General features: G+C 44.9%; 3 protein-coding genes across 7 annotated transcripts in view; 1 reads left to right on the top strand and 2 right to left on the bottom strand.

The window, feature by feature from the left end:
* DHRS12 (dehydrogenase/reductase 12) overlaps nt 1-7,872 on the bottom strand; it is a 30,855-nt gene extending 22,983 nt beyond the window's left edge. For all 4 annotated transcript variants that reach the window (XM_037377444.1, XM_037377443.1, XM_037377442.1 and 1 more), the window contains exons 1-3: nt 7,766-7,872; nt 7,215-7,348; nt 4,227-4,309 (exon numbers count right to left, since the gene is read on the bottom strand). In XM_037377444.1, the coding sequence (XP_037233341.1) occupies nt 4,227-4,309; nt 7,215-7,348; nt 7,766-7,821 (273 nt within the window). In that variant the 5' untranslated portion in view covers nt 7,822-7,872. The remainder of the gene's footprint in view (nt 1-4,226; nt 4,310-7,214; nt 7,349-7,765) is intronic.
* A 7,132-nt stretch (nt 7,873-15,004) lies between these two features.
* Nucleotides 15,005-38,205, bottom strand: TMEM272 (transmembrane protein 272). 2 transcript variants are annotated; one of them, XM_037377518.1, is made up of 5 exons: nt 38,131-38,205; nt 30,843-30,902; nt 24,108-24,190; nt 19,783-19,892; nt 15,005-15,152 (listed from the first exon to the last, which is right to left on the bottom strand). In XM_037377518.1, exons 1-5 carry the CDS (start codon nt 38,186-38,188, stop codon nt 15,146-15,148), a joined length of 318 nt encoding a protein of 105 aa, XP_037233415.1. In that variant the 5' UTR covers nt 38,189-38,205; the 3' UTR covers nt 15,005-15,145. The 2 variants fall into 2 exon arrangements, with proteins under 2 accessions (XP_037233415.1, XP_037233414.1); XM_037377517.1 differs by lacking the exon at nt 15,005-15,152 and having other exon boundaries at nt 19,313-19,892.
* Nucleotides 38,206-58,724: 20,519 nt separating this feature from the next.
* On the top strand, nt 58,725-59,304 carry CCDC70 (coiled-coil domain containing 70). The gene is given in 2 exon segments (XM_037376573.1): nt 58,725-59,006; nt 59,008-59,304. Coding segments are annotated over 2 exon segments (579 nt in total).
* Nucleotides 59,305-71,311: the final 12,007 nt, after the last annotated feature.

Below are 71,311 nucleotides of genomic sequence, written 5' to 3'. Positions count from 1 at the left end.
AAACTAAGATTCTCCTCCATGTTCTGTCCCCTAGACACGTAACCACTGTCGCCATGACTCCACTGGGCTTGGTCACTATCCCCCAGTGAAACCACTTTAAAGCCCTCCTCACTAGCTTAGCACACCTGTTGGCAAAGATACTCTTGCTCCACTTTGCCATTCCTGCTCAGCAACGCTCAAGAGGTCATAAAGGCCAAAACCAAAGTGACACCAGCTGCACCTTCAGGGTGTCTGTGCTCCTGCACAAGCCCTTTGCTTTCACTGGAAGGATTTAGGAGAGCATTACTTGAGCCCCCATGCCCTTTATCCTCTATAAGGCACTCTTGATTAACTCAGGGTCACCCCTCACAATGTCATGGGTGCCCATGTGGTTGGGCAACAAGAGATACTGGCCAGAGGTCCAAATGAGCCTCAGCAGCCTCTCCACAACACCATGGATGTGAGTCCCTAGCAAGTGACAAACCTCTCCAGACATCGAGCCAAGACTGCAGATGGGTGCCTCCAACCCCCCCAGGGAGGGAGCCTCCAACCATTATCACCCACCACTTCCAGTGCTGACAACAGTTCAGGCTCATCTGTCTCCACACTTCCCCTGACAGAGCTTGTTCTTCCTTATCTGTTACCATGGCACTATACCTATAAATGCACATCTGCTGGCAGATAACAAGCCTGCCTTGTGTTGCCAGCAGTCACAAGCTTCCATTCCTCCCCATCTTGGGAGTCTCTATCCACTGCTTATTCAAGCACAGTTTCTATCTGTCCCTTCTGTGCAATGTTGGGGTTTGTGCTCTTCCACCCTCTGCAAAGACCTTGTCAATATCCTGTTTCTGTTCGCTATGGGTATGCAGCCTGCTCATCTCCTGCCATTGCTTCACCCAGAAGCCCAGCACCTCAACAGCAGAACCCAACCGATAAGGCCACCGTCATGCTCCACCCCAGGCTCAGGGAGAAGTACCAGTGACTCCCTGCAGCCCAATATCTGCCACATCATTCCTCTGGAGCTCTGTCTGGGCCAGCCTCCCATGTGCCAGGCACAGCTGCTCCAACCAGGGCAGGAGAGCACACTTCCAGGTGCATCACTGCACCCACTCCAGCTGTCTCAGTGTTGGGTACCTTCTGCAACCCCTTCCGTGCTAACTGCTGCATTAACTGCTAAGTCCTTGTTAGCCACCCCATGTCACAACAGTCTTGCAATGTTTTGACATACTTATGACCAGGAATGTGGATACAATAGAACAAAAAAAGGAAAAGCTTGACATAGAGCAAATTTATAATTTTCTAAACCACTAAAGCTAGAAATATCGCCTCTCTCCAAAACATCACAAACCTTTTACTGTTTGTTACAAGCAATTCTCTTGCTTTTTGCAGATTTGTGTTCTACCTACCTAGTACAAGCACAGTGGCATTTATCATAGGCATACAAAAGGCATGTCAACTCCTACTCTTCTCCTAGATAGCACTTAGTCTCAAAGACATACCACAGATAGTCTTATGAAGTAACCCAGGAAAAGGCAGCTTTAAAATAATTATGCAGAGGAAATGTTCTCATGCAAAACAACAAATAATCATTAAAGGGCCTCCACTCTTTCCAAGTTGTTTCTTTAAATACTCATCATACAAGCAAATAAGATGAGCAAAGAAGCTGAGAAAATTATAAGACATTATTCCCTGCGTATAATTCTGCTTCCCTGAAGATAAGAAACGCATGACTCTTCCTCTCTAACCATTGGATTTCAGCTTCTTAGTTGAGTTACATCAGAATTTTCTCATGGTAATGTTAATTTCTGACCAAAAACCTAACACTGCTCTACTGTTTCTAACTGGATACCTCTCTTAAAGCTTTCTACTTTTAAAGCTACTACCACTATGTAGTAGTACAGAAGAACTGAACTTTTTGGGACAGATGTTCAATATTACAAGTGATTTCAGAGACTGAAAAACACCTAAATCAATAATTGTCTGCTGAAGACTGTCACATTGGCTCAGAAAAAGGATGCACAGGCCTGTTCCCTATAAAAGTCCTTAAGGTAGCAAAGCCATTTTCAAAGTGAGACCTAATCTCTGTGATTAGATCTACTTTAACAGGTTAGGGGAACTTCCCGGTTCCCAGGTCTAGGTGCACCTGCCTGCCAAATAACAACTCCGTTTCAGCACCAAACTCCAGCTGGTGTTGCTGTGGAAGATGGAAAAAATCTTTGGTATATGCTACAACAGGATCTCTGTCCAGATGATCAAGTTAACAGCTCAAGGAGGAGGAAGTTAAGTCTGGATAGAGCTTGTCAAGTTGCAGATATGGTACTTTATTATCTCCCTGGATTGCTTCTGAATGAGTATTTATAAAGAGGGATGTTCTAGTGGACTCCTTATCAAAATGACTCTTCCCAATACAGTCGCATGTCCCACAGGGTCTCTTTTACAGCTTGTCTAACACTTCACCGAACGCTGCTTTTTGTACAAGTACCCTGTCCCCAGGGTCTCACACAAGTTCTGCAGTGCTCTCAAACTCTTCCAAGACTAGAGAAACTACAGATTTGCAGCATACCAAGAGTGGGAATGCAGTAATTGTGCTGCTTTTAGAGGAAGAACATTATTTGCCTCAAGTTTTGTTTCACCAAATGACAAAAAATAGAACATGAAGGAACCTTCAGAGGTCATCAAACTTACCCTTCTTCCCAGGCTGTCTGTCTGCAGTTAGAAAAGACGGTAACACAGATAATCACCAGTCTTACTATAGCCATGGGATTACACAGTTACAGACAGCTGGAAAGTATTATTTTCTACATAAGGACTGATCTAATTCACCTCCATTAAAGAACTGAAGTGTAATGCTGGTTGTGTCACACTAGGGAGCTGAAACCAAAGAGCAGAAATTTAGTCAATATGGTATCTCTAACCATTAAAAGCCTTCAGAAATTTTGATTCACATTAAAAACTATTACTGGAATCAAACCACTGTGTTCGAGAGCCAAGTCACTATTTAAAATTAAGACAGATCTCCATCCAAGTGTTGTGAGTTAACCTCAGTAGGCAGCTAAGCCCCACACAACTGCTCGCTCACTTCCCTCCCAATGAGATGGGGGAGAGAACTGAAAGGATAAAACTGAAAAAAATTGTGGGTTAAGTAAAGATAGGTTAATAAGTGAAGTACAGCTGTGTGTGCAAACAAAGCAAAATAAAAAAGAAAAATCCTTAGTTTTGTTTGCCTGACTTTTCATTGTCAGGCAAGTGTTTAGCAATCCCCAGGAAAGCAGGCCTTCATGACATGCAACAGTGATTTGGAAAGTCAAACAGCGTAATAGCAAATGTCCCCCCCTTCCTCCAGCTTTTATTGCTGAGCATGACATCATATGGTATAGGATATCCCTTTGGGCAGTTGGGGTCAGTTGTCCCAGTATGTCCCTTCCCAACTTTTTGTGCATTCCCAGCTACTCGCTGGTGGGGCAGCATGAGAACCAGAAAAGGTACTGATGCTGGGCGAGCACTGTTCAGCAACTAAAACACAGGTTTTGGTCACAAATCCAAAACATACCACTATAGGAGCTGCCATGAAAAAAATTAACTCTATCCTAGCCAAAACACAAAGATAGAAAGATAATGACTGCACTCCTCCATAAGCACACCCTCCTGAACAATTAGTAAAAGCAACAGTGCCAGCTACAGGGGGATACTGTACAGTGATATATGCAGAAGCAAAAAGAATATGTAACAGAAGGGAAGAGGTAAGGAAGAGAAATTACAAAAAAAAAAAAAAAAAAAAAAGAGATGGGAAAGTATGTAAAGCATGGAACTAGGACCACACACAGAACTTCACAGAGCAGCCAACCTTAGCAAATCAAGAGTGTGTTATTCAAACACATAAAACCTTCAACTCCAGTGCTGAGACTCATAAATGTTGTTGTTAAGAGTGTTGCAGTGCATTAACTTTTCAAAGCCTCAGCCACATAGTTAGGAATAGTAAGTAGGACATCACAAAACATATCAGCAACAAACATTAAGTAAAACAGCGTGCTGCTGGTGATGTTATTAATCATAGAAAACATCACCTAGTGAAATTAAATCACTTGAAACCAAGTGCGTGATAAGCTACTAGACATTTCCATGTCCGTATGAAACTACTATTGAAAACACAACAGCAAAATGACAGAACAGACTAAGTATCTCAAGGCCTCTGAGGTCTTTAATATTAATCTTCCTAAGAGTAAACAAAAGACTGAAAAAAAACTCACGTGATTGCCGGTTTCTGTCACTATTTCTCCTTTGGCAACCTCTGCCCGTTCTTTATTTCGGCAAACCAGATGAACCGTGCCACCTGGTGGATTTCGACAAGAAACACATTTTATAATTTATTACTATGTTTGGGGGAGGCATCAACAAAGAAGGAAGGCCGGGAAGCAATGTGCAATTTGCAGCTCTTGTTTGGGGTTAGTTTCTGATACAATCCAAATGAAACAAAAAACCTCTTGTGATTGCACACCAGTTTGCAGGAAATGGCCACAAACTGCAGCTTAGGTATCAAGAAAAAAAAAGATGCAGAATTTCCATCCTTGCAGGTTTCAAGATCCAGCAAGACAAAGCAATGGCTGGTTTGATCTAGTGTTAGCAACAGTCTTGCTTCAGGTGAGATGCTGGACAAGATGACCTCTAGAGGTCCCTTCTAACCATCTTTTCTATGAAAGGAACATGCCGGGCAAGGCTCCTCTCAAAGGCCTGGATACTTATCATGACCTTATAACTTAGCTACCTTAAAGACACCCTTCAAGAAGGGGACCAACGTACAGGTAGGCATAATTCTTTTTAATTTTTATGCTTTGTATTCTCTGATCATCACAAGCAATATGTTACTCTCAGTCACAGGAATACCCGCACTCTACTTTTACCCATTTTTAAGGGTGTTTTAGGGGTTGCTAGCAATGCATCACTAGAAGGCTCAAGCAATATAATCCCAAAGGATTGATAATAGAAACAATGGTGCTGGGTCACTCTTCTAACACCTGGAACCCAAATGCAAGACACTAAGTCTACCTTCGGAATAGAGCAGTCACACTGCACAGCCCAGAGTGGGGTCTGATAATGAAATTTTCTGTCTACAAGAGAGGTTTTTCCACTGAGGACCACCATTGCAAGTATATTTGGCATGCAGCTAATGCAGCCAACAAGTTTCAAGGTTCTTTTGAAATTTTCTAACAGGGTCTGACTCCTCCACTGCACTGCCAGAGTTGACCGAGTTACTTTTACCAAGTTCATAACCGCAGGCAGCAGGGGGAAACTCCCGAATCTGGGATAATCATACAAATGACACTAACCAACAATTAATACAGTTTTGTCTTCATTTTGTGTTACACATGTACCATACATGGAAGGAACCATGCACAGACAGCCACCGAGTATTTCCAGATCAGAATGAAAGTTTTTGACCCAGGGAGAACAGATTTCATAAGCAAGACAAAAGGCAATCAAAAGGGGCAGCATCCAATGCTTGCTTCTTTGGCCATTCTCACAGTGACTGCAGGCTTCAGTGCAAAGGAGGGCTTTAGTTACAGATCTTAAGGCAGTTAAGGATGTACACTTGCAGATGTTTAAGGAGCTCTTCCCAAGACACAGGGTACAGCACAAGTAACGTGTACAAATTAGACACATGGAAGAAGTAGCTGGCCTTCAAGCTGATCAGGAACATTCTCATAGTCTACACTGAAAAATCTTCAGGGGAAATATTTGGGTTCTAAGGGCTCTGAATATGAACATTTTTCTTGATGTTAAGGAGAGGGGGAAATTTTGGTGTGACCTATAGGCTAGGAAAGGGATTTGAATATATTTTCCGTAGTAAAGATTGATGTTATTTGAACTTAAACAACACGTGGGAATTGTCAGAGTGGCTGGGAGAAGACTGTGTCAAACTGGAAATGCAGTTCAGAAGACACATGGGAAAGCCCAAATCTGTAATAGCCATAAGACACCAATACAGAGAGAAGCTGAACTCAGGCTAAAGAAGTTATCATCATTATTTACAAAAATATGAAGTGCTTGAAGGTAAAGCCAACATAGCTTTGTTATTCTTTTTGCCAAGTCTGAATTCCTTATTTCTTGTCATAGTGTACTTGAAGAGACTCAACTAGAAACTAGGGCCCCAACAACTGACATTGTGTTTCAGAGCGACAAGTTCAAGGACAGGATCAGTATCACTCTTTTAGGTCATTTTAACTTCATATACACAGCAACACAAACACAAGGTTCAGCCAAGCAGTCTGAACCCAAGGTTGTTCTTTGGGCTTCAAATACCAGACATGGTGACCAAATCCTATGCAGATCCAGTCATCTTGACAGCTTTCAAAACCTGGCAGTCACATCTGTTTATGAGCAAAACAGTCTCCAGACAAAGCACTATTTAGATAAGGCTATTATACATAATGGCAGTGGTGGGAACCTGAAATCAATCATATACTGGCTACTAGCACTGATGGGGATCTTTAACTCAAAGGCTCTTTCATGCTAATAATTTTGAATCAGTTTAACTGAGTCACCACTTCATAAGATAGTTATGAAACCTAGGCAGGCAAAGAGAGCAAAGAGCTGCAAGCTCCTCCCTTCCATTCTACGTGCCAAAACTCCTATCACAAGAAGTATTATTGTGTCAACTCTGAAAGGGGTTAGGTTTATCCTTCAACAGCAGCTAGTTCCAGTTCATACCATCTCCTTGCTTACAGAAAGCAACAGAAAAAAATGGTTGCTTGTAATCAGTTAAAGGGCACAAACTCCAGGTTATTATCACTCGGATCAAGTGCAGCTTCTTTTATACCCGCCCATCTCAGCTTAGCAAAGCCAATTGTTTTCTTTCATCATATGATACATTTGTAACTTCTTCAAAACTGTTCAAATTTAGCCAGGCTGCTACTTGTACCACGTAAGTCCTAAAAGCCTATAAGCCACAAACAGACCTCCATCCACCAGCACCACCACAAGGGCCAGATAGTTTCAGTAAACCTGCACTTAAGAAACACTTTGCAGATTGTCTCCACTAACGTGGTTTCATTACTCCAGTTTTCACAGCACTGATCATGCTTAAATCTCTAACCCCCACAGACTCCCTTGATAAATAACACGCCTGACCGCTCATCCCCAGGAGCTGCATTGTTGCACTTGTGCTGGAAGGGCAGGCCTGATCCCTTCCATCTTCTCCGTATGGACCCCTCAGGGCTCCTCATGCCTGCCCGGCTCACCTCTCCTCGCTATCTCTTTGGCTGTGGCCTTGCCAATGCCACTGTTGGCACCAGTGACCAGAAAGGATCTTCCAGCCACGTCCACCTCCACATCAGCTGGATTGAAGTGCTTGGAAGCAGACTCATAGCCGGTCCTGAATAAATCAGAGACACCTGTGAGAAACTAGAAGAGAGTACTTCCAAAAAACACAGGGGGCAGTTGAGAAGCGCTCTTCCCTCACAGCTCCGCGTGGGCTAAACACCCCCTCCTCCCCGTTATCCTCCGTGCTGGAGGGAGAGGCCAGGTATAGCACCAGTGACACTGCAGCGAGTGACATAGCGACAGCTGAAAGACTTTGCTCGCCGCAGGCCACACGGGGCAAGCCCTGAGAGGCGGGAGCCGGCCCGGCTGCAGTCCCGGGGCAGGTGCCTGAGCGGGCAGCTCCCACAGGGAAGGTGCTGACATCGGTCCGCTCAGGCGGAGCGGGGGAGGCTGCCATTAAAAATACACAGAAACCGAACGCCCAGAAACGGCCCCAGCCTGTCCGCAGCGCCCGCCCCGCCGCCTGTACCTCGTGTATTCCCGCAGCCCCTTCACGAACCACACGGCGTTGCGGTACCAGGACATGGCGCCGCTGCCGCCACAGCAACGCCGCCCCGCCCCTGCCCTTACATAAGGCGCCCGGGCCGGCCCTGCCCGTCCCTGCCCTGCCTGCCCGCCCGCCCGCCGTTAGGTAACGGCCCGGCCCGGCCCGGCCCTGCCCGCCGTTAGGTAACGGCCCGGGGCGGCCCAGCCCTGCCCGCCCGCCCGCTGTTAGGTAACGGCCCGGGGCGGCCCTGCCCGCGGTGGCCGCCGCCGTTATAGGCTGCCCGCCCGCCTGAGGGGCGAGGGCTAGGGCGGGTAGTGCATGCCTGTGGAGGGAAGTTGTACCCCCCTTCCTCCCCCGCAGCAGTTTGCGGGTTGTTTTTTTCTTATCCTTTCCGTTCCCCCCCTCCCTCGTCAGGCGGTGAGGGAAGGGGGCCGCTTCCAGCCGCCGGCCTGGGTGCCTCCGGCCAGCCCTGGGGTGCTTCGGCGGGTGCCGCAGTCCCCGGCCGCGGCGCCCGGTGGCGGCGGTGGCAGAGGGGAGGAGGAGAGTTTCCCTGGGCACCTGCCGGCCACAGGTGCCAGTGCCAGCCACAGCGACAGTGCTAGCCGAGCCGAGGCTGGAAATGGGGTGTCATTTTGGGAATGGGGAGCGCTTTGCAGGACCTGAGCCTGCATCCCCTGCTCTGGAAAGCTGTCCCAGGGATGCTCCTGCCGAAACAGCGACAGCTGTGTTGTGCCACACCAAGTAGCAGTTTATGTAAGAAAGAAACCTGTGAAATTCCCGGCTCCTGTTGATGGGTTATGGGATGCCTGTACACAAGCGGCTATTGCAGTAGGGGTAGTGAAACTGAAAATGTGTTTTCAGTTCCTCTGGTATGTGCATTGGAGCTATGAAGCCTAAGAGAATCACTTGGAATTGCACATCTGGATGACCCATGTTAGCCATAAGGAAATTGTCATTGCAGTTATGTCTTTAAGTACATTAAAGGACTACGCACTCACATAATTCAGTGTGTGAATTAGAGAAATTCACGTATTTTATGTCATGTGCAGGGACACACTTGGAGAAGCTACTTTGGGGAACCCCTCTTAAGTTTTCAAGAGCTTAAGCTACCGGGTTTCAATAGGAGAGATCGCGGAGGAATGGGAATATTCTTTCTTTTTTTGACCCTGTATGATAGCCTGATGCTTCTCTTTCTAAATCTCTTTGCTCTGGCAAAGGCCTTGTACTAAAGTCTTCAATTTTTTCAGCACCTTGTGTATTAGGCTTGCACAAAAGGTACTTCCCACAGTGAATTTAAAACTTTTGAACCCAGCACTATCTGTTTGTACTAGGTATCGTGGGTGAAATAAGAGTTTTCAGAGGGCAAAAAGAGACAGTGATGTTTTCTTACATTCAGAGACCATCCAGCTAAATGTCATACTGTTGCATGAAATCTCAAAATGCTTGTTCATGTTAAAACCGTTGAAAGTATTTATTCAAAACCTCAGTCAGTTTTAACTGACTTTGTTCTTGGAAATGGCTGGGACATTTTGACTGAAGTGTTCCTAAACAATTCATCCTGATTCTGATCCTTGAAATGGAGACTTCTGGCCCAGAAAGGAACAGCTTGGCAAGAGTGTGAGTGGCAGAACATTATTTCCTATAATGGCAGATGAATGGCAGCCTGAACTACAGATGCATACTATGATGCCTCTAAGTATATAATTGTGGAAATAGTTTTGTGATCATCACCTACAACATGCAATTAGGAACCAAAACTGTACAGCCTAGACTGCTATAATGATGTTAGATAATCACACTTACTGTGAACTGAGCGGATGTTAGGCTTGTGCAAGTCCTGCTTACAGGCCGAGATAATGTCCTCTCTTCCTACTTTCAATCCCTTGCCCTCTGGGCCCTTAAGCTTCTCCCTGTCCCTCACACCCTGTACAAATCTGTCTGGTTATTCTCAGACCCTTGCTCAGAGAGAATACACAGCAGAGAATACACAGAGAATTATGTGGGCATGCCTGCTGTTATGAATATCAAGGCAGAAAACTGAAGTGTTGTCCCATGTTTTTATGCTAGTTAGAGAATGTCTCACCTTAGGCTTTGTAACCTTTGGTGCATCTCAGCGTGCTGTCAGAAGAACAGTAATGTTCCACGGTTGCTTATGCCATAGAATTAGCTGCATTCTTTAGAGGAAATATGGTTTCAGTCTGAAAAACATAAGCAAACCCCAAACAAAAAAAAATAAAACCCAAAACACCACCCTGTGGAAGTTCCTGTGAATAAATGCAATAAGCCAGGTTGTGCTTTATTCCCTTGTCACTTCCATGTTTACTCTGTTTATTTCTCAAGCACTGAGACTATGGCTTAGCACAGACAAAACTGGATGATGGCTCTGATGTGTTTTGTTTGTAGTTTCAGTCTATGTTCTCACAGACTGGGGGGTTTGTGAGTCTGCTGACCTCTGAAAGGAAATGGGGTGTATGCACATACGCAGAATTCATTGTAGGCTAAACCATTTGGACTGTAAACAACAAGATGCTGTGTGGTATAGCTCTGAGGTACTAACCAAAGTAAGTATGCACAGCAGAAGCTGTCCATGAGCCAAACACAAAAATATGTTACATCAGCCAGACAACGGGAACAGCTCATAATATTTGGGGGTTTAAGCAGTAATGGGCAATTACAGCATATTACTCTTAATAACATTAGAAAGGATAAGATAGTTAGGAGAACATTTGAATGTAGGATTGGGAACCAGTGTCACCCTGGTACACACACAAAATTCTCTGAGGATATTATATAAATACTGCAGCACCACTACTGTGATGTTAGTCATATCCTTCTAGCAAATGCCATTTTCAGCAGATTTCCTAACTGCTGAGACACGATGCCTTTGCCAGAGTGCAACAAACCCTGAGCACACGCTTCTGCTTAGACACACTTGCTTTTTCCATAGTGAGGGCCTAAGCTTGCACCCGGAAAGGATTTGGCACATCACTCTCTGTCTGAACAACTTTGCATCAGAAGCAAGCCATTGCATGCTGTCCTAAACACCTAGATGTTTCTGCTACCTCATTTCACCCCCTGTGATATTTCACTTTTGTATTGTTGTTCCAGAGGCAGGAGACTGCAGAGACTGTATGAATGGATGAATGGTCTCTGGCTAACCCAGCCATTTCATTGATGAGGCAGTATGGGTTGTGTGCAGAAGAAAGGTAAGACGTAGTTTTGCCCAGAGTTGGCTGGTGCTAATGAAGGGCCTGCCTTGCAAAAAAAAAAACCAACAAAAAAAACCCCCAAAAAACCCAAAAAATTGCACAGGCAAAATTTCTGCCCACATCAAGACTTTTGGCTGCATTTTGCCTTTTGTACTGAATTCTAGATTGATATACCTTGTTAGCTGATTTAGAATCCATTCCGGAACCTGGAAATTTGGAGTTACAGCTTGAGGTTTCTTTCATGGGTGCTACTAGCTTAGCATTAGACTCCACATGGAATGGCTGCCAGCATCTTAGATATTTATCACAGCCAGCAACTGATATGTATATATATATATATATATATATATAAATGTGTGTAGCCTGCTCCCCCACTGGAAAGGGGGCAATCAAGAGAACCACAAGTCTGTTGAGCTGACATTTCCCTCATTTGAGCACAGAATAAATGGCTTCACCCTGGCTAAACACAGCCCACTGTTTAACCCTGACGAAACATACCCAAGGTAACTGTTCCCCTTGAGAACCACCACAACACTGCAGGTATATCTACACGATCAAATAACTCATAGCATATTCCCAGGTCCTGATCATTTTATTGTCCATACTAGGCAAACAATTGTTGATGCCCAGGCTCTTTTTAGGTATTAAACAGATATTTCTATCCAAAACAAGTTCAAACACCATCAGGGGGATAGTTTGCTCAAGGGGTAATTAGTTCCCAAGTGCTGTAAATGAGACTGCACCAGGTTTAGCACTGCACAGCTTGGCTTGGCACTGGTGATCCTGCATTCAGGTAGATGCATTTACCAGTGTAGAAATAGCCTATGAGTCTGTTATGCAGTCCCTCCATGAATGCACATAACCCTCAAAGCAAACAAAAATTCTGAAATGTTGTGACTGAGCCTCCAGATACTAGGATTTCTCATACAGTAATAAATTGAGAATCTCAGTATTTTCTTAAAACATAAGAGCTAGTAAAAAATGCCTCTCTGGCCCCCAGCTGGACTAAAGTGAAAAACACACCTTAAACTCAATCCATCTTTGTACCTGTCAAATGCAAGGAGTTTTAAACAAAGTTTTAATTGCCTCCCAACCTAAAAGAAAAGTTAAAAATACCGATTTCTGTTAAGGCCTGTGTGATTCAGCATGTTTCATGTTTTCTTTCCAAGGGAAGACAGAGTACTCAAGAGCTGAAAAACAATTGTCTATTACATGGAATAGTTTGGGTTGGAAGGGACCTTAGAAATCAGGGTTCCAATCCCCCTGCCATGAGCAGGGACACCTTACACTAGACCAGGTTATATAAAAAGTTTAAAAGCAGCTTCAAGGCCATCTTGCCAATCTGTTTTGGGGTTTGGTTGTTTCTTTGTTGGTTGGGGTTTTTTTGAGAGAGAAAGACTAAAATCTCGTCTTACGGACAACTGGCTCATTTCTTGCTTCCTACCAGAGATCTGGCAGGCTGTTGTGCATTCTCTGCTTTCTTTGCAGTTACCAATTTTCTAATTAAATCTCTGTGCCTGCTCCCATTAAATCAATCAGACATTGCCACTGATTGCAATGGGAACAGGAGCAGGCTTTTAGGGCCAGATTTGCAGAAAAGCTGGGCATCTATAATTGGGATCAGGTTGTCAAAGGAAGTGGCAACCATGTGCAAGCCACTGTTGCTGTGGGAGCCACTTCCAACCCTGCATTTGCCATGCTGGCCTCAGCTCTGGGTGCAGAACACTTGAAAGCTTCAGCTTTAGAAGCTAGCTCTGCCCCAGTGACTGTAATAGCAATTAAGAGCTGTCAGCAGCTTGGGGGGGGGGGGGGGAGGCAGTTGGCACTCTGCTTCATCCAGGCAAAAGGAGGAGAGTTTGGCAAGTGGTTGAAGAGGAACATCCAGGCCCTGAGGTCTCAGGGACATGTCTGTAGTGCTTATGCTAGCAGCAGGGCGAGAGAAGCAAAAGCTGCTCATCCTGAATGCAGGGATGGGTCAAGGTTCTGGCATGTGTGGTGTTTTTATGAACAGTAGGGTATTTTCTTTGTTGTGTGCTCATATACCCAAGTCATCGTTAAGTTTGCCAGCTGCTGTCATCAGCAGCGTTGTTTCCAATGAAGTGTCAGGCTTTCCCAAGACCAAACAGCCTTTTGTTCTTGAGAAACAAATGTGGCAGTATGTCATCAGCTCAGCTGAATCACTCCTTTTTACTCAGGGGCCAGTAAAAGGCATCTCGTACTTTGCCTTGCAGAAGCATAGGTTTGCTCCATCAATTGCTGAGGGCCCTGGTCTCTGTGAGCCTGTGGAGCCTCCCAGGGGAAGGCATGTCCTGGCAAGGAGAGGGACCGACAAGTGTCCTCCCAAAGTGAAAAGAATTCACTGGGAGCAGCAGCTAAACCTGCTGCTAACCTAATTAATCTATGTATAGGAGATAATTTATGCATACTTTAGTATACAACTGTTTTAAAAATACTAGCAGCTTTATAGTTGATTTTCATCTTTGAAAATTTTTAGTCCATAAAAGATCGATTTTATGATTTCCGTGAGTGAAAAAATATCTTTATATCCTTACAGTAGGCAGCATACTTGAATGGACACATTTGTTGCTAGCCTGTGACAGTAATGCAGTTATCTGCGCTAATATTTTCTTCAGCTAGCCGTTTCTCTTCTTACTGTTCTTCTACCCCGTTCTTACTACCAGATGTTGGACAGGGATGCCCATGGGCTGGCTGACTCAGGTGAGTTCTACTATACTCCACTCTTTTATCTTATTTTTCTTATTCTTCTGCAAACCTTACACCTTATTAGCATTGATTATTCTAGCACAGTTGTTACCAAATTGCAGATAACTTCTAGTAGTATGTATCTACCAAGAAATATCTACAAGTAGGGCAACAGAGACACCTCAGCTTACATGGTTGCTGTATGTCATCTTCAAATGCCAAAGGAATGGACTGAAGTTTTGTGTCTGCGAGCAGTCCACGTGCTGTGGTAACAGAACCCACAGAGATGCGTAAAACTTACCCATATAAAGCTATAGAGCCAAACCCTCCCCTGCAAGTAACCACCAGACTTGTTTATTAAAAGTTTTATTCCACCTGTCTTTGGACAGATTTTTTCAAAAGTCCATTAAAAATAATGAAGGAACTCTTTCTGATAGATTCTGAAAAGAAATAGAATTTATGAACTAGTAATGTGAAATCCATGCAGCAGTAGAATAGCAATGCAAAGAGCAAAAATCAGCAACAATAATAAAAAGGTGTTGTCTATAGCAACTTGTGAACAAATGTGCACAGTGGAATTTTTTTTTTCCCCCACTATTTGCGCTTTGGGTACTCATTTCATATTGGTACTGAAAGGCTAAATATGTTTTTTGCAAAGGTCTGAGAATCAAATCCTTAAGATATGCAGGTACATAACTCACATGGACATCAAGAGGACCTTGTCAAAAAAAGCTTTCATGTATGTTGGCCTACAGGCCCACAGTTTGTATCTCTGAGCATCTCACATTTGAGCTGCTGTACTGCAGCAGAGGGAAAGGTATCACAGATTCCCCCTTTGCTTGAGTACTAAAGATCATGCAGAAGAGCCAGTATGGCTTAGATTCAAATCTGTGGGTGAAATCAATCTCTGATATAACTATTTATCTCAGTGAAATTGCAGCAGGGTTGATTATAATTAGCCTGACTGCTAAATGTAAAGTACCTTAATCTTTAAACTCCAGTCACATAGGCTCATGCACTTACACTGGTCAATATCTTGCCCCCTGCATTTTTATTCAGATGAGACATCTGGTGGAAATTTACTGTTACAAAAATGTATATGTGATTTCTCAGAACTTCATACAATTTCTTTGAAAACCTGTTCTTGCAATATAACCTTGTTCCTTTTAGCAGTTTTCTTGTACTTTGTTTTCTTGTACTATGCACCATCACATGGCACTTGTCAGCCTTTTTTATTTTCCCTCTAAGATTATACCCTTTCAAAACATTTTCTTTTCCCTGGTATGGCTACCACCTGTGGAACTTTCATGTATTGCATCAGTGAACAGTAACCTCAAGAAACATAAGCCAAGAAGCAACAATTTCAAATGGCAGTCCTGATGTAGCAATCCTTTCCATATCATATGTAGAACATACATAGGTCTTCATCATGATGCAGGATCTCTATCAATTAGAATCTGGGGAAGATGAATAATCAGAGATAAGATTCAAAATAACTGATCTGGTTTAGAATGTTGTACAATGTATACAAGTTATCACCAGTTTAATCTTCATAGCCCTGTGCCTGTCAAAGCATTTAGGCTCATTTACACCAGCTGTTCACATTTCAGGATCTGACACATTCAGAACAGCTTTTGACATAAGCTAGAATAGCTCCTGCTTCTCTATTTTTTTCTGCAGTCACCTTGTAGTTTTATAATCTAATGTCCTGGGACCTCATAAAGCTCAGAGCAAGTGCTGTGTGAGAGATCTGCTTCTTTTATCCCACAGCACAAGGTTCCTGTTTCTGCTCCTGAAGAGATGTGATATGTCTGATGTTCATCTTTCCTCTCTGGGTCAGCAGGTAGGAACTGTCTGTGTTCAGCATTTGGAATGAAGGAACAAAGCATTTGCCTGTCTGGCTGCGGTTTTTAAAACAGCTGTGGGAAGATGCTCCCTAGAGCTTTGGCGTATTATGCCCATTGCTGAAGAAGGTGGAGTAATGGGAGGAGAAATATACTGTAGGCAATAAAATGTAATAAGGTGATTTATTTCATGGTTGTTACCACTACATTTATGATATGTATATGTCTAGAGTCTGTGTGTGCATGCAAAAATGTCTTTGTGTCTTTATATTATTAGATTTTTGTACTACCCACAACTAGAAGTAAGCAGGCTACCTAATCCATTGAAATCATGTATATTTTTTGCTTTAAAAGCTAGTTACAACTGGTTTCCTGCATTGTAGTCAACATATTTCTGAGTTCATAATAATTAGCTTAAGGGTGTATTTTTTTTCCATTTGCAGAACACATTTACATTACGGGGGGGGGGGGCGGAGAAAGAAAGAAAAAGAAAAACGAACATTTCAATTTGTAATTTTGGTCTACTGGCAAAATAACAAAAGTTTTCAAACCAAGGTGTAGATTGTATTTTCAGCCATTTGACCTTTGGGCTGTAATGACTTAATTCCCCCACAGCTGTTTCTGAGGAAATGTGCCTGCTTCTCTAGGGACTGAGCATATATGTCTGGGACACCATCAGTTTGTGGCAATTTAAAACATTGCTGCTTGCCAAGTTAAGGTGCTGTGGCCCATGCATATGTTCCTAGCTTACCCCAAAGTGAGATAAAGTGCCTTCAATTAAACTACTCTGGATTTAAGCCTAGTGCTTTATTTAGCCATTGGAGCAACCCAAGAGAAATTACACTGCTGATGGTGGGTCAGGAGAAGAGTGGTAACTTAGTCACTGTAACTCAGTTGTACTTAATGATATGCCCAAAACCAGGTGTCCCTGCTCCACACCTGCATGATTTTTGCCTACTGAAGGACACAGTAGCAGTGAAAGTGCAGAAGGCACATCAGGTCTCTCTGGATACATAACTGATGGCTCCAACAGTTTTGGAGGTGTTGATGTTCACACTTACATGTGCCATAGCTTATTTACACAAGTAAAGGTAAATACTATCGATTCGGAATTTTCCTCTCCTAACAAAGCTTTTTTGTTTACTTTGTGTAACTTCAAAATATTTCACAAATGTCTTTTGCTTTGTTAATACTTTCTCCATCATACCGGGTTTATGCCAACAAGGTACTAAACACCAGCACTTTGTTTTGACAGAAGTTTCCCGCGATGTCAATGAAGGCACTGGGTTCTTATACCTAAAGAATTAAGCTTGCGTGGTAGACTGTAAAGAAGCAGTTAGCCTTAGCCTCCCATGAATGAGACACAGGCCTCAGGCTTACTGTTGTGTGGCTGAAGTTTGATAAATCATTGCACATCTGCTGAGCTGCTGTAACTGTGTTCACAGAGGCACACAAAATGCAAGGCAATGTGACTTCGCTTACATCTCCTCCGGGCTGAACTAGAATCACCTCCTATTTGCTCAGATAGGAGTGCATACATCATCACTTGCTGCAAGGTTACTGAGTGTGCAGTGGCGTGGGAATCAATTCAGAGTTAATCAGGAGTATGAGCCCTTAATTCTTTGCGATCAAGAATTATTCTAGCAGTGTTTTATAAGAAAGGGAAGTTTGTACTGGAGTCCTGTGTATCTACTTTCTTGTTAAATCTCTTTTACATTATCAGCTGAGTATAATTTTCTTTTTTATGCCTGTTCTAAGCTTTTGGGTAAAGTTCATGAGTAACGATAAACAGCTGCTTTGTTGCATTCAAGTAAGCAATGGAGTTATGCCTGCTGATAGGCAGTTTCTTAAGTGCTTTGGCATCTTAATGAACGAAAGACGCTTTCCACTGAGGGTAAGATCGCGTAGATCAGTTTAGAACTGAAATCCAGGAGCCCAAGTGCTAAACCAGTGGAGTATTTGGCGTGGGAAGGAGGAATTCTAACATTCCACTGATGGAAGCAGTGCAGTTATGTTTCAGAAATGCGTAGTACCCTTAGAAAGGCAGTGGAGAGCACGGGGTGGAGCAGCTTTTGGGAAAACACAGCCTGTGATTTCTCCCAGACACAATCTGAAGCCCACAAACAAAAGGAAAGATTTCCACTGGTCGTATCTCCCTACATACAATGATGCATGGCCTAAGTCAGCCAGCAGTGTTACTAATTCCCATTCCATGGATTTCTGAGCAGAGACAGCCTGACTGTGACTTCTCCTGAGTGGCTGCTGCAAAGCCGCGGAATGCTACACTGATGCGGCCCTCTTAGCGGATTATTTCAACCTTTATCCTACCTTCTTTCTAAGATTAGTTTACTGGAAATAAACAATTTTTAAAGCCAGGACCTGAATTAAAATCCTTATGGACCAAATACACCCTTAGTTATCAATACGATAGCCCCTGAGAAAAACGTTTGCGGTTGAAGACAGGTGGTTTCCACAGATGTCACAGTGTGTTCAGCCTCATCCCGGGAAGGACGGTTGAGCAGAGCCTGTTTAGCTATGGCATACTGTTAAGGTTCTTTTACAGATCTCACCCTTCCACAGGCATTGTATAATTCTTTTAGGTTTCTCTAAAACAGAGGTTTCAGCTGTGTGGGTTTTGACAGAAAAAATACCCAAAACACACATCCTCTTCCTGTGTCTGGGGCCACTCTCATGCTTTTATAAAGGGGAGCCCCTCCATTTTGACCATATTAACAGAAGCGCATAAAAGTGAAAGCATTCATCAACACATGAAAAACAGCCTACCAGGACCAGTTACAGGCTTCTTCCATCATGTCACAAAACAATTGCCTCTTGTGCATGCTGGTGCTTTTAAAGCTGACACTGTTGTTGACTTAAAAGCTGTTTGCATTACATCTGTGCCTCAAGTATAAATTTTCATATGTACAGCACCAAGGTGAACAAATCAAACGTACACTCACACCGCAACCAGAGAACTGCCGTAGCAAACACATCCACCTGAAATTCTCACATCCCTGCCCATGCCTTATTATCGTGTTTTATATTTTACATCTATATTTGTTATATTTAAAATTTATATGTAAAATGCCAACATTGTTTTTCTATGAACTTGATCACAATGGTTTGAAAACCACCTTTGTGTTGCTGTGGTGCTGACAGATCACCACTCTACAAAAAGTTGAAGGGTCCCCCTAGACTGAGGAATGCTGAGCCCATTGGTAAAGCACCAATTTGGTACTCTGTAGCTCAGTTCCTTATTCTGCTGATGACTTGCAAAGTGGCCTTGGCTCAGTTTGGATGTATCAGAAAAACACGGATATATTCAGACTATCTGGTCTAGCACCAAAGTTACATATAGATGCTTTCTAGTATAAGTTCAGAAGAGACCTGGGGGCCGTATTCAGGCTGCCTTTTATACACGCTTGTATTGCAATCATAGCTACTTACAGGCTGGTCCAACAGTGGCCTGAATAGCTCTCCAGTGAGCATCTACGTTACTGTCAAAGTCCATGCACCATGCAAGGTGGTCTGAATACAGCCCTTTACCTCTTTGTCTCAGCTCCCTCACCTGTAACACAGGGACAGCAGCACACCCCAGCAAGGCTACGGAGATATTCGGATCCAGTGAAGACAACATGGCTACTTTTATAGGCAAAGGTATAGTATGCTGAAACAACATAAGGGGACCTGGGTTTAAAGGAGTTTGCCATCTGCAAGAGCTTACTTCAGACAGAATATCCAAGAGTTAAAAAAGGGGATGTACAAGTTAGCAAGAGTGCACCCTGGCACCCATAGCAGCAGTTTTACATTGACTTTGCTGTATTTCAGCTTAGCAGTTTCCAGATGGCACTGTATTTTACAATTTCCTCTTGCAGTTGACTGCTATCATACATATATATAGTACAACAAAGATGTACACAAGGATGAATTATTGCCTGTTCTTTGTTGTACATGCTTTCCCAAACATCTGGGGTTTTATTTATGTGACATTTAGTCTTCCTCAGAAGAGTATCTTTGCCTGGAAAAACAATATATGCAGCAGCTACAAAAGATGAGGAGAAAGAGAACAGTATGGCTAATAATGAGAACACCAAAGGCAAAAATGTACAGGGTTTTGTCACAGTAATCCTGGGGCTGATGGAAAGGTGGGATGAAATGTGGCAGGTACACAGAAAAAACCCAGTAGTTCCCAAGAATGAACCAGAGAAAGAGGAAAAGGCTGAGAGTTAGATGGATGTAGTACTTGTGAGCATTCTGCCTCCAGGGATATTCGTCGTCATCATCATCATCAATCACAACAGACTTGGAAAGCAACTGCCTCATCCTGGTTGAGTCGTACAGCAGGAGAGTCACCTGGAGGCATTGGAGGAGAAAAGGCAGTAAGTAATGGGCTGCGGGAAGTCTGAAAACCTGGCCATGGCCAGCCTTTGAGCAGAATTAAAATGCGTGTGGGGAAAAACACATGAGAGAAAGCTGAGGACCCACAAATGAGACAGATCCTGCTGGAAAATAATGCAGTTTTCCCCTACACCAGTGAGATTTAGGCCAGACATTGGGGAAAAAAAAACCAAAAAACAAAAAACACTTGCCAACGGTAAGAATGGAAAGGCATGAGAACAGATTGTTTAGGGAGACGACAGCAGCTCCTACGCTGAAGACCTAAGAGCAGATTAAAGGAACTGCTACATGACTTAAGTAGAGTGGTTCCTGCTGTGTAGTGGGTGGATTTATCTCTCCTGTTTTCCATGGCTATGTAGGTGAATCAGCTTAAATAAAACTATGAAAGTATCTAGACTATGACCTAAACCCCAAATAAATTGCTTCAGCTACTTAGAATGATTCTGTCAAGTTTTCTTCAATTAAATGTAATTTTTTCAGATTGCTCCGTTCCTGCCTTCAGTCAGAACGAGCAGAGAAATAGGTGGAATACTATGACAATGTGAGGTTGGGAAGGTCTGGTCTACAGGGAAATGCAGTAGGATTCATCAGCAATGCTTAGAAGTTTTCTAGTTTACTCTGGGCAATACAAAGTATGTAGGTAGGCGTCACAGCACTCCCCAAACTATCAAGCTGCAACAAGGTCTTTTACCATCTCATACCAACATACTCTTCATGCCAGTCCCTCTGATACCCTCTCCTAGTCTCTCCTCATCCAGGGCATGCTCTTCTCTCTGCTTCTTCCTCCTCTCCCTTCCTCGGCTGCTCTCCCTTCCTTGGCTGCCCAACCCCTTAACAGAACCAGCCACAGCTGCACCTTATCCACATCAGCCAACCCACCGCCCCTGAAGCCAGCCCACAGCTCTATATTATCATTGCTAATTAACCCAGCTTCATTCCTTTACAGGTAGGTAAGTAGGTTGTATGTAGGTGTGTAGAAGCTTTCAAATTTCTGTCCCCAAATGAGTTTCTTAATTTTGGTAGATTTATAGGTGAGGTATATAAAGGGTCCGACAAGGATTTGAGCCAAACATTGTGAAACCTATGTTCTTGCTACACCTGAAACACTTGGCCCAGTCTTCAAGACACTAGCTATTGTTATCACAATTCCCATTTTTAGGTTCCTGTGCAAGTCTTCCTGCAGTGAGCTGTGTCTTTGGGAAAGGGACTCTCAGAAACCAACTGAGCAAGGAACTGCCCTGGCCAACCAGGAATAAAATTCAGATGGAGAGGTAAAAAGTGTGGATTTTTGAGTGGCTATGGGGAGTGACATACTGTCCAAGCAGGGGTTCTCAGCTGTGTTCTCTCCAAGTTATATTCTGTGCTCATTCTTCTCTTTGAAATGTTAGTCTGGGTGCCAAATTTTCTACAGGCAACGCTTAGCATGAGGATCCAGGGCATCCTGGGAAGAGGATTCTCTTGTTCTTCCCTGTAAAACTATTCAATTATATGTAAACAATTACATACTTGTTCAGAAAACCAGCTATTTTTCTAGCCCAGGTGTTGGTACCAGTTTGTGAGAAACAGAGATTAAAGTCCCAGCACCAACACAGGCCAAAAAAAATGGTGTTTCCACTGGATGTCTCACATCCAGCTGAGTACTCAGACTGGTAGGCTTGCTCAAATGAGCAGGGCATCTTCTTTTCAGGTGAACGTTTATTTTAGGCAGGCTCATGACACACAGGAGAGATAAACATATCTGGCCAGTGGGTCTGAGTTTTCCACATAGGGACCTGTGGCTGGACTGAAGCTCTGTGCAGCTTGCTAGGGTGGGCTTAACACATAGGCAGCTGTCTGTACTCAAGCTTCACCAAGCCTAGCAGCGGGAATGGTGAACACTGGTTTTGAGGAAGTCAGAGGAACCTCCCAGGTGATTTATGCATCTCAGCTACATCTTACCAGTTCATGGAAAGTGCATTTAATTCTTATGGATACTGCCTTGCCAAGCTGTGATTGAAACAAATTCTGGCACTTGCTCACATTGTTAATTACTGCTGAATATACTTTTACGGAGGAGCATGACATGAATTCAGCAGGCCTTTCTGGATGTTGTAGAATGGTTTGGTTGCTTTGGTGAACATCTGTAGGTTACCATTGCCTTTTAAAAGACCGAAGGTGATAAAGAAACAGATGAGGAGCCTACAGATCTATGCAGATGTGGGCCAGAATGACTTGCTATTACATGATGTCCATCACTGGACAGTGTTCATTCAAGCTTCATCCTATACACATTCTCTGACCTTTTAACTTTCAGAGGTCAAGCAAAAAAACCCCAAACTTCAAGGTCAGTGAAGTCAGTGCAGTCTGATGAACACAACAGGGGGCAGAGCTGAGACAGGTCGAATTTGACTACACTGTGAGATGACACATGAGTTAAGCCGATCAAATTCTGACTAAATGTATTGCCAAACAGCAAAATAGGCAGTCCTGCTGTCAACTGAAGCCAAATTCAAGCCATTATTTGGCGTCAGCATAAATATTAACTGACCCACTTACCGTCTTATTCAGGGTAAGAAAAACTGACTTTAAACCAGAAATTGCTAAGAAACAGTCAACATTTTTTATGTAGGCTTCAACTCACTAGCATTAAAATTTCCTTTTGATTCTGCTCTAATCTTTTCTAAACTATTATTAAATGAACCTTTGATTATACAGATAAGTCCACTGGTATGATTGAATGGCTAAGCATTTCTCAGTAGAACTCTTAACATAGCAAATTCCTCATAACAAGATTAAGCACTTTCTTTTTTTCTCCATTTACTTATTTACTGACCAAAGGTCCTCAGGAGGAGGATCCATGTCCCAGTGATGTACTGTGGTTTGTTTACCACTGTGAAAGAGTGTAGGGGATGCAGAGACCTGCAGAGGAATATTCTTTCCCACCTTTCAATCCTAGATCAATTCTTTTGGGCTAGAAACATAATGAAAAGGAAACATAGCTACCTCCTGTCTGCAGCATCTGCTGGCTGCAATATGCAGTGCTGTCAAATGGGAGACGGGCAGATTCCCTTTCAAGGGACAGGCTGCCTGCACTGAAACATTAGGCCACAACCCATCAGGTCTACCCTGCCTGCTCTGCCAATGCTGGGCACCAGGAAGGTAGGCTGGGTACCAGCTTGCTGCTGCCCCCGTTAGCTATCCAGAGCAGCCACTGCTACCAGTACAGATGCTTCCTCCAGCAGCAGCACTTGCTGTTCTTAGCCCTTCATGCCCTACCAGTGCCAGTTCCAAAGTTTTTCCTTCAGCTCTGTCCCTTTCCCTTCCTTTCACAGGAACATCACTGGGACAGCAAAAAAAAAAGTTTTGCTTAATCCTGCTGAGAAGCCCTAAAGTATCTCTGCAATCTGTTGTGACAAGCCTTTAGCAGACAGTTAACACCATCTGCAAAGGGACTGTCAGAAAAAGACAATCCTTTACCCTAGAGTAAATGCAGAGTTATAGCTTTATAGTGATGGGGGTGTGACATGGATGTGGGGGTGTCTCTACCTGCCAAGCAGCCACGCTCTGGGTCAGTGAAGATACAGTGAGCACAGTCCACTAGAAGACAGGTAGCTGTGCTTAGAAAACGCTGTGCCTGGATTCATAAACCTTGCTGCGATACAAGGATATATTTCCTCTGGAAGGAAGCTATGCTGCTGCATAGTCATTGCTTCTGGCCAGGCAGGTCATGGGTGGTGGGAGTAAATTGAACTTGTGAAGGACTATGTACAAACACCTGTAGTTTTATAGTATTCCCAAAACTAGGAGAATAATTTCACTTTTTGTCCAGCCTGTGTGTCTGAAAACAAAGGAAAAGGTTTGGCAGGATTGGAGGACTGCTTGTGGAAATAAGACCCCATTTACCACAGGCATCCATGTTACGTAGTCATTTCCCTCGGTAGAGATGGTAGCACAGATGCTGTGATGTAGGAGAAAGTCACACCACAACGTGTGGGACAATGCTGAATGCTGAACTCATTAGCATCTCACTTGGCTGATGGGTGCTTTAGGTGCTGGAACAAGCACAGTCCAATCTCAATAGCTCTCTTCAGTACTGCATGCACATAGCTGTCTGGAGCCATCATTATGTCTTAACTAGCAAGTCAAAGTCTAGTCACACAAAATATTTTTCACACACAAAAGGCACATTACCTTTAAGCTGCCAATCACGCCACCCACCAACAGATATAATGGAATTAGTGGCTGAACTGGGCAATCTTCCAAAAACTTCATTCCTGAACAGCAAAAATGAATGTTTGTTATCTCAAGTGATCAAATAGTGGAACAAGCTGTACAGTGAAAACTAAAGATGCTGTAAGTGAAGTGTAGTGCTTAGATCCAAGACTTTTATCCAGCATTTGTTGAAATGGGGGCTGAATTAAAGGGGGTTTGGATCTCCCATTACAGGAGTGAGGGCCATGAACAAGCAAAAGGCAGAAGGAAGAGAGGCCACAAAGGTAACAACAACAGTACTGTTGTTCTGGCATTACTGATGGGAGCCATGTACAGAGGTTATTAACTTCAGCCACTACATCTATGTTTAATGAACAACTGACTGAGCTGGACAGGAAATTTTCATCAGCAGTAGAAAATTCATTGAAAATCAAAACTCTTTGTGAAAAGAAAGAATTCCGATAAGCTTCTCCCAGGCCTTTCCTGCTCATTAGCTCCCATGAGCGTGGCATGTTCCTGAGTCAGATGCCTTGAAGCCTAGGAGCCAGTGCCTGTGGGAGTGCCTGGAACCATTTTAGCTTCCCAGGCAGCTCATAGGGAACCACAGAAGCTCAACTTTCCAGGCTGTTTGGGTTGCTGGAGGCTAAAAGCATTGGTTGTTATGGAGCCAGGGATCCTGGCAACCCTCAAATCTACTGCTAGAAAGGGAAAGCTGGGTAAGTTTCAGGGAAAGGGGTGTATGGCAGTGTAAGGATGTTGCTGGCAGTAGGCACTGAAGCTTGTGGTACAGGTCTGTGGCAGTGAGACTCATCTGCCCAAATATAGATTTCTGCAATGCAGGCATCTGAACTAGTTTCCTAGACTCTATACTCAATAGGGAGAAATAGACACTTGTAAAATTCAATGCATCTCATCCTAAGATAGGCATTTGAAATAGGTCAGATGAGTTGGGCCCTGAAAATGCCTTTTTATCTCCATGGCTGTACAAGGCATCTAGACAGGCAGCTGTAGATACCTAAAGTTAGATGAGATTAATCCCCTGCCTGAGTCTCTTACCCAGTGGCATCCTCAGTCATTTCTAAACTGTTCATTACACTATAATTTCATTGTTATTGATCCCATGTTTCAGAGCTTTGACTGATCAGTTGCAAAGGACAGAAAGGATTTGCTGTTTTCTTCTTGTTGTAAAAGTTTTCAAGGAGAAATTTTGACTTTTCTCTGAATAATTTGGGTTATCTAGATGCAGGATCCCGAACGCAATGTGCTGGTCCTAGTGCTGTCTCTCAGGTGGAATGTCTTGCCTCCATGTTGCAAACTACACTGAGCAGAAGGGATCAGGAAAGAAGTACCAGTTGATTTTTGCCTTCTGTTTTTGCCTTCTATAGCTATAATCTTCAGCTTGCCAATTTGCCCACCATATCCACTGCTATTGCTGGTCCAGAACATTGCTGATGTCCTGAACCTCTCCTGTGCTCTTTGCATAGCATAATACAGGTGTTCTGGATTGTGGTTGCTTGCTATAGATCTTACGTTAGTCATAGGATGCAGGGCAGTGTTTTGTGACCTGCTGTGCATGAGGGCTATGGGTCCAGTGGACTCTTCTATGCTAAGCATTTATTACCAGCCTTGTCATAATTGAAAAGAGCTGGACTTTGATGGATTTGGTCTCTCTCCCTTTTTGTCCCTTATTGCAATGCTGTAATTTTGTGTTCATTTTGCCACTGTGTAACACTGAGACCCGCTCATACTCCCAGATTTACAGGGGTGGGCAGCAGGGAAATTGTCACAAATTACATCATTTTCAGAAAGCAGCTTCCAGGGTTTCCAGTCTTTGGCCCTATAATAGCCTGCTATAAAAGCAACTGGCCAGGGATCTCAGAGAATATATTTCCGTTTAGGAACCTAGGTAATTGTTATTTCTAGTGTGTTACTGAGATTTTGGTTTGAGGCAAAAAAAAAAAAAAAAAGAAAGAAAACGTGCCAATTTTTTTTCATGGAGCTGTGATTCTATTTCCCAGACAGATCTGTTATGGAGTCCTTTCATATATGTAACATGACAGCAGTCAGTCTTGGGAAAGATTTGAACGACAAGCAGTGGTACTCTGTAGGTTTTGGGAGAATGTTGCAGGCAGATATGATGGCAAAAGAGGAGGTGAAATGGGGTAATACAGTAATAACTTAAAAAATACAGCACTATGAGTGAATAGGAAATATGGACCTCCTGTTGACAGATGGGGATTGGCATTTCTTGCAGTGAAATCTAGGCACACATATCATGTGCCAATCAATTCACACACAGCACGTGCCTGATTTACTTGGGAACACCAAACTAGTAGGAGAGCATCAATTTTTCCCATTCTCTTCTTTCCTATGAGCACTAGGTATGCTTTCCTTTGACTGTTAATGATGGGGTATATGGACCATGAGAGACCAAAGCTCTGCTTCTGGTGCAATGCTCCCTGCAAGCCATAGCAATCTGTGGTTTATAGCGAAGAGCAATTAAACCTGACTGTTGCAGCACAAGCAAGCTATCAGGCTGCAACAAGGCTTTACCTTCAGTCAGATTCTACTGCCCATGCTGTTTCTCCTCCCTCCAGAAGCCAAACCCTACCACTCCTCCTCCATCCAGCCCCCCCTCCCACAATCCTCAGAGCTATTTAACTACTTAGCGGAATGAGCACATCATCCATGTCAATCAACCCACTGCCTTTGAGGCAAGGCCACAGCTGCATATTATCAATGCTAATCAACCCACTGCCTTCATTTCTCTACACCTGACCACGACACAGACCAGCACGAGTCCAAATGAATAAACCAGCAACCTTTGCAAGATCAGACACAGCAAGGGTGTCCAACAGCTTACACAATGCCCAGGGGAAAAAAGAGATGGGAGTCTTGGGGAAGCAGAGGTACTTGCACATTTTACCTCTTGGGTACCACAGAACAATGCTGCAGTGGGATGCAGGACGCAAAGTCCAGCCAAGTGGAAAGAGCACTCACGAGTGATCAGGATATGAGCTAAGGACACCATTTTGGGCAGTGGCCCACAACGGATCACTAATAACCAAGTGCCCTTGTGACTCACAATTATGCATGAGATGAGGGGTCAGGATGTATGGAAGCCAATACAACACTGGCCTCATTTAGCTGCTTTGCTCTTCTCAGGTAGCCGAAAATGGCTGAAGCGCATCCCATAGCAAAGGAGGGCTGCTGTATAGCAAGGCTAATCTGATGTCTGGTGCCCGCTCCCCACCTTCTCTTCTAACATCAGGCAAAGGACACAACATGCCAGGCCATTTTCAGTTGTTCCCAGTGGATGACTGCAGCTGCCATCACTTAAAACAGACCTCAGTTGAGCCCTGGACTGTTGGCTTTACACTAGGATCTAGGTGCTGCAGAAGATTTGTCTCCAAGTAATTGATTCTGGACACCATTTTATCAGAAAGCGTATCAGCAAATCAGAGGAAACTCAACAGAAGCAGTGAGTAGCTGAAGGACTGAAATGCAAGGAAAGATTATGTTAACCATAACCGATAAAGAATAAGACTGGCTGTCACGTAAAGGTACAGAGCATAAGAATAGGTTTCAGACAGCTATGAGGAGCTCTTGAGAGTTGAGGAAGTATTTGGTGTAGATATGAGCTTGAGGGGTAGTACTGGGTTAAATTTGAACAGGGGAAAATGTAGACTGCTTATTGAGAAAATTATGTCATCATCAGCTTTCAAATGTGATTTAGCTACCCATGGGGAACACTGTGTGTAAAGGTAGTCTGGACAACATACAAGAATGCATTATTGGGACCAATCCTTCACTGTCCCAGAAACTAAAAAAAAAAAATCTCAATAAATGTCTATGAGGTCCTTCCATAGCTCTCTCTATTTTTGGAGTGTTTAGTGAAAAAAAAAAAAGGGATCATCCCTACCAGTAAAAATTAGAAAGCTGCTAAACAGTCTGTGGCTTAAATGATGTCACCAGTCTGGAGCCTGGAAAATTTGCTGAGTCCTTGTCATGTATCTTGACTTATATTGTGATTTACAGTACTACCAAATTTTAAAAGTGTACAATGTTAGCGTGTAATTATTACCAGGGCTACCAGTTACTAATCTCTGATTTTGGACAAATATTATTATAACTTATTTACTAACATTTGAAAATAACTCACATTTTTCCTCTACAAAAAGCAAGAGCCAAAACAACTGGGGGCATATCAGCACATCAGTTATTCTCTGAGATCATGGTAACAGAATGTTATCAGAAAATCAGAGGCTTTTGCTTGGATAATAAATATCAGCATTTTCCTTGACATTTCATTTTCCTAAAAATGCCTTTGCAGATATGTAGCTGCAGGAAACCAATATCCTCTGACAACACTATATTACAGTGACATTATCTCTTAATTTCAGTAAGTTGTGGAACAAAAGAGTTCTATGTCTGATGCATGAGATACCAGGGCTCCAAGCTAGTATCTTACTCTATATACTTTCCACTTCTCACTGATCTTAAAGTTATTATGAAATATTCCTAGGAAATTATATTTATAAGTGGCCAGATTCCAGCCCCGGATTCATTTCCAGAAGGTTGGCTGTCAATATGCAAGCAAGCTGTACCACACTTTGAATTATACCTTCCCACCCCTATTCCACAGCTCAGGCGTATTCAGCCTGGGGAAAAGCTAAAACGAAAATCCTCTTAACGGATAAATAGCAATTTTAAGTCATGGATAAGCATAAAAGCCTAAATGTTGAGATGTAACAGTTCAGTCCGTTTCCCTACTTCCTAATTGCTTCTTAATCCCTCATTAGAACTCCCTAATTCCTAATTAGGACATCCTAATCAGAATCCTACCACAGTCATCACTGGTACTCAGAAGGCTGCAGATAAAGGAAGCAGCACCAACCTTTAGCTGAACACTTTTTTGCGGGTTTGGCCAGCTGTAATGTGCCAACAGCCTAGGTGTCCCACTTCTTCCTTAAAACTCATCTCATCTCAATGCAGACACCTAAAAGAGGGTATGGGACTTTCACTCTCAGAAATGCCCATTTCTCTTAACCGCCTGCAAGGGCATCACATGGCACTTAGCTTGGTTACAGATGCATACAGTCCAAATCTAGGTGGGATGCATCTTGCCCACAGCAGCTGCACATAAAGTTAATTTGCACCATCTTTCATGAATAATGAGGCAGAAGGTGAACAGCTTCTCAAGGACACCCATCTGGAATGATTGTTAGGGCTCTTGAGGACAGGACTTAAAATTCAGAGTGATCTGGATACACTGGAAAAAGACATCCCAAATCTATGAGATGACAGACGATAAAGCTGAACACTCTGTATAGGAGAGAAAACTTCAATGTAAATAAAAAATGAGAAATGTCTGATAGGGAGCAGCACTGCCAAATCTGGGCTTACAACGCACCATAAACTCAATTGGAGCCAATGAGTTGGTGCAGAGAGAGCATCTTTTATTTTGAGGTGTGTTTACAGGAATCCTGCATGTTAAACAGAAGAGCTAATTATTCTGCACTGCTCATTCCTCAGGTCTCAGCTGGAGTCCTGTGTTCTTTTTTTTTTTTTTTTTTTTTTTTTTTTATGAGGGAAGAAAAATAGTTACATTGGCCAGAGGCCAAAGGAGGGAGAAAAAAATGGGGGGGGGGGCGGGGAAAGCTACAGAAACAGTGAACTGTGGGGTCAGGATGAAAGATGTACGTTTTTAAGATCTCTGGGAAAAAAAGAGAAGATGGAGTGGGGTTATAATAGCAGCCTTCAAAAACAGTTCAAAGGTTCTGTTGAGTAGGGCAGTGACCAATCTGTCTTTGTGACCACAGTGGATAGGACAGGCTGTAATCTGTTTAATTTGCCATAGGGAAGATATAGGTTGGATATGGGGAAAAATATTTTGTCTGTGAGAGCAATAAAATGCTGAAATAGGCTCCTTGGGAAGCCATGGAATTTCCTTGAGCAAGGACAAGTCAGACATCTGTCAGGGATGCCGTGAGCGTGTGAGCCTGTCTGAGCAGTGGTGGGCTGGTGTCTCTACCGATGTTTCTGAAGTGGAGGTTGCAACCCATGTGGAGGATGTGAAAGGCCCAAAGGGAGCAATGAAGTGTTAGAAAATGGTTGGTTAAAAAAAAAAAATCTATGTTAATGGTGAGGAAAAAGTGACGCTTAAGAAGAGCCTTATGCAGTTTAAAAATGTATAAAATTTGCAGCTCAAAGGATTTTCTTTTCCTTTCTTAAATATTTGATCTTGAAATGCTACTTGCAAATCCAGCCTGTGGGGGGTTATACAGAGATAGATCAGCCAAAAAGCAGATCTCACTTTCAAAAAGGTGGAGAAATAGCAGCCTACATCATCTCTTCTTCCTTTCCAGCCCTATGCTCCTGAGATTTTTATAGTGCAGTTTAATACAGAGGGATCCTGATTAATGAAATCTTCTCATGTGTCAGATTCTGAGCTTCCTCCCACAGACAGAGCCCTGTACTGAGGTGAGACACACTGGAGGGGTATTTAAGACAAATAGGGTCAGAATTCAAGTGCTGCTTCTTCTCCACCGTGCGGTATGGGCTGGGATTCAGTTTGAAGATAAGGTACCAATACGCAGGTGCAGCAGTTGGAAACTTTTAAGTTTCCTAACTCCTTTCTCCTACCAGATGTGTTAACCTGACACACAGTGCCAGAAAGTTCCTATTTTTAAATTGCTTTAGCAGTCAACTTACCTATAAAAGTCATGGACAGTGGTAATGCAAGGAAAGTGAGGAGCCCAAATATAAAGCAAGCTGTGAATGAGAAAAGAAAGACAGTGTTATTGTGGCTGGTTGAAGTTTAGAGACCAGCAAATCCATCCAGTGCTTTACAGATGCTGTTTATCTATAAAGTTGTGTAGCAAGAAATGTAGTGCACTTATTGGGGTGGGAATATCATATTTATGGTGCAGCATTTGAGATGATGGGACCAGCAAGTGGTTTATCACTCTCCCAGAGCTCAAGCTTCCATTTTTTATCTTGTACATTGTTAGTCCTTGTATCAGCAGAAAAGCAATGGGAGACACAAACTGCTTTTGTTGCTACTACTTCTAGCTGTCTTATTGCAAGGGCAAGGACGCAGCCACTGCTGCCTTAGTCTGCATCAGCTTCGGAGACACTGCCAGGTGACTGTGCAGTAACAAGTAACTTTGCATCAGCTAATCCATGGCAAGTGATGAGCCGTATCTGTTTGCTAAGCAAATAGCGGGTTTAATGCCATTCCACTTAGTTTTCACTGATAGCTAAATAAACTGTCTTTATTGCAAATGTGAATAGTTTCTGGCTGGTCTATCTCCCTGATCAAGCTCAGCTCATCAACACAAAGGCAGCAGCCCTGCTGCAAGCACTGGGACTTGTCATTGGGATAGATCAGCTTATGCTGCATGGAAGGATGCTCTTTGGGGTGCACATAGACTGTTCCCACAGGTGAGTGGATCTGAGGTGCTTAGCTACTCCCCAGAGAGCTGCTGGTGTATCTGAACCCTGATATTTTCCCAGCATAGCCTGATGCTGCAGAGGACGAATGCTTACCTTTGCAGAAAGTGAGAAACAATAGCACCAAGAACAGTGTGAGCAGCCTGTCTTACCAGAGCTGTCACCTCTGTGCCTAATCATGAACACTTGGCATTATTAAAGTGAAACACTGCCCTGCAAAAGGAGAGTAAAACATAATGAGGACATTCGGTGGCAAGTGTCCCCGGAGACTGGTTCTGCAAATGGCTCAGTCTGCAAGTAGATGCCTAAAGGAGGCAAAAGGGTGGTAAGCAGTGGTGGACATAGACTGCAGAGGGGCTGAGAAGATAATAAAAGGAGTAGGATGTCTCCTTGGAGGCTTATGAAAAAAAATCTTGGAGCAAGCATTCAGGGTAGGTTTGGAACCAGCCCTTCCCCAGGCAAATTTTGTCATGTAGTTCCCCGTGCCAGAGAACTGCAACCTCTGCAAGGCACATGGCATCCTCCTCCCCATGCAGGAGCGGGGACACCGCCAGCACCCTGCGTACAGTGCCACTCTGGGAAATTCTGCAGCACTGCCAAAACATCACCCTCAGGGTGCCTTAGAGAAAAAGGGAAACATCATTGCCTCTATTTTACAGAAGGCGAAACTGAGATAGAGGACATAGGGGTGGCATCAAAATTCAGGGCAGATCCACCAGGCTTTCTGCCTTGCAGACACTTTTGATGGGAACACACCATCCCCCATACACTGCTCGTGTTTTCTCCGCAGAGAACGAGGATCTTACACTTCAGCACTTGAGAGACATCTTTCATTCTCAGAACTAGCATGTTTGTTATCTCTATGAATTGGTAGAGACTGAAGATACTTCGAGCTGAAGAAAGCACTTCTGTCCCTTTGTACCACCCCCTCCTGCTCTCCCCATCGGCCAGTCTCTCTTTCATGCACACACATGTTTGCCTAGGCCCTCCTGTCTCTTGAATGCTGCACAGTACAGAAATTCTTCTGCTTGAATAGTGTCCTACACTTGACTAAGCTCTTTCAAAAGTTGACAGGGTCTCATTAGAACAACTCAGCCTAGAGCCTCCTTTTTCACCACATGTCACATTTTGTGGTAGGTCCTCTTGCTGTTACATTATCTAGACTATTATTTTCATATTCAGAAGCAACGGTATTGTAGCTGAGATGGCCTTCCAACACACCCATGGACAGACATCACCTAACAAATACTGCCCACACCCTGGGCACCTCAATTATCTGGTATCCAAATGAGTGCAGTTCAGGCCTGCAGGAGTTGCGCTGACTGCCTCGTGCTGCCAGAAGTCCTGTCATCACAAGGCAGCTCTCAGAGCGGCGTCACCCCTCTGCCTGCAGTTTCACAGCCACCTCCTGTTTCTGCCCTTGCTGCACAGGCAAGTACTCAGGAGCCCAGCAGAAGGAGGCATCATGTCATTTCTTAATCGTGCAGCACATGGTCTGTCTGAGCCCCAGGGAGAGATGCTGCAATAAGCTCTGTAAAAGGCTTGGGAGGGGGCTGTGTATATGTGGGGCTGCGCATCTGGCACGCAGGTGTCCGTGTTTGCTTCTGTCGAGCAACTACCCGATAGCTTGATTTTGGAGGGGAGAAATGGGAGGTAGGGACCACCGGAGCTCAAGAGGAAAAGATAATGGTTCATTAATTCCCCTCCCAAAGCAGTCCCTGGGAATGTATTTACTCATTATCTCCCCATTCAGCTACAGCCTCTTAGGTCTCGAATTGAAGGGGCAGATGCATAGTCTGGGAAGGCTTCCAGACCCATGTTTAACAAAGTGAGACTCTCAACAATTGACTACACAACTGGCAGGGCTCCGCAGCCGCTCTCAATGCCACTAGCAGCACTAAAACCTGTTTTCCCCCAAATTTGTGTGGTCTTTTCACAGCAGTGCTGCTCAGCCGGGACACATGCACTCTCTGCCTGGATTTGTCTGGGTTGTGCTGCCCCGTTCTGGTCTGAAGACAAATTGCTTAAGAAAATTGTATTTGCCGCAGGGTAGCACAGCTCAGCAGAGAGGATGCTGCTATCTGTGCAGTTTCACATGTGGGACTTGTGGTATTTTTAAGTCAGTGGTATCACCTCACAGGCTGGTCAGAGAAGGCCCTGGACCCATTCCTAGAAAAAGTAGCAAAAAAGGGCGGGCAGTCTCTAAAATCACAACAGGGTGAGGGAAGTGTTCCTGGGCATGGCTCAGAAGGGTATCTGCCCTCGGAAGCTGATGTCAGGGCATCAGGCAGGAGCCCCTGCTCTGCACCGCCAGGGCAGCTCGTGGTGTGGCACTGGTGAAGTCCTGCTTTGGGAGGCATTGGTGAGTGAGTCCCAGTGTGCCAGGAAATGGGAAGAGCTCCTGCCTGGGATCACAACAGCGGAAGAGGAGAGCAAGTGGCTGCACGTCTTGCACATTCCTTGAAATCTGTGGTCACAAAAATTAGATCAGTGGGTGCAGATTTTCTCTCTCCTGCCCAGCAGGATGGTCAGCTAATGTAAGTCTGCCATTTAGCTGAGTTATTCCTGCCAGGGTCTCCCCATGGAAGCAAGTGAACTTGGAATCACTGGTAACATTACAGCTGTAGGTCATGGTCCCTCCTGATGCCTGAGCCATTACATCCTCCATAGCCATGCCCCTGCACCACAGATGTCCTCGCCTCCCTCTGCCCCTGCCTGGTTCCCACCCCTGGTTCTGTGCCCAACCTCAGGGCACACAGCCTGGGCTTGGGGGATGTGGGACACATCTGGAGGCCGTATTGGACACCTGTGGGCTCCTCAGACTTTACCTTGCTGCCAAGATTTCTCTAAGCGCTTGGCAGTTTCAAATCAGCTCAGGCTGTCCCTGTTTAATCTGAAGACAGAGAAAAGTTTCTTTTCAGGTAAGAAGGATCCTCACGGGATTTTCAGAAGTGAATTATGAGTATAAATCTCAACCTACCCACTCCTTTTAGGTAGTATGCTAATACTGCTGTAGTGCAACCTACTCAGTAGAGTGTGTGACAAGCTCTCTGATAATAAATACAGTAATAAATGAAGTGTTGTGTACATTACCATCAGTCCCAAATGCTGTTTGTTCTATAGTCTGTCAAGTTCCTGATAAAAAAGGATTTTTTTTGTATTTTTTTTTAAACGAGATGCCATCAGCTTCCAAACAGATTCTGCAGTTACAGCAGGATTTATCTGCATGAGCAAGCTGAGCAGCAAAACTCTGGGTGTAAACTCACAGTACTCCCTTTGATGCCCCGTGGGAATGATGCTCTGAAGGGGGATGACTCTCAGCAGTCTGAATGTGAGCAATTTTGGGTCGGTTGGCCCAGTCCCAGGACTGATCATGCCCTGCAGCAGATGCAGATGGTAGTGCGCTAGCTCAGCAAGCAGTGTCAGAGTGTGATGTACAGCAGTGTGGGCACTGGTAGTGAAACAGACTGGAGTGCAGACAGGTAGCAGATATTTTCATCCACATTTATTCCTTCACAGTATCTGCAGATCTCCTGCAGTATTGATAGGGACTCAGAGAAAAGAAAGGATGCAGCGTGTGTGGGTGCTGCAGTGGCAAAGCAAGTCTTGATGGATCTCTCTGGGAACCAGCTCCAGCAAGGTCAAAGTTTTACAGACCAGGAATGAGTCTGCCCATGGCTTTGGTAGCTGCAGATACTGCATGTCTTTCTGGGCTTTTGACTGACAGTCATTGCATCAGATGGAATATGCAGAAAAGACTTGAATGAACTAACTTTGAAGGAGAAGAACTAAATCTGTTCAGCTTGGCTAGCCAACGGCCAAATGAGAGAAAATAACAGCAACGTTGGAGCACTCAGGAATGGACCTGTGAGTGATCCAAAGAGCTATGAAGGTAGAGGCATGAGATGAACTTGAGCAGAAATAAAAATTGCTCTTTCCATGAGGCTAAGTGCCACCAGAAGGAGATATATTGCTGGAATAGTCTTTGGACAAATGACAGGAATCCCACCCCGGGGTGATTTTAGTTCCTTGACCAAACTAGATACTCAGCAGCTGGAGAATTCAGTGTAAGGAGCAGCCATTCCTGTGGAGGTCTCCAGTCCCAGTGCAAAGCCACCTAGGAGGGAGGGGAAGCACAATAAAACCAACTTGCAGACCAAAACCAAGCTCAGGGCCACCTGCTATTTGCTGCGTGCCATCACTGTTTGCTTAGGCAAGGCTGTGTAACTGTGAAGTTGTACTTTGGCACCAGATGATAGGCTATGTCAGTGACATATCACCTAAAATTTAAGTTCCAGTTTCCTGCACTGACACCAGCTATGCTGCTTTCATCAGAAATGGTATAGAATAGGGAGGTGCCATTAATCAGGGAACCTTCAAGATGGGGAGGATGTAGATGTAGATACAGATGTAGGTGTAGGTTAGGGTTTGGGGATTAAGCAATATTGTAGAGTGGCTTGTCTTAATTTTATGCCATGCCTCTAGCTACTGAACTACAATTATGCCATGGTCTAGGTTCTGCATTTGGCCCCTTGTGATTAATTTCCAGATGTACTTCTAAAACAATATTTAAGCATTACATAAAGAGCCACCAGTTTGCTTTGCAATAGACCCAGGGTAGTGGATTAGCCTTCTTTTTTTTTTTTTTTTTTTGTCAGTTAATTAAAGGCTGCCCTAATGTTCCGAATGTAAATTGCTGTACCAAGAATGAAAAGAATTGAGATGATGCTGCATAGGTAGGTTAACTATTCAGAGTAATTTAAATATCAGGAGACCATAGGTACAAATATGGCCCTGTGCTGAAATGCTCTTTGAAAAATAGACACAGGATGATGAGAAAAAGTGAAATTAAGTGTCACTGCACTTCAGGAAGTTTTGCATTTTAATGAACAGAAAATCAATTTTGGATGCACTAGCTGATCCATAGGTAAAGCTGAGCTGATTTTGAACTTAAATGTAATGAAAACCTAAAGATAATGAGTTTCCTGGAACGGTATTTCTGAGCTGCCTTACTCATGGGTAACTTTGTGGGTACCTGAGAGGGTGCTCCTGGTGTAAGAGAGCATAAATGAGGCAGAACTAATCCCTTTCTTTCAAAAAAAATTCAGAAAGATCACTTATTTTCTCTGTAATCATTAAAGTCCTAGTGGCAATTTAATACCAACAGGGAAAGTGACATTTTGCTTGTAACTGGTAGGAACAAAAATCAGAGAAAATACCACTTTTGCCTTTTGTTATTGTGATATTCACCAATGGGCCCAGATCCCCCATGTATGTCCTCTCTGTGGGGTGTGAGGGAGCTCACACCAGCTGGGTCCCACTCCCAGGGGCTCATCAGGGTGTAATGAGAGTGTTGCATGCTCCACACCCCTCCGTGTTCATCACTCCCTAGCCCTCCTTTCCTCTGGGGCAACGATGAGCACCAACAGGTGGGTTGGAAAACTCCTCTCCTTCCCTGCCTGTGCCAGGTTCCTGTGAGTGGGCCTGGTTTGAATCCAGGCCATCCCACCTGGGTTTGACCAGGGCTGGCTGTCCTCCTGGCTTGGTTTTCTCCGAAAAGTTGCAAGGCAGCAAGTTGTTACGGGGCTTAATCATTAATAAAAGGTTGTTCTGAACTTTGAGAGCCTTTCAAGCTGCTATAAACCCCTTGGTTTTTAACCTCCTGCCAACAACAGTGCTTCGCTGGTCTTACAAAACCTTACCCCTGTGAGGGTATTTTTCCTGTGCCTCTCCATGCAGCTTGCACAGCCCCCAGCCCAGGTCAGCCTTGTGCTGCATTGCTCCTTGGAGAGAAAGAGCCAGCCTGCTCACCCAGCCCAGGAGATGTTGGCTTGTTACACCCCCTCTGCATCCTCCACCCTGGGTGAGACAAACCAGTTGCTTTAGAACTTGAGTGACCCCAGGCTGTCGTGCCAAAGACCTTCATTCAGATAACATGCTTCCCACCCACAACACAGGGCCACTTAGGAGGGCTACCCGTGCCTGCGGTGGCATTGTGCCAGGGGCCAGGCAAGCAGAGGGAAGAAGACCCTGCTCCAAATACCTCTAGGTGAAGGGAGAGCTATTCCTGACCATACTCCATGCCAGCACACAGGCTGGCAACAGTTTTGCTTTGCAGGAATTGCTTCTGGGGAAGTTTGTTCCTAGGCTGGCTGTGCTGCTTTTTACCAGGTGGTTTTCCCTGCAGAAACTTCTGCTGGACTACCTGTAAGGTACCGCTTCAAACAGGAGACAAACACATTATATTGCTTAGGTTGTCTCCTGCAGCCTATATTTAGGTGCGTGGTGGTGTCTGTGTTTGAAATTTTACACTGGTCTGCTATAATCCAAATACTGCAGCAGACAGATGCTGTCAGGATAGAGTCCCTATTGTGTGCTCCATCAGCACCCAAAATTGCCTAGGAAACAAAATACCTCAGAAGGGAGGGAAGAAAAGGATACTTTAGTGGAAGATTCAGGTGGGACTTGGTTTCATCTTAATTCTTGTATATCTGGCTTAGCGACAGAGCTGCTTAAATATGGAAAGGCGATTACTAACAGAACTTACCATTGCTGGCAATTTTAGATATGCAACGGTGGCAAGCTTTCTCGAGGCCGGCAGTCATTGTGAAGAGCCTTTTGGGGGTGTCTGTGGGGATACAGAAATTAATATGGTTATGAGAAGTGTGTTTAACTTACTATCTTGATCAAGAGCCACTCACACACTTAGCAGGCTTTCACTACCCTCAAAAAACTTAAAACATCCCCAAATCCAGACAGCAGCCGTCAGTGGCACATCCAGAGTTTCCAGCAGCTTTGGGCTTGCTTGCTAGTGATGCTGGAGCTTTGGGGTCACAGGAAGGCTGGGGGACAAGTATCTGTGCTGTCTTCCTGAAAACTATAAAAGGTTCTCTCTTGACTTTGATTGGAGGCGGGGCAGGGCAAAGTGTATTTAACCGTTATGAGAAAACTCAGCGAAACGGGTAAGGTTCACTGCACAAACCTCAGAAAAAATTATTTAGTGAGCAAAAATGAATTAAAGAGAAGGGGAGGAGAGAGGATGAAAATAGTTTTAAGGTCGAGGAGGATTCTGAAGAGGAACATAGAATAAAAGCTTCAAACCACAGGGAGTCCAGAACAAGATGCCTTTGGTAAAAAAGTAGCTGGATTAGAAAGTAGCCCTCTGTAAAGAATTTTTACGAGGTGGGTTGAGGGATGAGCAAGCAGCTAGGCACCCAAGGCCTGAGCTCAGACAGTGCCAGACAGCTAAGTAGCAACAGGCATCAATGAGAGCATGGAAGGTTCATGGTTCACACACACACACACACAGACACAGAGAGACACACACACTCACTCGCTCACTCACTCCGAGCCTCAGTCTCTGCCCAGGGTCACCACAGCTCAGCGGCAGCTCTGTGATAGATGAAGGTGTGCGTGGAGGAGGCCAGGATGGGGGAAGCTGCATTTCTGCACATACCTCAAACCAGCCTCTTTAGATTTCCTAATGGTTAAAGAGCAATATTTCAAGCTTAGCCTCATTCTGTTCTGAGATGACATGAAACCTGGTGGGATTTCTCATGTTGCAATGCTGAGCCCAACCTGGCCCAGAGCCTACTAGGGACCACAAGGCCACCGACATACGCTGAAGATAAAGACAGACTTGTACCATGCGTCTGATATGTGGCCATAGCCCCCTCCATAGCCTGTCCAAGCCCTACCAGCCGTGATTGAGCAGAGCTGGCTGTCTCCCGGGAGCCTGCTTTCTCCTGCGAGCCCAGAAACCCATCACCAGTAGCAGCACAGGACCCTGTGCTGCCATGGGAGTGGGGTGGGCTTTGCTCCTTGTGTGTTGGCCTTGCAGTTGCTATTTCCTGGCAGTGACAGCAGTAATAAAGGCAGGTCTGGCTTTACCTGTTGGTGAGCAGCCAGGCAAGGAGCAAGGACTGAGGCTTTTTGTGGACATGCCACCAGGTCAGTAACCCACGCTGAGACACTTGTGTGTAGCAGCCAGCCATCAACATCTATATCTAGATTTCTAGTGTCCATCATCACATCAGGTGTCTCATGAATTTTAGCTCTCCTTCTCCAACCCTCATCTTCGTACTGTGCCACAAACCTCATCTGATGGCTGTTACTGCTGTAATAAGACTTGCAAATCCCAGTGGACATCTCCATCAATACTGGATGATGGACCAGAATAGAGATTACGTACAAGAGCCTCACCTCTGGGGAGTGTATACTGCTCATCCCAAACACCAAATCTTCTTCAGAGCAGCAAATACTCTGGCTTTGGGCTGCAACTGTTGACAAATATTTTAAGGAAGGAAATGAGCATTGTTGCACGCTCAGGGAGAACAGGAAGGAGGAAGGAACACAAGTAGTTTCCATAACCAAATGACACATTAATTTTAAACTTTAAAACTTTTGGCACAGATTTGTTCCTAGAAAGTGTGAGAACAGGCATCCATTCTGAGTATGCATCTGGCTGCTGACACATATGTTCTAAATTATGCAGACATCAGTAATATTAGTTCATGACTGGAATTAATTGTATGGCAGTAATTCTTACAAGAAACCATGTTAACAAAACTAATGCCGTATTAAAAGCTAGTTGAATACCGAATTACCTTGTGCAAAATTGCATGTAGCTGGGAATGCTGTATTTCCATAAGCAGAGGGTAAAAAGTACGTTTTGTCTAAGTGCAGTTATTTTTTTACAGTAAAGGAAAAAAGACAAACTGAAGGACGACTCGGTTTCTGGGGGCATGTCACCACCTAGTGATGGAGCCCAGAAATGACTGTGACTCAGAGCTCTGTGTGTGCAGTTTTAACAGGTGAGATAACGCAAGCAAATTAATGATGGCTGCACACAAAACGTATTCGTACAAGGACACGACACACAACCGCCAGGCAATGGTTTCAGTCCTTCCTCAGACATTGGCTTTGACTCCTACAGGACTAACAAATCCCTCAGAGAAGTCATTATGTTTGCTGGATAAATAGGTGTTGCCCTTTTCCCCCAGCCCTTCTGCAGTGATTTTGCAGAAGTTGCTGTGGGTGTTAAAGATTAATATCTTCCTGTGTGACAATGCATGAGGGTGCTAAAGTGCAATTCAGCAGCCAGATAGCAACAAAACTGTTCCCCAGCTGAAATGGGCAATGATCGCTGAAACTGTCAGGAGGCTGCAAGTAGCGCAGCGTGAAGCCTGGTGGCATGCAAAGGCAGGGCAGGTGTCCTGCCGCACAGTGCCTGCTCCTGGTTTGCTGGTGAGTTGGGAAAGTCACATCCAAAACAGAAAACTCAGCCACAACTAGGAAAAAAGTTAAAGACCAAAGCCAGCTTCTGGATCTCCTCCAATTAGTCCTTCCCTAGGGTCATTTCCCAGGGGGAAGAGACCTCCTCATGGGTTACAACAGCCAGCGGGGGGGACGACAAGTTTCTGAGCCCCTTGCAGAAAGCTGGGGCCTCTCCACAGAGCCACTTTTCAGGGTGGCAGGTTGCAACCCAGCCACAGCAGAGCCACAGGACCTCTGCCTCCCCCAGCCTGTGCAGCACTTCCCTCTTCAGTGCCCTCTCCCACCCGTGGCCGGTGGCCAGGTTTGCCCCAGAGCGCTGGTGCTGCCTGCCTGGCACTCATGTTGTGTCCCACATTGCTGCCTCCTGTTGCAACTCGGTTCCTTGTCCCTGACAAGCAGCGGTGGCACAGACCCTCCGTCCCGGTTCCTTTGTTATTTCAGCTGGGTTTAGCTTCGAACTATTTTTCTGGTCGTTATTCTCACCCTAAGTATTTAGGTAAGATGAGTCAAAAGAAGATGAGTGCTGACCGACTGGTGCATCCCTGACCCACGGCAAAGCCAAGAGGCAGCTTCACACTGGCCCCACCATACATCAGCCCAGCCAAGAGCCATCGCCATGCGTGTCCTACAGTGTTCAGCCTTCTCAAACCGCACTCTGCCCTCTTCCAGTTCCAGTTGCCCCACTGCATGGATGAACATGGCAGGCAGAGTCACTGGCGCTTCCTAAGACCCTGGTGCCCACTAAACAGCTCCCAGCTGTTGGGGGGTCCTGCTGCAACATGGTAGGTGCACATGGGCCAGCAAGCCCCTCCAGAGCAAGGTCTCTTCTCAAAGACTGCTAGAGGGAATGGTTTCTTTTCTTTTTCTAAAATATTCAGAACAAAGGTCTTTTCCAGAGCCAGTTTCTTCCTAACAAACCACCAAGCCCCACACTGGCTTTTATCCCGGCACATTGCCTGCTTCCCAGCAAATCCCTCTTACCTGAGAGCGCTGTGGGTGCCAAATCTGTTCACCTGCACCTGTGGGAGACCAGGCAGAGGAACCACAAAATGCAGCCTTCAGTGAAAGCCGGCTGGAAAAGTCCTTTCCAATGGGACCCCAAAGCCTTGCTCAGCTCCCCGAGACCCTGCCCGTGGGCAATGAGTCGCAGTGGGGGGGCTCAGCTGCTTTTATTCCTGCTGGCTGCCTGCTCGCACACCTCTCGGCGGCAGCACCGTGGGAGCTGTGGGATGCAGGAGCGTTTGCTGACAGAGCCCATCCTCATTAGTTTCCCCACTCCCACGGCTGGCTAGAGCCACAGCCCACCCTGTGCCATTTCAGGGTGTCAGCAGGGGGAAGCAAAGAACCCCACACATCTGTGACTGTACTGGAGGGAAAAAAAAGAAATGTCTTTCTCAGTCTTTTATTCTAGAAAAAAAAAATAATTCATTTATTCAGAAATCAGTAGTGAGTGGTACTTGGTTCATTCTCCGTGCAGTTCCCCCTCTTCCTATTGACACAGCTGATAGAGCTCTTCACAAACTGCCACATACATAACTTTAACCGTTGGCTAGTTTACTTGTCTTATGTCACTGTGGCAGAGGTCTATTTGTTAGGTGGTTACTTGCTAGGTCACCTTCCCATCAGCTGGTGGTAGTTTCATATCTCAGGTCTAATTATAGGTGTGGCATCATTTTCTGGAAAGCCCCTGTTTCTGTACAAGAGAAAGTGGGTTTGAAGGAGAGCACCTCTGCAGGGGGAAGTAACAGCATTAATAAAGATTAACATGTATTTTGAATCCTTTTGGAAAGGCCCCACAAAGAAAGAAAAGGTTACCTGCTGTGTTAGTCATTGGCAGGGAGCTGACAAAGTGCCTCCTCCTGATCAGGAAGAACAATTCTGCCTTCAGCTGTCAGGTTTGCACAGTTCATCACCAATATCATTCCCAGTGTTAAAGGCCTTGCATTAAGAAAAGGACATCCGCACTGGGGTCAGCCAAGGGAAGGAAAATGATGGTGTTTGATGGCTAACTTTGCATGCCACTGGGTCAGCAAAATGTGTGTGCATGTGCCCAAACACAAGTGCATGCTGGTTTTTATACTCTCCATGATTTAACCCTGCTGCATGGTCACATGTGCTGGAAAAAAGCACTGACCACATGATTACGTGGCTGCCTGTTTTGCATAGCTTAGCAGAGTGACAGGTGAAAGCCTGAGCTCTTCCTCCCTGCTTCATCCCCTGAATGCTCCCATTCTGACCACAGATAACACTGGACAGCAGAGAAGTTTGTATCATGCCTGCACTGCTGCCTGTCCCACACTTGCTCAGTCCAAACTAAGGTTTTATTATATAAAACAGTGCAATTGAAACCTTTGCTTTTCTGGTTTGGCTTTTTAGGTCATGTCTTTCACACACAACATGAGGCTTCAGAGGGGGCTGTGTGCCTCAAGGAGACCCACTGCAGGGTACGGCACTGTGGGAAGACCACCAAATATTAGTAGATCTCTTTGATAAAATAGTGAGAAAGAAGCACTGGAAGCAATGAGACAAAAAATAGGTGCACCTCCCATGCTGATGGCTTGGCACTTCCACGAGCTGTCAGCAACATGTGAAATGGTAGCAACTCCTAGGGGAGGTAATAGACGCAAAATGTGAGGCAGCAGCAGATGCAGATGCAGGGGATAAGATCCCAACTAGAACAGGTTCTGCAACTGTAAAGCAAGGTAATTTCAGAGGGAAAAAGAGGAATTTTGCTAGCGTATCTTCAGGTCCAAGGCTGGAAGCCTGGAAAGTTTTGGTTAGGTGAGTATGGGAGCGAAACAAAGGGTGAGACTACGGCTTTTACTCATTGCACTTAAGCAGGGGTTTATTTAAGCACTTAAACAGGGAACCCAGCTCCTCTGTATCAGTGAAGAGAGTGGGGAGATGCCTTTGAAAGACGTTGATGCTCTCCACTGGTGCTGGAAGAGACACAGCAGGAAGGGACTAAGACATGCCAGCTGAGAGGCCAAACCAGACAACCTGGCCTTATGTGGTCCTGGTTCTTCTTTGCTACAGTGTAAAAAAGCTCCTCCTTCCAGCAGAGAAAGCCACTCTTCCCATGATTGTTCCCAGGCCAGCAGGTATTTCAGTTATCTCTAATGCCACTGCCTCCTTTTGGGGTGCTTTTTCTTGCCCTCTGCAAAGCTCTGAGGCAAGTTTGGGGTTGTCTGTGACTGCTGAGGTTGCACCAAGGTGGTCACACGTTGCAACTTGTGGCCTTCTGGCTTGTGTGCTGATCTTGTGACTGCGGTTGTCACTGGGCTGAGCTGAGCAAAGGAACTCTGTGATGCTGCCACCAAAAGCACAAGCCAGGGCAGTGTCCTCAAACACCGGCTCCTTCTCAGACCAAAAGGGCCTTTTATATCCCCCCATAACACACTTAGGGTTCTTCCACCAGGTGCCTTTTTGGAAGCAGTTACTCTTCACCATGGGTTTTCCTGGCTACTTCATGGTTAGTATGGAGAGGGAAAGGGCCCTGTAGAGATGCTGTCTATCCTGTTCAATTTGTGTTTATTTTCACCCTCTGTATAGGGTGAGTACTTTTGCCACAGGGCTTTCTCCTAATTTGATGACTCAGAAGTCAAAATCAACATGAAAACTGTCTGTCATCTACTACGCTATTTGTTTCTTTTCAAATTGGAAAAGCCTGACTGTTTTCTTAAATGCTGCGCATAATCAGGAATGGTACCTTTTCTTGTATAAATTATCCTTGTGTATTGGAATATAAACAGCCCATGGGAAAGAAATTCAGTGTAGATTTCATTTCTTCTGTTGTTCAAGGCAAAAATAGTGTACTTATCTGCTGAGAAATACTCTGCTTACACAGGGGAAACCGATCATCAATACCGACTTACCAGCATTTTAATGATAGCCTGTAGGGATCCCAGAAATTATAACATTCAATCGTCACAAGAAGATCATGGCAAAAAAGTGATGTAGACCAAGAGTCCCTGTGGTGAGTGCAGCTGGCGACACTTCAGTGTACCATTAAACTGCTTGATTCTGGTGATTCTAAAGGAAAATTTTAAGCACCCTTAGGAAGATATGGGGACTAGAAGTGCAGCAAGTTACTTCGTGCCCAGTCCAAAGTACCCTGGGCTGTGAGACCCAGGAGGTGGCTGCCTCCATCTCCTGGGACAGTCCTGAAGCTGCAGAACTCAGTGCAGGGCAGATGCTGTGAAGCGCTTGAGCCTGCTGACACACGCAAGATCAGACCAGGCGCTTTCTTCTCACCTGCATCACCAAGAAGACGTTTTTGTAGGGCTGTCACAATAAATTACATTGCTGCACGAAGCCTGCTGCTGTGGACGTTTCAATTCCTCAGCTTCTTCCTACAAGGCTGTCTTGCAGAAGGGAGGTTTATATGCCACTGCAGTTTACTTGGCCAATGCCCAAGAGGCAAGGCAGAAAATCAGACTGTCTGCTTCACACTTCTCCTTACTCAGGAAAGTTGATCATAATCTAATCTAGGTCTAAGGAACAGACAGACAAAGGAGAAAAGGTGATGTATAACCTATGGGGAGAGCAACTTTATTGAAGTCTAGTAAGGGATAACTGTGTTGCAGCTTTCCCTCGGTTGGGTTACTCAGGGGGGTCTTTTTTCTGTGTTAAATATGCAACATGCAAGCAGAGCAGGACAACATTGGCCTTGTTTCTGTAGAAAAGGAGGTGAGGGGACACAAAGGTACCAGCTGTGGCTGAGGATGCCTGCAAGTCTCCAGCTCCAGGTGCTGGGGAATAATCCTGGGAAAGTAACAGGAGATGCTCCTTTAGTCTGTAGCCACTGTCCAAGACAGGGTAACGAGCTAGATGTTCTCACCTCATTTGCTTGTGTCCCTGAATCTTCAATTACTCTATCAAGTTCAATCAAAGTCAGCAAATAGATTCACAAGTTATTAGGGGGCACAACCAGTCAGCAAGACCCAAGGCAACAAAACACACACAGTGTGTTTCCATAGGAAGCCAGGCTAAAATGAAACACCGGTGTTTGAAAAATTACTAATGAAATTACTTCCTTAGGGAAGTTTGCTGATTTCCTAAAGGGGAAAAAAAAAAGTTTTTATTGAATGGCATTCATCAGAGATTGTCTCCCACTGGTAATTCAGGAGATGAACCTGTGCGTTGTTCTGTGTAAAGTAAATTTTCCTTGAAATAATAAGTATGTTTATTTCTAAAAAAACAGTCCTCTGTTCCCCTGCCTACCCAGCACAGTAACGAATTGCACAAATTAATGTGAGCAAAATTTACCCATAAGCCCACAATCTTAGCCAGGAAATTCTAGTGCTCTTGAAACTTGCAATAAGAGAAAGTGGAATTACTGAAAGTATAAAAGCCAAAGCCCCTTTTGAGGTCCATGTATTCTTAGTTTATGCCACTACAGAGTGTGCTAGACAAATGTGTAGAGTCTGTAAAATCCTTTGGGAATCCCTGAAAAATGAAGTGGGGAAAAAATGATTAGCTCCTCACACAAGGGCATAATAAAACTACTGAACATTTCTATCTTAATTGTGCTTCATTCTAGACTATAACAGAAAGTTATCACAGCTGAATAAAATGCTAAACTCTCCTAACAGGAAAATGCCTTCTTTAATGTAATAGCAGGAATAAACCTCTCACTTCTGAAATATAGTTGACAGAAAAAAAAAAGGCTAATAACTCATAAAGGTTTTACGTACAATGAAAAAAAAAAGCCAAAGCCTGTAAAGTTGCTGTGCATGAAATATGATAATCTAAATCAGCAGTTTAATTTGCATTTCTGCAAATCAGAGCTAATATTCCCATTGCATACAGCCATAATAAAATGTAGTTGTTTCACTGACAATAGAAGAAAACATTGTTCATTTTCATTTGTTTTTATTTCATTTTCTCACTCATGAAATATTCCTTTTGCTACCTTGTGCATTTGTCCTCCTTAGTTGGAGAACAGCAAACCATACTTAACACAGTATCTGTTCAACAGAACTGAAAATACTAAACCTCTGAAAGTGAGGACCCCAGTCTCTACTTGTAGCCTTAACTCATGGGGAAATAAAATCATATGTTTACTGTAGAGTAATTATAGTGAACGACGAGAAAAGTTGCTGGGGGATTTCAAAACAGGAATACCGCAGACTGCACATGAGTTGGGATGGAGTTCAGTGCAGTGCTGGGATGAGTGGAGATAGAAGCCTTAGTGGAGCTGTCTACACATGAACTTCCATTAGGGTCTGGGAAGAGTGATGGCTTGATCTAGTTCCTAAATGCATCCCGCTTAGGGATATCCTGCCTGGGCCCCGGCCACCAGACCAGAAGGGTGTGAGTCTCGTGGATGTCCCGTCTCATACCTGCCAGCTCTGGACAAATGTCCTGGGTAATCGAGGGCACCTCCAACAGTTCTACAGGACTTTATGTATCTGAACAGTTCTTGCACTGGCTAGGTCTGTGCTGTGACATTGGGCTGGGTACCTACATCGTGTGTAGATGCCTGTATTGCTGACAGCCTCATTTAGTTATCTGCAGCCTGGATCCCAATGCCACCCCTGTGGTCTGTGCAGGCAGGAAAGGCAGGAGTTGGTTAAATTTGTGTTTCTTTTGCTTGCATGGCTGTTCAGGGACAGGGTGCTGGGCCCCCCCATGCAAGGGAGAAATAACCCTCCCCTCTGTGCCTAGGTACATATGTATATTTAGGTAATGCATTCAAATCTCTCTTTGGGAGATGAAATCTTGACTTATGTAGCCCCTCCAAGCCCCATAAAATAGGACTCACCCAACTGTCTCCTGGTCCCCATCACCTGCCCACAAGGTTTGGTCCCAGGCTGCAGATGAGAGGTTTGAAGTGGGAGCCTAGGCTTGTGGGATGCTTGTGGAAAAGGTGCTTCAGCGGCAGCCAGCCCTACAGCTTCTCACAGCCCTGTGTTTCCATGCACAGAGCGTTGCCTCATGGCTGGAGAAGTCATCAACTCAGGACCTAAGCCCGTTGTAAAGAAAACACCTTCTTCAACAATGCCTTTTCCCTCTAGGCCAGTTTCTATTTGAGCAAGAGCCCAAGGGGATTCCCTGGGGACCCTCTTCCTCTAGAGGTCTTCCTCTACAAAGAGGAGGTAATAACAGCTCTCCTGGCAGCTAATGCAGTATCGTCATGGCATAACAAACTCAACATTTGGGGCTCCCTTTGGGTCTGTTAAAGAGCTCTCTGTATCCTGGGCTTCAGGTGCCACAAGACACGATTTTAGATGTAGCTGCAGCAGATGAAAGCTGGGTTAGGAGCCAGCTCATCTCAGAGCTACAGTACCTCCAGCCTCTGGCAGATAGCTGACCAGGCAGACTCACCCGTGCAAACAATCCATTTTGGGTGAAACTCTAGGCCTGTCATTGCTTGTCCTGCTGAGGATCTGTTTCAGGGGTGTGGTGGCATATAGGCCCAATTTTAATTTTTAAATGTCCTGAGGGGTTTGTGAGATGTGACATTATTTGTTTAGGCTGCACAAGTATGTCAGGCCTCACCAGATGGCACTACGCTCACAGGCTGACTCTGGATAGCACAGGGGAGGACAAGGTGTCCAAGCAGGAGGTACAGAGGTGCTCTAGGCACACCAGCAAGTTCACAGTACCTGGCTGGAAAGCTGCAGCTCCTGGTGCACAACCGCAGCATGCTGTAAATGAGGCTCCGTTCAAAAGTGGGGGAAGATGTTGGAACTATGTCGCATTCCCTTGCGTGTGGGGTGGGCTCCAAGTGTCTCCAGCACAGCTCTTGGGGGAAGCACCATGTCCTGTGCATCGAGCACCAGACAGCAACCCCATTCACAAGGTGTCTCCTGTTTTCTTACTCTCTCATTGGGGCAGCACTTCCAGAAGTCCTCTTTGGCTGAAACAAGCGGTAAGGCTCACACAGGTTAGCACGTGAGGAGCAGTGGCTTAGTGCTTTCAGAGCAGGACCTGCCACAGAGCTTTGCTAATGGCCATGTCCCATGGGGTTAATGGGTATGGAGAGGCCTGGACAGAGGTCTCTGCACAGGGGACAGTCCTTGACCCTCTGTTGCATGCACCATCAGGAGATCACCTGTCCTGCACCACAGTGAGCAGTTCTCCAGCACACGGCCAGCTGGCTACAACTGTGCTGTAGCTGCCTGGCCATGAAGGTGTATTCAGCAAGGCCATGGTTGTAACCAGCCACGTCCAGATGCCCTCTGAGAAAATTAGGAAATCAGGGAAAGGCTGAGCAGGCTGGGATGGGACTAAGCAAATACCGTGCTGAGGAGTCACAACGATGCCAAAACACCAGTGCTCGTCTGATGTCAGATGGTTGAGCACTCCCCCCCCCTCCCTCACTGCCCCAGCCCTCCGCACGGTTCCCCTCTACAACAAGTATATTCACAGGCTTCATTCTCGCTCCCCCATTGTTGCAGCACTCCCCAAACTATCAAGCTGCAACAAGGTCTTTTACCATCTCACACCAACATACTCTTCATGCCAGTCCCTCTGCTGCCTTCTCCTAGTCTCCCTTCATCTAGGGCATACTCACTCTTTCTCTCCCTCCTCTCCCTTCCTCGGCTGCTCTCCCTTCCTTGGCTGCCCAACCCCTTAACAGAACCAGCCACAGCTGCACCTTATCCACATCAGCCAACCCACTGCCCCCTGAAGCCAGCCCACAGCTGTATATTATCAATGTTAATTAACCCAGCTTCATTCCTCTACACCCCATGGCACAAACTGAGCAGCTATCTCAAAAGTTGAAATTCTCCGGAAGAAGAAAGCAATTATTTAAAAATTCAGCAGAATCCTTAATTTGTATGGAGAAATAAAGGGTGTGGAGAAGGAGCAGAAGAGATGGGGACTTGAAGCAGAGGTGTTTGATGTGTTGCTGTTAACACTGTGCTGTTCTGCTCTGTATCTGCTTGTGGTTTGTTCTTTGTTTTGGTTTGAGAGTAAGTAGAAGACTGAAACAACTAAGGTGTGCGTATGTCTTGGTCCCTTCTTATTTACAAGCACAAAGGGGAAGAACAGCAAAGAACTTATTTGACGTACATGTTGGAGACGAAAAGTAACACAAAGCTGGTTTTAAGGGATACCAGGTTTGATACAGACTTTGAATAAGGTCCCAACAGGAGCCCAGCACAGAAAAATTATTTCAGTGTGTTTTTGCTCTGAGGTATAATAGAACCTGATTATTCAGTATTTTCTACCAGCCTTCAAAGAGAGTGTGCATATTGGGCCTGAAGTGTTGACTTGCAGTAAATTGTATGCTCCATGCCATTTCTTTGAACTACAGTTGGGGTCACAGGATCCTCAGATCTCTAAGACCGGGACTAAGCAAACAGTGAGAATTAGCTAAGAATAATTTAGGACTAGAGTTTCTATCACCTGTAGACAAATTAGCTAAGAAAGCGTGTCACAATAGGAGTCACAATGCCTCAGGGGTAGGAAAGGTGAGCCAAAGATGGAGTGTGACACTTCTGTTGGCTGTACTTAGCTCTATATAGTAGGGAGATGTGAGCATTAATTGAAAGAAAAAGTCCTTGTCCTTTTTGGGGTCTGCTCAGCTCAAACCCTGCCTGGGTGTAACAGGTACCCATCTGACCCCAGCCTAAAGCATAGAAAAATTATGGTTTGTTGTTTGGTTTTAAAAAAAAAACAAACACTTACCATTCTGTGTGTTCACCTTTGAGGTGTAACAGCAGAGCAACTGCTTTGGAAGATATTCAAAGGGACAGTCCTTTCTGGTTGGTCACTGTCTGCAGCCACAGGTCATTTCAGTGATCTTTTCCTTCAGTACACTGACTACCTCAGGTTACCTACAGCCTGACATTTAGTATTTATTTCCAGGAAAGTTTGCCCACGCTTCACCTGACCTTTTGGCCATTAATTTCTTCCACAGGAGTCATTGATTGCCAATGCTGTCCTTCTATGTGTGCCTGGTTCATTAAGCCATGCAAGATGCCACTTGTTGCCAGCTACAGAAGAGCCCAACACTGAGGTCATGGCAGTCCTGTGATGAGCAGGGCAAGACAGCGCTTATCATCTCTTCTTCCACATGTATTTTGCAGTCTGTTTGGAACACATCAGGGGCTTTACGCTAGTGGAGAAGAATGCAAAGAGCCTTTTCCTTTTAATTCACTAGGCAGTGGATCAGGCTCCAAGTTCTCCATCATCAGTGTGGCAAGTCTATTATTCAAGAACATCAGACCCAGATGAACTGTAATATATACTGAGCTTTTCCCTAATGCACATAAGGCTTTGCTGGTCAGTCTTGGATGGGGACATAGTAGCTGCAAAGGCACTTCTTATCTGATCTTTCTTTATGAGCTGTGAAATAGAGGTGACAACGCACCTTTTTCCCCTCTATTGAATGTCTTATTAGTCTGTTTGGGCTAAATTCTCCAGGGCGGTCACTGTCCTGTTTTGTACAAGCAAGATACAGCCTGAGCGCCAAGGCTGGTGGGATCCCTGTGGGTTACTGTCATGAATAATAACATTAAAAACAGGGTGAGCCTTTCTAATCAACACTGATGACTTAAATTTTTCAGTATTAGGAAAACAGAAATGTTGATATTTGCTAAAAATTGTAACAGATTTTGCTAAAACTTATAGCAACAGTAGAGAAAAAGAATTTCTTTTAAAAAAGGAAAAGACATTAGAAAAGACAGAGGTGTTGGAAATCTGTTTTTTTAGATGAATCTACAGGGTTCAGCTAGCTTAGCCTACTAAGACAAAGTCTAAGAGCATGTAATAAATCTCTAGAAATATACTAGGGAGAAAGAAAATAATTGCTTATAGAAAATAAAAATATTCATTTAGAACAAATGAATATAAATGGGCCATGAAATAGAAGCTGATTTATAACCATCAGAGCAGCAAGGATCAGAAACAGCTTCTCGCTGCCTATAGGAAATGTCTTTATTAGGCTGAGAGGACTATCATCAGATGCACAAGCTCTTCATCTCATCTGAAACAAACTTCAGACCATTGCTCTGAGTCTACATTCATTAAATTAACCAACTCAGGGTCTTGTTTGGGGGTTTTTGGTTGGTTGGTTGGTTTGTTTTGCTGGCATTGATGCGTTTGGGGAGGTTTGTTAAGGTGACCTCTCATTATTTCTGGAGATACATGGCTGTACAGTGTACACAGGATTGTGTGCAGTGGACAGAAGGCTGCCATGGAAAGGCCTCTTTGCATCATGGTACTGCTTTTGTAAGGTGGTGATGTGATGGAGCACCTGTGAGAAGGACACTGAACCTCAGAACTCCATAGGGTTGGGGTTTTTTGCTAAAGCTAAGTCATATGAAATGGGATTGTAACCAAAACTTGGCTTGATTCACCCCTGGAAGGTGCCTGAAGTTCCTTCCATAAAACATATGGCATATATGGCTTATACAGAGCTCTGCTTAAAGTCAGTTAAGATATTTTGAGATACTGTAACTCCTGCCATCTCATTTTCTCTCTGAAAATAATTCCCAAGTCCAAAGATACCTGAGCGCTTGCAGCAACAGCAGGTGGTCCCTCCTGTGCACAGCAACATTTCCAGAAGCGCAAAGGCTCCCTTGAATGATTTTGCTCCACGTGGGCAGAAATTAAAGCCTTTGGAAAGGTGAGGAAATCTGCCCAGACAGCTACAAACACTGGTCATAAAGTAATTGCTGCTGCTCTTTTAGTGGTAGATGAAGGACCACGAGGCAGAGTGGTCACCTGCCCACTTTGAAGACACTGCCCATTGATATGCAGTGGAAATAGCAGTGTCAACAGAAAGCAAAGCCTTTCCTCCCAGCATGGAGCCCTCTCTGGGACAGCAGCAAACAAGTGAAGACACACACACACACACACACACACACATGCCCGTGCACATACAAATTTAATTGTTGGCATCTAATGGGTGGTATCTAATGATCTAGGTAGGGCATGGGCTGAAGTCCCACCCCTACTGGACTCCTTGGCTGGGATTCAGGTCCAAATTGCAAGCATCAAGATGTTGTTGAGACATCCCAGCTCTCATCAAGGCCAATGGAGAGCTGCTCAGTACAGCCAGTGGGGTTTGTGGTGGGATTCAAGTCCCTGTGAGGCACCATGTGCCTTTGCCCAGCTGAATTGCTCTCCAGACACTGCTGCTGGCATGTAGACACCAGCACCTGGACACCTACATGCAGTCTGGACCTGAATCGCACTCCCCATCTCATGACTTTGGATGGATGTCATGTTAACATGCAGTAAAATGTCCCCTGTGGGCTCCTGTTTGTGAAGCATATGTGACCCTCAGAGTGGAGGCTTCCTCTCCGCACACATCACCCGCCTGCCAGTAACACTGGGGCCATAATCTGAACTGGGACCTGCACATGCTTCTGTGGGATGACCCAGGAGAGCAGGGAGGTGCCAGGACTGCATGGGGCTTTGGGCAAAGCTGTTGGGTGGCACTTTGTCTCCCAGCACCTCTTTGTTTCCCAAGTGTTGCTGCTATGGCAGCAGCTGCCTGTCAAGACCATACAAGATGATTCAGAGGCAAAAAGGGTCCTGGAAATCCTCCTCCAGACACAGAATCCATCCAAATGTCCAAGTCCCAAGAATGGCTCATGCTTTCCTCCCAAGAAAGGGCACTGAGAGCTTCCTGCTCCTTGTCCATCCTTGAAAGGAAAAGCATGGGGGCTTTTAATTGATGTGTCAGAGGGCAAAGTTTTATCCATCTAGTCCTTCCCGGGAAGGTTGCTACTGGTAGCAGCAACATTTAAAGCACTTTTGAGTGAAAACTTTCTCCACATTTTACCAGGAAATTTGTGTTGAAATGGCAAAGAACAAGGAGTTGAAAGCTGAAAGACCTTCCTTGTCCTCTTTGGCAACAGAATTTACTGTGTGATGAGGAAAGAGACTATTGAAGAAAATCCAAAGAGAAAGAAATATAACCTGCTGCTGCAACTCCAGGGATTAATGGCAAGAGCTGGAATGTAAAAAATTTATACCCAAAGTATTTCACCATGTCACTGCCATGTTTATTGTGCTGCTTGCTGCACTTGTATCAGCAAGACCTATTGTTTAGGAAAATAATGTTTTCTTTAAAGCTCAGGAAGTATTTGACTAAATAGTATTTTTTCCACCAGCAGTGTTTGCCATCTATAGTGTCAAACAGGGAGCTATAGCAGGAACATACAGTGCTTGAAAACATTCTGGAGAGAAGAAATAGCCCCTGAAGGAAGGGATGAAGCAAACTGAGAGAAGAAGGAAAAACCTTTCTGCAACCCAAGGTAACCCATTTGCAAAGAGGGAGATATCTCATCTAGGAAGAAGAATAACAAGAGGCTTGCCTGGACAGCAAGACTTTCTTAATGAACAGGATTGTATATATCTGAACTATTCCTATATAAAAAAAAAAAAATTCTGAACTTTAGACAAGAAACTTCAGAGCTATCCCACAAGAAAAAAGTATTTTGGTAGAAGCTGCTTCTAGGTGAAGTACCGTGGCCTGAAAGAGCCTTGAAACAGAAAAAGCTGGAACAGATTTCCAAGGGATGCTTCCTAGCAATCATGATGCTTTTTAACCTTGGTTTCTCCTACAGTCCTCCTGAAGCATCTCATTCTTTCTGCCTGTCCTCAGTTGCTAGCTGGATAGTTGTTTTTGTCATCGAACAAGCTGGATTGCTGAGATGAATTTGGGTCAAGGCCTCACAGAGAAACCACTGTGACTGAGTGAAGCACTCTACAACTAAACAGAAACTAAACAGCCTTCTCTAAATTTTAACACAATTTCAACAGAAAAATAAAGCATTCTTTCACATCCTGCAGTATCTGGGGATGAGTTGCACTAAATGCATTTATGGTGTATATAATTAAGACATTGCACACTTTCACAGAGAAGAAGCTCGAATGACCAAAATTTCAAAGACTAGGAACACAAATCCAGGTAAAAATGCCTACTATAAAGACAGAATCGATTTTCAAATCCACTAATGCACCACTTCTTCCCAATGAATTTAGTAGGAGCAACCCATTTAAAAGTCAGACTACTCTTCTAAAGCAAGTGTCCAGGTAGACTTAGGATCACAGATTTACTTTTAAAAATCATCTGGTCTTGGTTGTATCTGTGCTCAGCTTTAGTTCCATCACTTGTTTTTCTTCAAATGACACAAGATACAGTAGCACTTACATTGGGTGACAAATTTAGACATACAACTGCAGTGACATAACCTAAGCATGTGTCTAACATTTAGCATAAGTGTTGTTTGTGTCTTCCAGCCAGTTTTCCTAAACCAGGAGGGGAGCTAGTGAGGGTAATATAACCCATGGGTGGGTGTTCTTCAGCAACAACCAGCATGAAAATGAAGCAAAGCACCAGTTGTGGCTCATACTCTGCCAGGAGCCCAGTGACTTCTTCCAGCTCCACTCAGCATCACTTGACTTTTAGTCAATGGTTTCAAACTTTGTGAAATTATGTCACTGGAGGTAACCAATGGATCTGTCACCGGTGGGTGTCAGAGAACCAACTGTCATAAGGACTAAACTTCTGTTAAGTATTGCATGTTTCTGTTACAGAGTTTCAAAATTGATACGTTTTCCAGTGGCATAACCATAATTACTGGATGTCTTTGGGGCTTTATTTTTCTCATGATAAGAGATGGTAAGAGACTGAAGAATAACAAGAGTGATACCAAGTAAAGGCATAATTTTTTTCAATTTCATTTTACATCTCTCTATGAGACCTCAGTCTAGTAAGAAAACAGATCTAAACGAGCATCAGACTTGTTAGCCGTTAGTTCTGGACTCTTAAAAATGTCTGCAGAAACCCAATGAATATTATTTTGATGACAATTGAAAGAGTGTTTGCAGACTTGTGGAACAAAATTATATCATTTAGTCATTTTCTGTAAGATAATAATGATGTTCTAATTGAAAAAAGTACTCTGATATAATTATCCTACATCTTTATAAGCCTGCCTTAGGAGCACAGTAAAAAAACAGATGGGAATATTTTGACCGTACCATGTAAGAAAAGGCTCTCGAAGTTTTATTTGTATCACTTGATGCATGTTCAGGAGACAGACACCTCACAGAAGTAAAATGATTTCCTGATTTGGTCTGCTAACCTTTTTGGGGCAGAATCCAAAGGAGGCTTTATCTACATAAATCAGAGGCAGACTTTGAGGTGGGACTCACGCACACACACGGGTGCCCTGGGCCCTGGTGTGCACTGGGATCTCCCCCAGCTTCCACCTGCAGCTCCCAAAGGATGTAGGTCTCCTAGGCGTTATCTTCTGCTGGGCCACCTGCAGATGGGTTATATATTCCTGAGTGTTTACAATGGCACTGGCTGCTTCTGTTTAGGTACCTGGGTCACTTCCTCCATGTCAGAGTCAAATCTGTTTTCCTAAGGAGTTTTCCAGCTGAAGCCTGGAAGGGCAGGAGGGAAGATGAAACGATTCCTTGTTTCTCCCTGCCCTGGGTTGCTGCTCCTCATGTGTCATGTTTTCAAGAGCAAGTCTTGTGCAAAGAAACCAGTCTGAAATTGCTGTGCAAGGCAGTCTGCCCCCAGGACAGGCTCAGGCTCTGGATCCACAGGGCAGGACAGGACACGATCACCTGTGGTTTCTTTGTGGCTAGCTCTAGGAGATCCCATTCCTGCACACAGGTTTCTGGGACTGTCCTGTCCAACAGTCATCTCTGCACCTGCTACAGCAGCACACTAGCTCTGGCTCTTCAACTCCACTGCAACAGCAACACCAGCGTGTAAGCACCTATGTCCTCCTCCACGTGGCCCTCCGGCTGGTTTTGGGAAGATATCCTAAGGTATAGTCTGAAAGCTGCCTCATCCTCACGTTGCTAATGGTAACACCAGGCAGAGTGAAAGCCCCTCTGGCTGCCCACCACCTGCAGCAGTGCCAGCGCTGGGGCGAGCAGGGCTGTGTCAGAGCCCAGGCAGTGCAGTGGGACACTGGATACCTGCACAACCTACCTAGGCTACAGAAGACCTCACTTAAAATACTAGTAATATGTTCCAGGCTAATGATCATGGCAGAATTAGCTAATCAGAAGCAATAACACCTTCATTTCAAAGAAGAGACAGTGTATTTGCAGTTGTTAACGGGCTGGCAGCCACTGCTGGAGCTTACAGGGATGGCTGGAACTGAACTGCTGTTGCCCTAATTGCTTCCAGCTGCAATCCCAGGGAGCAGAAACTCAGCACATCCAATTTACTGACCTTTCTGCTGTGAATGAAGAGGAAATGCCAAGGCAGGAGCCCCACAGAAAGTGCAGGGAGAGCGAAGCCCATGTCAGGAACCTGTTTGGTGAAGGAGAAATGGCTGCTGCTTCAGCAGCTGCTCTGAAACTCAGGTAATAACAGGCTCCTGGAAATTAGTCTTTGGCACATTTACTCACCTAATTTTTCTAGCCTTCTAGGTACATGGTGTGGTACCATTAACCCCACAGATGAAACAGCCCACATGGGAGAGCACACAACACTTCTTTTTGGGATCCTTCTCACATTGAGCAGGGACAAACTGGTCAGCCCAGGAGCTCCATGAGGGTGTAGATGGCTGCCTTCCTCCTTTCCCACCTCCAATCTCCCAGGGAAGCCCCAGCTGTGGAAGGAAGGTTCAGGACTCAGGAAGCAGCATGAGAAGGAAACAGCAGAACTAAAATTCTCCTGTGATCACCCAAAGTCCCCCTGCAGGTCCTGCTGCAGCTTGCCATCCATGAGAGCTCATCCTGGTTGCCGTGAAGGAGTGATCCACTCTGGCCTGTTCAGCAGCTGCAGGGATGGGGAGAGGCAGGAGTTGGCCAGATGCCACTAGAAGGCTCCTTGGCCATATCCAAAATAGCGGCAGAGAGGACAGAGCCCTGCCAGAGCCTGGCCCAGCTTTTGGAGGAGCGAGGAAGCCTGGGATGAGGAGGGTCCGTGCCTCCAGCACAGCGAAGGTGTGATGGCAGTGTCACATGCTGGTGGGCACAGGGGCTTGAGGGGCAGTGTGTTTGCTGGGGCGCATGGGAGCTCTTGCAGCTTGGGCTGTCTGTCCATCCTGTCACCATGCCCTGGAGCTGTCACGCAGGCATGGGGCACTCCCCGCCTTCTCGTTCCTTGCGCAGAGCAGATGCACATTGCCATTAGCTGCACTGCATCCACAAAGGCCCCTGGGGCCTTTCCTGACTACAGCGAGGGATAGGCAGGCTCATAATATATTAATAATCAAGTGGTTTTATTTATAAGGCAACCTGTTCTCTGCTATAGAGCCAGAGGCACTGTGCAATAAGTAATAATAAATCTAATGGAACAGTGTAAATAAGTAACCAGCTTTAATCCTAGCTGCAGAATTATTAGGTAGGTTAGAACAGAAAATCAGATTTTTGTTTTCTCTTTGTTGTTCAAGTTTCACATGATTCTGGGAGCTGTACATTTTTGGGGGTGTCTGTGAAGATGCCGGAGACACAGCCAAGGGTCAGAGAGATGAGAGTTCCTCGAGCACCAGCGGGAAAAGGGCGGAGGTGTCTGTCCTTCAGATTGGGACCCGCTGATCGGGGCTGTGGGAAGCAGCGCAGTGCCAAAGGCTGGTCCTGGTGCAGCCCCACACCCCTCTCCAAACCAGCAGCAGCCAGAGTCACGGTGCGAAAGGACTTGGAGAAATCCCAGCCTTTGCTCTGCATGGCACAGGTTGACTTCCAGGTGCTGCTGCAGATCATGCTGGCTGAGTCTTGGGCAGGGCTTTCATGATAAACATCTTCACTTGTGGTATAACATCGTTTCAAGTCAGCTATGACACAGGTGTGGGTGATGCCACCACGGACACCCATGACTTCCCTCTCTGTTGGGCCCCAGGGCAAGAGGCAGAGGGTCGGGCTGTGTGTCTGCCCTGTCTGTCAGTGATGAGCAGCAGACCCGAGCTGCCATTGCCAGCTATGTCCTGCTCTCCCTACCACACCTCCTGCCTGAAGAAGCTCATCAAGAAGCTGTGGGCTGACAGAGCCCTTCAGTAGGAGGTTCAGAGTTTTCAGGAGGCAGTGAAGAGCTTTTAGGAGAAGATCAAGGGCTTTTAGGAAAAAACCCAGAGATCTCAAGATGGCCATCCAAGCCTTCTGGAAGAGGGAAAGCCCATCTGGGCGGAGGAAGGTGCCTTTTGACAGGAAGAAAAGGCTATTCAGGAGGAAGCCCAAGTCTTCTGGAGGTGTATCGTGACTTCTGAAGGACTATAATGCTTTCTGAAAGAAGGATAAGGATTTCTGGAAAGAAGATCAGCTCCTCTGGGGCAAAGACAGGGTCCTTTTGAACAAGGACAGAGTCCTATGGGAAGAAGGAGAAGTTCTGTGGGCAAACAAAACAGCTCTCCTGGAAAAGGGGAGAGCTCTCTGGGAAGATGAGGCCCTTCAGGAAGATGAAAAAAACCTCAAGGAGTATGAAATGTTGATTTGGAAGAAGGCCTTTGGTCCTGAGGGAGAGGATATCTTCAGAGATGCCACTGTCCACATGGGAAAAGCATAAATTGTTCTGCTAGGCTCAGTCAAAAACATGTGGAAAGCCATGTACACTGATGCTGATACTTCATCTAAGCAGTACTGTGTTTCAGCCAGGTCTCTGAAATAACATCTCCAGTTCTTGGAAAAAAATAAGAGTTGTCATTTTTTAATGCGATTTTCTTTAAAGCCATTGTACTTATGCTTTCAGGACATGATTTATCCTTTTGAGGTCCTATAGCCTGAAGAATTGGGCAAACCTCTGGTTTCCTGGTCTGTCACCAGGAGGCATGCAGGTGAGTAAAGCCATGAGAAGGTGAGGGCTTAATGGCTGAGACCATTTTCTGGAGCTCAGAACAGCTCGCCTAACTCCGTGCAGTTTATATCAACTAAGTCAGTGCCAAAATAAGGCACTGATAAATTATAAGCTTCAGATCCCCCACATTTTAAGAGTGACAGTTAACACTCCTGAGTCTTACTGAGGCAACTTGTGCTGTTCCACCAGGTTTGGGTTTTGACTTCCCATTTAATTTCCTGCGGCTCTTGGGAGTGTGATGGGAATGTTTACTTGCTTGGGTGAGCCCCCTGTATCCACTGCCTGGCTGAGAGCAGCTTTGGAATCAGCCTTGCTGACAGGAGCAGAGGGCAGGGAGAGAAGTGGGAGCATTTACAGGAGTCAGCAGCATGTGGGAAAAGATGCAAGCTCAAGGGAAAGTTGGAAGCAAGCCTCTCAGCAAGGGGGAAATAAATTTAGCACTGTGTATATACATGTGCGTGTAAGAGCCCGAGAGGGTGCACAGAGGGACTAGAATTATTATTCACCTGCTGAGCTCCTCTTGCCAGCGGAGGTACAGGAGCCTCTAGGTGAAAATCCTCAGTAACTGCAGTGCAGCATGTGGTCAACATTTAGCAATATTTTATGTGAGGTGAGTACAGAGGCAGTGCCTTCTGCTGAGTTTGCAGGTTTTCCTTCCTCTTGAGGAACTGAACTTAGATGCTTCACATTTTCAAAGGCTGATGTAAAGGGTGGCCTAGAGGCAAATCTTCGTTTGACCCGCTGTACATCCGGGAGCCGGGGGGACAAGAGCAACAGTGAAAAGTACTCATCTGAGTCGAACCAGGCATTGAATTTTTCTCTGGTATGGTAGCGTTAGTAACTCATTCTTCTTTGATAGGGGATTGAACATCGAAAAGACTCAAGGACACAATGTAAGAAGCCTTTACAACTGCTGTTGAAGAATCTGATGACTTTCTGCAACTGTCAGGCATATTTAGGCTGTCAGTCAAGCCTATCACTAAAGTTCAGTCCTTTGTGATCTGCTGTAGGATAAAGCTGCCTGTCCTGTTTAATTTTGCTCAAGACAAATTATGCACTATGTCTTTCCTGAAAAATCTATGAATATTTATTGCTTAATGAATAACCAGCCCAGAAGAAAAGCCAGCTGATTCAGCCAGGGTAGGAACGTTTTGCAACCTTTGTTATTATTGTTCTATTATTACCATGTAAGCCAGAGATGAAAACGATCTATTAGACCATTCAGTGTCACTTCCTGCAAATTCAGGACTCTTACGCATTAGAGCTTTATCATTAGATGCTATAGAAAGAACCTTTGAGAAAATGACAATACGCAAGAAGCACTTGTCACTTAATATATTTTAATGACAAAAAGCCAAGAATTTATCTCAGTTATTCAAATCCGTGTGTCAAATGAATATCCATTTAAACTAAAATTAGGTATGCTTTCTCTTGCAAATAACTTGAAGCACATGAAATGCTCTTAGGAGAGTCACTAGTCACTTCTTTCACAGGAGAGCAGAACAGCGTTTCTCTGGTGAGGGTGCTGTCAGTACAATCCAACAGTGGCGAAATTTAAGGCATTTCACAATGCAGCACAGAGGAGCCAGAAGTTTAGCCAGAGAAAATCAGGTACCAATATGGTTTGAGACTGCTGCTAGCTCCCCTGAAAATACATCATCCTCCTGGTAGCTTCAGAGTGGCCCTTGCTTGGGTGGCATTGCTGGAGGAAGGCCACCTGCAAAATGCTTACTGGGGCTGGGTATTTGAAGTGGGAAGTTAAGAGGGCATCTGCTCTGCATCCAGCAGTTCTGGGCTGAGGATGAATTTCAGTCACAAAACCAGTTTCTGCTAACTCTCTATAATGGTAAAGTAACAAGGGGAACAAATAGATCTACTGATCTGGCATAGGTAGGGAGCAGGAAAGTCTGAAGACGTGTCTGAAGAACTGAAGATGTTTGATGCATGGACTCACTTAAAGTAGAGTGGAAGGACCTAAAGAAGCTGCCAAGCCCACCTGTGCCTCAAAAGCAGCCATACCTGTTATGCTCTGTGTAAACACTTCTCCAAGGTATTTTGCTTAATTCCCAGCAGCAGTGTTGCACAACCATCACTGTGTCTCTAGGGCTTTACTTACACATAATGTTTTTGAGATGTCTGAGGTGAATCTCCTTAATTGCAGTTTTGATTTCTTACCTGTAGGTCTATCCGTGGTGGGCATGGGGAACAACCATTCCATTTGCCTTGTGTTTATCTGGCTGAAGCCTGTACTGTCTTCTCTAACCAAGTCTCCCTAGACTAACCCACCCCAACTTCTTCTGGCCTTTTTCACTGACTAAGTGCTTTACCTATCTGGAAGGCTTCTGTCCTCCCTTCTGGCCCTCCCCTCAAGAGACTGAAACGTCAAAATAATTTGCAGCATCCAGATACAATAATCGCTGAAGATGCCCAAAGTCAAGGTTGCAGAGCTTGTTTTGCAGAAAAGATTCAGCCAGGAGTGATGCAGCTGAGCCCTTCAGACACTGAACGTCAGTGTCAAGATGCACTGGTGCCGGTGGGTCCTTCTGCAGAATGATGCTACCGCAAAGAGCCCTGTCCTGCGTCCTGGGGTGTCTCAGCCTCGTGTGAATGAAGAGCAAACCAAACCTGGGACTCAGCAGCACAGGGTCAGGCAGAACAGGCACTGATGTAACTTTAGACCATGATCGAACTTCCTGTGGTTGCTGTTCACATAAAGAGGCATTAAAGATAAAGGCAGAACAATTACCGTAATTTCAGAGTAAATACAGGGATAAAACCCAAACACATGGAAACATGGTGAATCCAAACAAGCATTATATGTTGGCAGTGCAATTAATTTAAAGTCAATGAGCAGTGTGCACTCAGGAAAGTTTTGAAGGCTTAGCAAGTCCTGCACAGAGCGATCTGACAAAAGGATGCAGAAATTTGGCAGACTGGCTGTGCTGCATGCCCAGAGCTCATTTCCTTTCTGGTGCAGGCGACGCACTTCTTACTCTCCTTCCCTGGACAAAAATATAAAATACTATGGAAAACATTACAGAAAATCTATGTCGAGGCAGAAGGGTCCAACTTTATCCACATGAAAGGCAGCCCTGGCCTCAGTCAGAAGCCAGTGAAGATGCCGATGAATCTGATATTCATATTTCTAGGTCTTCTTTCAAAGTTTTTGCTCAAGCAATTCACAGCAGGCTATTTTCTGCTCAAGGCCACAACAAAGGTGGAAATTACGGACTACAGCTTTGTACCTCTAAAACCACAGAACATCCCAAAGCCCAGAGTGTCTTACAGAGGGATTGATGACAGAGCAATAAAGAAATTGAGTCAGTAGTGCCAAATCAGCATAAATACTTAAATGGGAGAACGAAATAGCTCCTGAGCTCACCTGCATGTTTTAAAATGCAGCATTCCTGACACAGCTGTGGAGCTAACTCGTGTGATGTGAGAAGGAGAACATGGAAAATGGTGAAGAGTCATTTAAGTCAACTGACATACCTACCTGTGTCACAAACCGTAATGGCAAGTGACAGAAGATAATTGAATTTATTCAGTATATGTATGTGTGTATGTATATGTATGTGTGTGTGTGTGTATATAGCTATAATTTCCAACTCTGTCTGTCAGTCATTGCATAGGAGGAATATAAAAAAATCTGGGAGGTGGGCCTGTGACTCATGGGAAATTGGAGCTATGGAGAGCATCCAGACACAAATATAAATCCTGCTGCTGTTCTGCCAGGAAATCTGGCTGAATTGTTGAAAAGTCAGTGCAGAGGGTGCTGTGGAAATTGAAGGAGGAGATAGAATACTGTGGCTGAAAATATCAGATGGGTAAAAAATAACCACACTTTCATCCTTCAGAAATTAACATCTAATGTGGCTTAAAGAAGAGAGGAACCGTGAAGAAACTGTATTTTCAAAACAAATCTGTAATGCTGAAAATCTTTCTCCCTTTCTCTCTCTGTCTCTGCCCTCTTTTATTTTTTATTTTTTAATCTTCTTTTATTTATTGGTTGAACTAGGAGCATGATCTGCAGAGAGGGAGGGAATTCCAGATTCTTGGCACCTAGGGATTCTTGGGAAGCTTTTTGTCCTGACCACCAATTCACTCAGTCTATGCGGTCCCTCAGAGTACCTGAAATGTTCCAAAGTCCCATATAAATCTGTATTTAGAATTAAAACTGGGATTCTGTTATCGCTGGTTCACAGGCAACATGAGAAGTGGCCAAGGGGACCCCTCAAAGGTGGTGGTGAATTTGAGCACAAGTATATATGCTTGATGATGTGGGCTTTTAGCAAAATAAAAGACAATTCAGATTTGTACCTGTGATCTTCAGACACCATGGTGGCAGCCCTGGATTTTTTAAGATAAACACAGCTTGTATCTCAGGTCTTCAGGTTTGCAGTACATGGCACAGAAGCACCAAACCAGAAACCAGCTTCCCTTGGCTGCAAATTGTCCTCTTTGTATTTGTGATTTTTGTGTGCGCCCTGCTGTGTGTGTTTATACTTACAGACATATACCAAGAGAGAAAAAGTGGCTGGGAGCCAGTCAGTGTGTGCAGCACAGGTAAAACACCGTGCCCTTGCCCTAGTCATCCCCCTGCACTGCCTCTGCTATTAGAAGTGTTGCTTTAATTACTAACAGCAGGAGCTGTGCAGCTACTAACTTACCAAATCTCAGCGTCAGCGCTGTGGGAGCAGGTGACCTCAGTGCGGGGCTCTGACAACATACTTTTCATGCCATCACCTTCATTAGCATCCTGTGCCTTGCCATGCTGCCCAAGAACAGTATGTAAAAATTCATTAAAGATTGTATTTCTTTGGTGCGAATGGAAACACGACTGTCCACCCTCCACATTTTTACTGTGAGTTACAGCGTCATGATTCTGTTGTCCCGCGGCGCAGCTTTCTGAGCTTTCTGGCACGGGAGCTTTTCAAGCAGTATTACTGTTGTTATTACTCTTCTTCATGTGAATGCCACATTTCCAGAGCTCTGCCTAGCTAGCTTAAGAAGACTGAAACAGAAATTGGATTGAAAAGCTGTTATTTGGCTGCTCACCCTGCCAGTCAATTCCCAATTCACGTACAGGTTTTCTTCCACTTTCTTCAGGATCACCCTGCGCATCTGTGGCTTGACCACCACGCTGCAGGCGGGAGGGAAGTGTGAACCAAAGTGAATTCTCACTGGAATCACAGCGAGTGCCTCTTTTGTGAACATGCATTCTCCCTGCTGACTCACACAAAAAAAGCAGCTCTCCCTGCAGACTCCATCGTGATTCCAAGCTGCAGCCCAAACACATGCAGCCCCACTGAAGAGAAAGCTGTACATCCTCTGGTTGCTTCATACCTGTCATATACACACTTCATTTTTCAAGTGACCTACATTGACTTTACATCGTACCAAGACACATGACATTTTCTTCTTTTCAGTGGCACTCAGATTTGCATCTATGCAATCAGCAGCGGTGTTTAATTTAAAAAGCCAGCCCAAGCAGCAGCCTGATAGAAAGCCATTAATACTGTGAAATAATTGAGAGATGAAGAAACGATTGTGTGACCTGACCTTTCCCACTGATCAGCTGGGGAGTGGTGCTTCCCTGAGAGCAGATGCAATCAAGAGCTGATAGAGGTGGAACTGATTAACAGGGCAGATATTATTTGAAGCACCCATCTTTCCCAAGGATGGGGAGAGGGGATTTGTGTAAACTGATCTTCTTCCTAATGAAGGCATAAATAACAAAGCCTGCAAGGATCCCTCTGCAGGGAGCCATCAGCCCTGCACCAGCCTGCTGAAAAGCAGCAGCAGGGTACTTTGCACTCATGGTACTTATATGGTATATGGTACATCCAGTTCAGAGGTCCCCACACCTTACTGGCCCCACAGAACATACAAGGAATTTACTACCCACCTTATGTGTTGTCTACCAAGTGACCTTAATTGTAATTTCAAGACCTCAGCCCTTGCACAGAATCTGCCCCCAGCTCTATACTAGCTGGAAATGTCCTACATTTGCCTATGCTAAGTATAGTCAACTCAGGATCATAAGTCTCTACACAACCACCAGCTTCCAATCCCATAATTAATTAAACCTTACCATCCCTGTATGAAGCCCAGCCTTAGCTGCAATCCCTGTCACCATGCAAGGGAAGTCAGCATCTCTGACAAGCCCTGGTGCACTCATCGGGGGATGTGGAGGACCCCATCCACGGGTAGCACACACTGCCACTGGCACGGATCTCACATGGGCAGACACCAGTTGAGCCAGACTTGTCCCCAGGAGTCACAGCATGGTCATGGCTCCATATAAATAGATGGGATGGACTGACCCCAGATTTTAATGCCAGAAATGAGCCTTTATGATCACCTGCTATTTTTAGCATCTGACTCAAGAATCTCACAGAACAGCATTTATAGCCTACTCCAAACAGAAGCTACCTTGTAGAGGGGCAAACACATTTGGCTGCTGGACTGCAGGCAAGGGGGTAACTACAATACCTCTGCATGCATATGCCCACGGGCTGCTCTCTGCATTGCCCCTCTAAAAAATATTTGTGATTCACTTCCCATCACAAGACCCTTCTACTAATGAACATCTGACATCTTCCAGTGGGTTTATCGTACAACTCTTCTGTGTGGTCAGGACACCTACTATGCTATACATACACATTATTGTGTTAGTGTAACAGGCTGGAAATGCAGGGACAGGGTCTGTGCTACCAGCACACATGGCCTATGTGCATCCTAATGCCATACTAGAAGCCCAGGGCACACCAGCATCCTTGCCCAGTGCCCTGGTCTACATGGAAAGGAAACTGAGGCAGACACTAGAGATACAGATGGGTCTGGGTGTCAGGGGTAGGACTGCAATCACACTATAAACCTTAGGTCCAGACTAAGGTCCAGAGCTTTAAATGTTGATATTCAGGCATCAAATGTGATTAATGTCACTGCATGAAAGCCCTGCACACCTCCAGGGGTGGCCTATCTGACAGCAGAAAGATGGCTTTCAGAGGGCTGACCCTGGGTTTTTTGAGGCATTTCACAGTGCACGGATCACAGCTACCTTCTCTGCTCCTCCGGTGCAGTCACGGTGGAGGCCCCAGAAACAGCAATAAGAACCAGACAGTGCTGTACAAAACTCCTAAATGCAACATTGATTTCCAGGCTCATGTTCGACCAGGCGGTAAGATAACCCCTGCCTTCAGACACATACATACCATTTAACCACACACTTAACACCTCTGCAGCTTGTTCACACATTTCGTGCTCACTCACCGCCAGCATGACAACTGTAACAAAAGGAATTCTATTTTTAACCCAATTACTGTTGATAGCACACCACAGACATTATGGGAAACCTGTGGGCTATGTTTCCTGAAGAACAGCTCAGTCACCAGACAACAAGCCATGCTCCCAGGGCCAGGTGATGCCACCGTCACCCCTCCAAGACCCACCTTGCTGGTGGGAGCCACCGCCTTCACCTTCCTGCACCCCCTGCCGCACTTTGTCTCCTGGCTCTGCCCCATCTCTTCCCCTCGCTGGAGCAGCCCAGCCCAGCTCAGCCCCAACTCTTCCTCCTTCACATGGGATTTCTTGATGGCTGGCAGCCCACCTAGAGGCAAGCAGGAGGTTATCATATAACCTATAGCTAGACACTTTGGGAAATAGAGAAAAAAACAAAACCAAAATAAAGCTGGCAGATGTGCTGGCTGGAAAGAGAGGACACAGCCAGGAAAACCCAAACGGGTGGCAGCTACCGCCAGCAAAACCCTCCTCATGATGTGCCTATTTCCCACTGAACAGCAAACAACAGTGATAAATATATGTAATGTTTCGTTGCTAAAATGATTTGTGCTTTAGATAAGGATGCTGGACTCCTCACTGTAATGTAGGTATGTGAATTAGCGGTTCACAAACTCAAGCACAGAGACAATAACTGATGTGGCACACATTGTCACTGCTGCGTATTTTTAGACTCTTGTAGGCGTTTGTAGTCATTCCAAAGTGCCTTGATGATTTTTCATGCATTTTTCCAGCAGGAATGAAGATGGCTTCTTGGACTGGAGTATAATTACCAGTGTGCAAAAAAATGACCAAGTGACTGTGTTTTCCCCTGAGGGCAAAACAGATTTGGGGGGGCCAAGAGCAATTCTGAGGCTGCACGGCCATTTCTTCTGCTTTCTCTCTGAAGGTCTTTGTGATGTCAGCCAGAAACATTTTTCATTACTCTACCCATTTTACCATGCTCTCAAGTAGAGATCTACTCCTCACAGGTTGCAGAAAGATTTCACTTACGGAATTTGAGGCATGGGCTTTCTCCCTTGCACTCCCTGAAGGTGTGCAACACAAATTAAACCCAGATGCTTTAATTTCATTATAAAGGAAAACCTCTGAAAAATTGATTTGAGTGGGTAGCAGGCTCACAGTTCCTACAAGATCAGTGCCAAGTGGTTCAGGAAATAATGTCGTTTCTCCCCAGGACTCTGGCAGGGCTGAGCCAAGCCCTGCAGTGAGCTGGGACTGAGGAGCAGTGGGAGAGCTGGAGGACAGCACTCGGCTCCTTACAGTTCCACCCATTGCAAGGATGCTCACATCCAACAGCTTTCTTGGGGCTGGGGACAGGATTCTAAGATGATGCTCAGACTGTCATTCATCTCTGATTAAATCAGGGTTTGTTGGGAGAGAGAGGCAGCGAGAGCAAGGAATGACTCCATTATACGTGAGGCTTTTGCCATCATGGAGAAGCTTTTCAGCAGCTTCCACCAAAAATCCTCATCTCCAGATTAAACAGTAAGTGCCTCAATGTAATGATTACATGTTGATGTTTTTTTAATATCTATAACTATATTTGCCTGTATGTGCACACGTGTGCAAATGTGTATCTGCAAACAGGCATCTCTGTATAATAACACCCACAATCAGACTCAGATCTGCCTGAGGCCACATATACTTTAAAAAGTGCTTTTTGCTCAGAGGTTTACTCTAAGGGCTCTACAAGCTGGATGAAATTTCTAGTGCCTCCTCCTGCAGTGCTTGGATGCTTTTCATGGCCTGCTTTTGGGCTCCTCTGATAGGAGGATTCATGACATACAGAGGGGAAAAAACAAAGTTTATTAATAGAGTCATCCAGTTCTTAAAACCACCATGCATGCCTGGGTGTGCACGCACGTTGCAGGACCCAACCTTGCCTTCAAACTGTCCATATTTATTTTTGGCTAGTGCATAGTGAGCCCTGGGCTTCAGGAAGTGCTGTTGGAACACAGTACAGCAACATTTCAGGTCTCTGAAATCGCCTGTACAGAGCAACTCGCACCACCAAGGCGGAAATGTGGTTGTGCATAAGGTTACAAGCACTGAGTTTTCACTGCATTACAACTCGATGGGTCCAAAAGGCATGGTGGGATCATTCAACTTGAACCTACGCCCCCCAGCCTGGTGGTCCATCTCATCCTTGGCTGTCTTGGGAGAGAGGGCTGCCAGCAGTATGGCTCTGCTCACTTCTTTCAAGGAGGCTTTACTGATATAAGGGAATTGTGCCCTGTGATGCTTGGAAAGGGCTTCGACTATTATCTTGAGAATAATACATTATCCCTGTTGGAGCAGTTCCAGTAGACGTTGCTGGTTTTCCATTTGAAAGTCATAATAATAACTCACATGCATTTATAATCAGTTTGCTGTGATTTAGTGACAAGGAATGCAAAAGGCAGTCATGTAATTATGCTCCAGGGACAATGGGTCTGTGTGAGCTTAATGTCAAGGTCTTCTGCGCACGAGGTGCTGGCATTATTTTGGATATCTATCCCTTTTTCTGGAATGGATCCCTGGAAATGGAGGTGAGGGCAGTGGGCAGCAAATGCCAGGGGCAGATAGGACAGGGAGTTGGGGTGGAAGGTAGGGACAGGAAGGGGTGGGAAGGACCCATCCAGGGCAAGGTGGGGGTCACAGGTGGGCAGAGCAGGAGTGCTCAGACCAGTCAGATCCACACATGCAACTCCTTCCCAACACTACACTGCTAGGGAAGGATATCGGTCCTTCTTCCCTCTCCCCTGCCCTGCCTTGGGGGTCTGGCCAGGAGTGCAACTGGCAGTCTGTAATACATAGAGCAATTCAAACATCAACACAGTGGTCAAAGGGGGCCAAAGAATCAAAAAAAAAAAAAAAAAAGTTGAGAATTAACTGGAAAGAAACAGAGTAGAGCAGAAAATGTATGTATGCCGCTGTAGAATTCAGTGGTGTGTCACCTTTTGGACAGTGTGTGTGGGTCTGTTATACCCATGTCCAGAAGCAATAAGGATGAAGCAGTGAGAACCCATGAAGTGGGAAATGTGGGACAGGTCCTGTGCAGGTCAGCCTGGAAAAGATGTGAGTGGAGACAAACTAAAAAGTTCTGTAAAGTCCTGAGGTGCACAGATGAAGCTACTAGTCTCCACTACTACAAAATTCAGAAGGCATTGAAAGAAGCTTTCTTTCATGTTGGCACGAATGATATTCCTGTTTTAAGTGATCAGCATTTCCTGGTTTCCAGAAATTTAGTTTTAATCTTGAGCCCTTTCCAGGTCTTCAGAGGTTTGAAGTATGGGACCATAAACATTATGTACCAGAGGCAACCTTAATTCCCCTTTAACCAAGTTCTGTTTCCGAGTTTTGCACTGAGTGCCAGCCAACCAGCCATTTGCAAGGGACTAGAAATCTTTTAGCACCTGGAAATGCATCAGAGAGGTCCTGCCTGATTTTTAGGTCACTGTATGGTGAAAAATCCCCCCATGCCAAAGGATGATTTCTATAACCATGAGGGACGTCACACACAACAGGCCCCAATGTATGTCCACAAACAGAAAAGCCAGTGCAAAGCAGGTGAAGAAGGGAGCATCCATGCAATGTCACGTCACTGCTGTGCAGTACCACGTCCCTGTTCCCAAGGGCTCTGTCTAACCTTGCCACATCACTCCCAGGGCTGGCACAGGGCACATCCGTGCAAAGACAGAGAATGCAAGAAACAAGAAACTCTCAGCACCAGCCGGCTGGTGGCTGCCCCGGGGCTTCCCAGGCACCCCAGGTATGCAGCGGTCCCAATTTCTCACCGCTCCACTGCTAGACAAGCTTTTATTAGAGCCTGCTAGGAGTTTAGGTAAACCCATTTATTATTTTTATTACTGCCTTAGCAAAAGCATTCCCACTCTCAGCTATATCAGGAAAGTTTTATGGGTTCATATGGAAGAGACCAACCCTGTATCAGTAAATTCTCATTGTTGGATTATTATACGTTGTAAACAATCTCTTTGGTGTCAATGTTTCTTGTCTTAGATGCCATCAGTGATTCTGTCCCCCTCATCCATCAATTAATGTTCATAATTAAAATCTACCTAGCCAGTTAATCTCACTAAGCAACTCTGCCGTGTTTGTCATCATGGCATCTGAATACCCAGTACAGCAATCGCAATCAAAAGGTAGAGATCATCCACAGTATGATTTTTCTCTCATTCCCCAGAGCCAGCCAGAAGAAAAGAGCAGTGAGAGACAAAATAACACTCTTGCTGCTTTTAAACATCAACCACAGCCTCTGAGGACCTGGAGAAATGGACCTCTCTTATTAAACTGTAAATTGCTGGTGCCGTATCTAAAGAATTATGTTGGACTGTTTATATTTTGCTACATTAAATCAGCATTGTCTTTTTCTCCTTTATTTTACCCAGTTTGACAAAAGAGGTGGATCGTGACT

Source organism: Falco rusticolus, chromosome 2 (genome assembly GCF_015220075.1).
Source record: "Falco rusticolus isolate bFalRus1 chromosome 2, bFalRus1.pri, whole genome shotgun sequence".
Classification (NCBI taxonomy): domain Eukaryota; kingdom Metazoa; phylum Chordata; class Aves; order Falconiformes; family Falconidae; genus Falco; species Falco rusticolus.
Note: the sequence above shows the minus strand (reverse complement) of the source record. Positions and strands in the feature narration are given on the sequence as shown.

Excerpts from the sequence above, each read along its gene's own strand:
- TMEM272 (XM_037377517.1), bottom strand. The coding sequence starts at position 38,188 with ATGACTGCCGGCCTCGAGAAAGCTTGCCACCGTTGCATATCTAAAATT. Across the intron at positions 30,903-38,130 it reads ATCTAAAATTGCCAGCAATG|CTTGCTTTATATTTGGGCTC; the intron begins GTAAGTTCTGTT and ends TCTCATTCACAG. Across the intron at positions 19,893-24,107 it reads GCGTGATTGGCAGCTTAAAG|GTGACTCTCCTGCTGTACGA; the intron begins GTAATGTGCCTT and ends CAATGCCTCCAG.